Genomic DNA, 72089 nt, shown 5'->3' on the forward strand with positions numbered 1-72089 from the left:
GGGAAGCCCAAAGAATGCTCAAACTACCACACAATTGCACTCATCTCACACACTAGTAAAGTAATGCTTAAAATTCTCCAGGCCAGGCTTCAGCAATATGTGAACCGTGAACTTACAGATGTTCAAGCTGGTTTTAGAAAAGGCAGAGGAACCAGAGATCAAATTGCCAACATCTGCTGGATCATGGAAAAAGCAAGAGAGTTCCAGAAAAACATCTATTTCTGCTTTATTGACTATGCCAAAGCCTTTGACTGTGTGGATCACAATAAATTGTGGAAAATTCTGAAAGAGATGGGAATACCAGAGCATCTGACCTGCCTCTTGAGAAACCTATATGCAGGTCAGGAAGCAACAGTTAGAACTGGACATGGAACAACAGACTGGTTCCAAATAGGAAAAGAAGTACATCAAGGCTGTATATTGTCACCCTGCTTATTTAACTTATCTGCAGAGTACATCATGAGAAACGCTGGGCTGGAAGAAGCAAAAGCTGTAATCAAGATTGCCGGGAAATCTTAATATTAATATTAATATTAATAACCTTAGATATGTAGATGACACCACCGTTATGGCAGAAAGTGAAGAAGAACTAAAGAGCGTCTTGATGAAAGTGAAAGAGAAGAGTGAAAAGGTTGGCTTAAAGCTCAACATTCAGAAAACTAAGATCATGGCATCCAGTCCCATCACTTTATGGCAAATAGATGGGAAACAGTGGAAACAGTGTCAGACTTTATTTTTCTGGGCTCCAAAATCACTGCAGATGGTGATTGCAGCCATGAAATTAAAAGACGCTTACTCCTTGGAAAGAAAGTTATGACGAACCTAGACAGCATATTCAAAAGCAGAGACATTACTTTGCCAACAAAGGTCGGTCTAGTCAAGGCTATGGTTTTTCCAGTGGTCATGGTTGTGAGAGTTGGACTATAAAGAAAGCTGAGCACCAAAGAATTGATGCATTTGAACTGTGGTGTTGGAGAAGACTCTTGAGAGTCCCTTGAACTGCAGGGAGATCCAATCAGGCCATCCTAAAGGAGATCAGTCCTGGGTGTTCATTGGAAGGACTGATGTTGAAGCTGAAACGCCAATACTTTGGCCACCTGATGCAAAGAGCTGACTCACTGGAAAAGACCCGTAGGCTGGGAAAGATTGAGGGCCGGAAGGGAAGGGGACAACAGAGGATGAGATGGTTGGATGGCATCACCAACTCGATGGACACGGGTTTGGGTGGACTCTGGGAGTTTGTGACGGACAGGGAAGCCTGGCGTGCTGCAGTTCATGGGGTCGCAAAGAGTCGGACACAAGTGAGCAACTGAACTGAACTGAAGGTTAAATGAGGTCATGACGGTGGATCCTAATCCAATAAGACTGGTGTCTTTGTAAGAAAAGGAAGATACCAAATATGCCCACCTACAAAGGAAAGGCCATGGGAGGACACAGAGGGAAGGTGGAATCTCTAAGCCACGGAGATAGGTCTTGAAAGAAATCAACACTACCTGGATCTTAGCACCTTGATCTTGCACTTGATCTTGGGCTTCCAGATTGTGAGAAATAAATTTCTGTTGTTTAAGCCATCCAATGTGGGTATTTTGATATACCAGCCCTTGCTGACTAATACACTTGGCATGACTTTTTTTTTTTAATTTTATTTTATTTTTAAACTTTACATAATTGTATTAGTTTTGCCAAATATCAAAATGAATCTGCCACAGGTATACATGTGTTCCCCACCCTGAACCCTCCTCCCTCCTCCCTCCCCATACCATCCCTCTGGGTCATCCCAGTGCACTAGCCCCAAGCATCCAGTATCGTGCTTCGAACCTGGACTGGCAACTCGTTTCATACATGATATTTTACATGTTTCAATGCCATTCTCCCAAATCTTCCCACCCTCTCCCTCTCCCACAGAGTCCATAAGACTGTTCTATACATTAGTGTCTCTTTTGCTGTCTCGTACACAGGGTTATTGTTACCATCTTTCTAAATTCCATATATATGCGTTAGTATACTGTATTGGTGTTTTTCTTTCTGGCCTACTTCACAACCATAAAGCACAAACTGTTCTTTTTACCACAAAAGCCCAGCCTTTCAACTTACCACTTTTCACCCCCAAATACTCTTCTCTCTAAGCTCATTGAGAACTCCGGTCCCCAAATGCTGGCTTTCATCTCACATTTATCTCTAAAGAGCTGTTCGTAAGATAGGTCCAATCAGTAGGTAGAGCATCTGCCAGATGACAGTTCACAACACATGTTGGCATGTGAACTCCTGTACTAAACCTATTCTTTCCAAGGTTACTAATGATCTCCATGCTATACTCAAACCAATGGGAATTTATATGATTCTTACCTCGCTTGACTTCTCTCCAGAATTATTCTCTTGATCACTCCTTCTTCTGGAAGCTCTTTTCTTCCCCATTATTGTGAAACAGTGTTTTTCTCTATGTTTTATTTTTCTTCTGTCTGAACATTTTCTTTCTTTGTTTTCCTTTCTGGACCCCCTTACTCCAGCTGCCCCTTTGGATGTGATGCCCCAGGCTCACAGTCAGCTCTCTTCTCTTCACATCATTATATGCACTTTCTCATTGGATGATCTCATCCACATCCATGGCTTTGAAAATGATGCATATAACCACATCTCCCGAGTGTGCAGCCCCATCTTTGATCCTGATTTCTCATCTGACCTCTGAATGGAGATATAATTGTCTTTTCTGTCTAGACATTCCAGGAGCCTCCAAATGTAACTTTTGCTAGACTGAACATAGCATATATCCGTGAAATCTTTTTTATCAATGAAAAAACAATTCATCCATTTGTCAGGAATAGAAAGCACAAATTGTCCTACCTAGAGGTTTCCATTTCCCTTTGCTCTCTCTCTCGCTCTCTCTCTCTCACACACACACACACAAACACACCACTAGCCAATACCATTGAGTCTATCTCCTTAAAATTTCTCATATCTATTTACTTTTCCAAAGCCCCACTACCTGACTTCAGGTCTTGCTTGTTTCTGTCCTTGATGACAATGCTAGGCAACCATGCTGGATATTTTTATTTCCCATCATACTCCCACCTCAAGACACTTTTTCTCTAGATAAACTTATTTGCAAAGCAGAAATAGAGACAGAGACATAGAGAACAAATGTATGGATACTAAGGGGGAGTGGGGATGGGGTGGATTGGCAGATTGGGATTGGTATTAATACATGACTATTTATAAAATAGACAATTAATGAGATCCTACTGTATAGAACAGGGAGTTCTACTCAGTGCTCTGCAGTGCCCTAAATGGGAAAGAAATCCAAGGAAGAAGGGAAATATGTAAATGTGTGGCTGATTCACATTGCTGTGCAGCAGAAACTAACACAACATTGTAAAGCATCTATACTCCAATTTTTTTATAAAAGGATACTTTCTCTTCACTTCTGTATAAAACTGTCTTCTATACTTCAAGAGGTCATCTCTACTTACTGCAGTGTCTAACTTTTCTTCTCTGCAGCCTCCCATTGGTTTCAGCTTCTGGTGATAGACATAAAGCACAAAAAGCTTCCTACCATTATGGTTCCCTGGGTGCTTCACCATCCTTTGCTAATTCCCTTAACCTTGCTCACACCCGTATAAATAGTCCCTCAGTAATTCATCTACAGTTAGCCCCTGGAAAGTGCCATCTCTTTCCTGCCAAGACTGCAACTGAGCCTCAGGCTAACTTGTATCCCCAGTTCCAGTCCATTCCCATCCTCCTTATGCTACCACTAGACTAATAGAGCTCAGTCAAAATCTGATGATTGTTCTTGGGCGACCTACAGTGGTATTCAAAAAGTCCATATCCCATGGCTTAGACCACAAACCTCCATGATTTGATCATATCTATCATCTAGTCTCCTCTTCCACACTGCTCTTTCCTTCTGTAAATGGAAAACTATATGCTGTTCCTCAAACAAACCATGCCAGTCATTCCTCCTTTCCTTTCCATTCTGTTTTCTTCAACAGAATTCTTTACTCTCCCTTCAGTTAGCTAACTTCTATTTCATAAAAATTCATTTCAAATATACCCTATTTTGGGATCTTGCAATCTCACTGAGATGCCCACCATTGTATATATACCCGTCGTACGTCTATCAGATTTCAATAGTAATTGTGAATTAATGTCAACTCCGCCTTCCCTCATATAAAAAACCTTGAGGGCAGGGAAAGTGATTTCTTTTACCTTGTAGATCCTAGAAAGATTTGATCTAGAAACCTACCTATATCTCAGGCATGCATTTGGTGACCACACACTCGGTGTTGAAACTCTTGACCAGTAGGTATGTCCCTCCACTTAGCAGAGACAAAATAAGAAAGGGTTCTCTCTCCTTTCTGATCACTGTTTAAAAAATATTCTTAAATCTCTCAAAACTCTTATCTAGGGCCTTGAATCCTCATTATCAGTCTTTATAATGGGAAAACAATCACTAGCTATTCTTTCCAGACCAGATTCTAGGAAATAATAATTAAGGGATCTCTCTAGAGATCACATTCTCAGTAGCCACTCCTTCTCTTGCCATAGATTAGTCGAGCCCCTTCCAAGGCACGTGGATGAGAACGGGAGTCTGGGAGGTCTCCTAGTTGAGCAGGTTTGCACTAGACATGGCTTTCCCAGTTTCTCCTTGTGAGAATGTATAGAGAATGTGTGTGTGTGTGTGTGTGTGTGTGTGTGTGTGTGTGTGTGTGTTTACTTGTCTTTAAGGGACCAGAGAGTCAAGTTCTTAGGAGAGTGGGCATGAGACTCTAAAAGAGACACTGATTCAGTCACACCTGTCATCTCCTGGTCCTTGTCCGTAGTCCTAAATTTTAAGAGAAGGGGATAGAGACAGACAAACTGACAGAGACAAAGAAATGCAGACAGACAAACAGGTTGACACTCATTAGTAATGCGGTATTATTGTCATCTCCTGAATGAGCTCTAATCATGAAAATGTTTCTCTTTTTATGAAAACATCACCTTCCCCTACATCAAAATCTTCTGCCTCAGGTGGTAGAAATGGATGCAGAGGGGGTGCAGGAACCCTAACCATCACTTTCACTCAGTCACTGAAAGCTCCTCATCACCCTCAAATCACACACATGGTTTTGGTTTATAAATCACCATGGTAATAAGCACGACACAAATAACTCATAGAGTTCAATCAGAAAAAAAGCTAATGACGAAAATGAATGAGGAAGTAGGGGCTTGGTGCACTAGTTCCAACTACACTGCTCAAAATAAATAAAGCACTTGTGCTTTCTTAAATCTGTGGGTGCTGGCCCTTTTTGCCTACAGAGAACAAAAACAGAAGTAATAGAGAGAAAAATAGATTTACTGAGTCAAACGTAGTTTAAAAATGAGAAAAATAGCCTGAAGAGTAACATGAGAAATACGAGCAGCTTCAATAAAAATAAGCTTTAAAAAAATTTTTTTTAATGTTTAAAAGAAAAAACTCTCCCAACAGGTTAGAGTTAAATATAAAATTGGTGACTATAGTGGAGCCAAATAAGACTAGGAAATGGTTAATAATGTTTTGTAAGTTCAGTCATGATAGCATGAACTAGAAAAAGTCTGTCTTTCAATATTTTGGCAAAAGTCTGATAAAGAACCAACAGGGGTTTTCACTCAGCACCTTAAAAGCCTGTCTTATCCTTGGGGTTTCTGCAGCCAATGAAAGTTTGTCATGATGATGTAATGCTCCTGAGTTGTGTTTCAGCACCGGGTGTGTGGTCACCGGATACCATGCCTGAGATATAGGTAAGTTTCTGGATCAAATCTTTCTTTCCAGCCTGTTCCCCTGCTTAAACTAATTTCAGCAGAGATCATTTGTTTCTGGTCTATTTTACTATCTCTGAACAATTTTTTTTTTTTTTTTGTAATGTGGCTAGGGTGATTATAGGATTGTAAAGACAGCTGGTAAACAAAATGATGGGATCTTAGAGTCAATTTTCCTCTGTTATTAGTATGAAGGCTTTTATTCCTCAGCAATTTATCATCACCTCAGAGGGAAAGAGCAGCAAACAGGGTTATGTTTTATTTGTTAAAGGATTCCTAGTCATTTAACAAACACATTTTACTAGAAAGATGTTTTCAGGGAGATGCGAAAGATTCTTTTTAAGGATTCACACTGAATTTGACTTATTAAGTGAACCCCATTGAACTGTAAGCAAGGAAAAAAGTTTCATGTTTATTATAAGGAGAGAATATATAGGTCCTGCCCTCACAAAGTTAAAATCCTAGAGAGACAGAAAGAGAAAGGAAAAGACAGCACGCTGTTTTTTCTGATTTTAAGGTAAAAACAATTGAGAAAGAAAAAAAAAGCTGAAGATTTAGTAATATTTAATAGCCTTAATAGTTATACAAAGTTAAATGAAGAAAAGTTAAATGTAAATAACTAAGTCAATTCTAATACATGACTGTGCAAATACTTTTATCTATGAGCACCATTTTAAAAGTTGGAGTATTTCAAAAATTTGAACTAGGTAACCAGCATAGCCAATGAAAATGTAGCTCTTTATTTCCTCTCTATGATACCCCCTGCAGATGTGGAGATTTTAAAAGAATTCTTACTAATAACAGTCAAGCTACATATATTCAAGTAATGTGAATTGTAGAAAACATTTATCCAGATAACTCAAGGTTTCTAAAAAATTCAAGAGTGCTACTGGGGAAAATAAGAATGAGACATGGGGAAAGGGCCACAGGGAGGGGAAGAATTTAATAGTGTGTTCCCAGAGACACTGATTAAATTACCCAGATTATTAGTTATGTTTCCCCTTAATTCTGACCATATAGACATAGACTCTGAGAAAAGCAACTAAAATAAAACTGTGGATATTGCTTTAATTAGTTCTCTTATAATTACATGGAGATTAATTTTCACTCTGAGTATCAAATCACAGAAATCAAATAAAAATTTATTGAATGTTTAAAAAATAAAATAAAAGTATAAAAAAGATTTACCATCAGTCAAGAGGAATGGCAGAAAATGTGAAATGTTGTGGAATTTCTAACAGGAAAAATACTTTTTCTTATTTTGTAAAACATCATGTTTGATGGGAACTGCTGCATGTCTTCTTTTATTAAAAACTTCTCAGCTCTCTACTCTGAGAGCTACTTCTCTCTACCTTCAGCCTGATTTTATCAATTACACATCATTTTCCACTGCATTTTCATTCACCTTACTTCCAAAGAACTTGGTCATCTTTCTACCATTCTTCCTCAATGGTTATGAGATATTCACCCCTTACATGAAATTAGCCTCTTCTCTTCTGCTCCATAGTTAATTGATTTTTTCCTGAACTTAATAGCTGAAATCCCAAATACTTGGTATCATAAAGTAAGCCTTATATAAATTTTAAACTGTATTAGTCAGCATAATGTTAAATGACTCATTTTAATTGTATTTTTTACAAATATATTATTGCTCTGGTGCAGTAATTGGTACTGACACTTGGGACTTAACAGATGAAATTCCATATGTTAGTAGCATCTTATGCTTTGTCTTCTGCACCATCCACTCTAAACAGAGAGCCAATATGGCAACAAGAAAGGGTATAGTGTCCTACTCTAGAATTGGAAGAATAAGAATGACTGATAGAAGGAGAAAACATTTCCAAGAGAGGGAAACAGAATGGATAAGGTGGAGAATAATGAGAACAAGAGGAAATGCCCTGGCTTCTGATAAGGAATTTGTTTGGTTTGGGGCTTTGGTCTATGCTGAAAGCTGAGGTCTTCATCACAGAGCTGTGGTGGAATAGGATTTGCTCATTTGACTTGGGTTCCCAATCCCTCCAGCACCCAACTGGAAAGCTGGCTCATTAGTTGTCCACTGGGCCTTCAAAGAGACCCAGAAGGAATCTGCTTGATGTTCTGCTTGACGTAGTGAAGCTCTTTGATCCTCATTCCGAGATGCAAAGATGCAGGAAAAAAATCAAGACTTTTTAAATCTCTGTCTCATCAGAAAGATATTGTTTCAAGAAAGTCTTTAGGATGTAATCTGAATAAGAACCAGGGACCAGGAACATGCCCTTGTGATTCATTTTGAGGGTAGAGTGGACCTCGGAAAAGACAATCCAGAGTAGATCTGGTGCTCATAAGATCAGAAGAGTTCAGTCTGATTTCAGCATTCCCCTGATCAGAGAGTCATTTCTATTCAAAAGACAACCTAGAGGATTTTTAAGTAAGTCCAGTAACTCTGAAAGGAAGTTTGGTTGGGAAAAACTATGATAGCGTTCCACTGTATGTAATAAAGTAGGTGCCATCTGATTTTAAGAATTAACTTTTAAAATACCTTGCCTTCCATGTCATCCCCAAAGCATTTTTTCATTAAGTAATTAGCATCTTCCATAAGTGGAAATGGTCTAGGCTCCTTTGGTTTTTACCTACACTCTTTAGTGGGCAGGAAGCCACATTAGTGCCACTGTCAGAAGAAAAGAGTGATGATAAGCAAGGGGAAAAGGAGTTAGCCATACCTCCCAATGTGGATATTGGGAGCTAGTGCACTCTCTAAATGCATGGGAAATTTAAACATGGGATTATGTGTGAGGAGGAAGGATAAAGACTTCATGGTGCTGCTACTGCTGCTAAGTCACTTCAGTCGTGTCCAACTCTGTGTGACCCCATAGACTGCAGCACACCAGGCTCCCCCATCCCTGAGATTCTCCAGGCAAGAACACTGGAATGGATTGCCATTTCCTTCTCCAATGGATGAAAGTGAAAGTGAAGTTGCTCAGTCATATCTGACTCTTTGCAACCCCATGGACTGCAGCCTACCAGGCTCCTCCGTCCATGGGATTTTCCAGGCAAGAGTACTGAAGTGGGGTGCCATTGCCTTCTCCAAAAGACTTCATGCTGCTGCTGCTGCTAAGTCACTTCAGTCATGTCCAACTCTGCGATCCCATAGATGGCAGCCCACCAGGCTCAATTATAATTCCACAGTGAAGGTCCATGGGGCACCTACCATGTGCCAAGCATGAAATGAGATGCTGGGTACACAAAGGAGAAGCAACCTCTTCTATCTCACAAGAGCTTTCAGTTTCTCTTGAATTGCTATGTATGGAGTAGGTTTTCATCAAGCACAGAAAAGTAGAAGCGTGTGATAACATGAGGATGGCTCTACATCCCAGTTTGCCAAAGACAGTCCAAGCGTATGCCTCCTGCCCTGGGGTAATTATCAATTGCACTTCTGTGCATTCTGCAATGTTGCCTTAGCTTGTTACGGAGAAGGCAATGGCAACCCACTCCAGTACTCTTGCCTGGAAAATCCCATGGGTGGAGGAGCCTGGTGGGCTGCAGTCCATGGGGTAGCATAGAGTCGGACACGACTGAGTGACTTCACTTTCACTTTTCACTTCCATGCACTGGAGAGGGAAATGGCAACCCACTCCAGTGTTCTTGCCTGGAGAGTCCCAGGGACCGGGGAGCCTGGTGGGCTGCCGTCTATGGGGTAGCATAGAGTTGGACACGACTGAAGTGACTTAGCAGCAGCAACAAATGAGGAACCTTGCAGAGATTTAAAATATAAGTTAAAGGAGGGGGACCACTAACCTGGGCAAGATATTTAGAGACCTTGACCCAGGGCTGGGGTCATGATGATAGAGGGGAGCAAACAGCAGCCGTTTCTCCATCTTTTCGAAACAGCCTCCCCACCTCCTTTGGGAGAATGTCTCCTTCCTGGCCCTTTATGTAAATTAAGGGCACTCTGTTTTCTTGAAGCCAAGGGGTGGCATGAGATTAATCAGCCAATGGGACACTCTCTCCTGGAACTTAGCCCCTGGAGCAGAATGAGAAGATGAGCGAGGACAGGGCAGGGGTTGGGGGATGGGAAGCTTGGAGAAAGAAATCTCGCAGCAGTGTCCTGACTCCGTTTCACCATGTGGTTCCTGCTGCAGAGACCCCCAGAAGGGCCTGGGTCCTGTGGTCTGGGAGTCGGTTTCTTCAGCCTTTCTTTCATTCTGTGAGTTTCCTCACAGCCTTCCAATAAATATATTTTTGGTTGACAGTAGCCAGAGTTCGGTTTCCTCCACTCATAACAAATGAATCCACATTGATCCCGATGTTTTGTCAAGAGGCCATACTTACAGATGAAGGGGATAAAGGAAAGAGGAATGACACACTCACTAGCCAGCACTTTCCTTTTTCACTCTGTATCTTAACCATTATTTTTGTATGTGAACACCATGCCATAATCTCCTTCCATCACCGCATCACTGTAAAATGCTCTATCTGCTTCATTGCTTATTTTTCAACCATCATGTACATATACTCACAAAGGGAGGTGTGCTCTGTAAAAAGATAATTGTGAGTAGTGACTTTAAAGGTCTTGCCTCTGCCTCTGAGAGTCCCCTAGTCCTCCTGCGTTGGATCCAATGCTGCTGCAGGGGCTGCAAAAACAAAGAGCTAAGATTTGACACAAACAACACATACTTACTCAAAGAGACCTTTTCTTGGAGCTTATTTGTCAATGAAATGAATACGTGTGGGTGACCTGAAAGAAGTTTTTATTGGGGCACTGTTCTCCTTTAAACCATTCGAGGCACGGAGTGATGGCTCTGGCGTTCTAAGGGCTAGAGGGTGCTGAGCAGCGATCTAAGGCGGGCAGCACACGCTTGCTTCAGGTGGGCAGGCAAAGGAAAACTGGGGAGGGCAAGCCTGCACACCCCGCGATTGGCTGGATTTTGATGCAGCAAACACTCTAACGTCCTGAAATATGGGATGCAGGAAGTCTCCACAGATGCATTCTGCTGCAGTTCTTGAAAGGCAGGAACAAATTTAAACTGGGTTTTGTAAAAACAAATGACATCATTCCTGCACGCTCTTCTGAAAAGCTGCAGCCCCAACGGAACATTTTACCCCTTTGCTCTTTTCTGGGTCCCACTGCAGGGCTTCGGGTTTTTGATGAGCACGTTTCACTGGCTAAATCTTGCAGGGAATAACCTTTCATCACTTGCCTCTAAAAATAATAAAATCCGAGAAGAAAATATAGAGGCACACGTAAAAGTTCGTTTAAACTCACATTTCATCTCCCTGCACGGTTATCTAGAGACATGACAGCACATGGGAAGAATTCTAGGGATGTGAAGGGAACAATAACAAAATGCTGTTTGGGGGACTGTCATCATGGAAATTACAGCACTGATTTATTTTGGGTGGCCCTCACTGTACAGTGGGTGGTGTGGGTGACTGGGAGACTAGGATTTCCATGTAGGGATTTTTCAGAGTTTGCACTGTTAGCTGCAAAAGTAATCAGGGATCTGGAATAGTAACAGTAGTCAATTAAGAGTTATACTGAAATACTGTTCCCCATTGTAGAATTCTATATTAAAAAACGCAAGTTTAAAAGACTTTTGAAGACACAGCAGAGTTAGTTGACTTTAAAAATGTGGTTTTTTCATCTTCAGAAGCTAGATGCCTAGAAATGCAAACGTGAATCATTTTCTCACCAAAAAAATTTGTTTAAGCACTATCTTTAGGTAAAGGACATCCCAGGAAGTTCCCTATTTGTCAATGTCAGTCTCATAGGAGCAAGTCCATGAGCAAGAACGGTGAGAACCCACCCAGGTAGGAAGCCGACCTGGTTTTCTCAATCCCATCCCAAAACGCAGACCCAATTATTCACTTTCCTAAAACCAGCTCCCACAGCTAATTCTGGAAACAGCTTTTCTTTTTTGAGCAGACTATTAAAAATCTTTTTAGTTCAGTTTTATTCAATATTATGATGAGATGGCAAACAAGAAATGAATTTTATCTTAAAAATGACATTCAGTGACGCCTAAGCTGAGGTTTGACACCACTACTTCTCAAACTTATGGCAAATTTTTTTTTTTTTTAGGAAGGCAATATGATGATTTTCTCTCTGAAATGAAGCTAGCCTAGGGAGACTCTTAAGAAGAAATGGAAAAACAAGTTCACACATACACCCCTACCCTACCCCTTAATCTTAATTTTATCTCTCTGTTCTTGATTCTTGGTTCTCCATACACTCCCTTTGAGAACCACGCTCTTATTTATGCTGTCATGAATCAAATGATGGCTACTATGCTGACCCAGATAAAGTCACATGTGAGCAATCAGAACAATCTCTAACTAGAGCTCCATTTAGTAGTCAGGAAAAGCAACAGACTACTTTCTTATTGTTAAGGATACCATTTATTTATTTTCATTGTCCTCTTGGCTCAGACAGTAAAGAATACACCTGCAATATAGGAGACTTGGGTTTGATCCTCGAGTCAGGAAGATCCCCTGGAGAAGGGAAAGGCAACCCACTCGAGCGTTCTTGCCTGGAGAATTCCATGAACAGAGGAACCTGGCGGGCTACACTCCACAGGGTCAAAAAGTGTCAGACATGACTGAACGACTAACACTTTCATTGTCCTCTCGTTCAAAATTTCCCTCTCATTCTGAAAGAAATTTTTGAAAAATATTTTTCTGCATCATTTTCTCCATTCAACTGAAATGGTTTCCACTCAAAAAGGAAACCCAGCTAGGTTTTCACATGGAATTAAAGAATTTCTTCTTAGTGTAATCAGATACTATGATACTTTTTATACATAGATGAAATCTGCTTTATTCTATCCAGTCTAGGAAAAGAAGAAGAGAGAACTTTCTAGCATTTCTCTCTTTCTGACTTTCTAGTAGACTCTCTTCCTCTTTCTTATTTTGTCATCTTTTACCTCCCCTGGACTGCTGGAGCTGAAAACACAGCACTAGAAGCTTGAGGCCATTGTTGCTGTTCTTGCCCTGCTTTGGGCCAAAGTCACCTGAGATTTAAAAAACAACAACAACAACAAAAAAGTGGTTTTTTTTTAAAATATTTTTAAAGAAGAAGTAAAAACTAGGAAGGCCACTTGACAATTTCTAAGGTCTACTCTCTTTGCTTTGAAGTCCCTCCCTGGAATGCACATGCTGTTGGAATTTCCCTTCAAAATGTATCTTACTGGCACTTAAAACTGAGAGTTTATAAAAAAAAATGTTTTAGGAGTTATGAAGAAACTTTAATGTGCTTTTGCTGATAGTTGCTGCGTAACCTAAAACAAGTTAATGGCATTTAGAATCAAATAGACATTCTACCATTAATTAAATTTGCCCAAATTTTTATAGGAAAGAATTCCATGATACTGATGTAATCATGGATATGTTCTATTCCAACTTATAAGGAAAGCAAATAAAAAGGTATTTTGAGAGGGATATATGGGGTGCAAGAATAGAAAATCAACAGAAGAGGGTAAGTCAGATCCCATGGCTCTTTTGTTCAGAACTTTCCATGGCTTCCCATCTCTTGGCAAAAAAAAAGCCCAGTACCCTTGCAAAGGGCCTTGATTTCCATCTGCTCTCTGCCCCTCCTTCCTGTCTCACCTCAACTTCTTCCCTCTCCTTCTCATTCCATCAATTCCAGCCACACTAAACCTCTTGTTGTTTATTGGACAGCCCAAACATATGTCAGCCTCAGGACCTTTGCATAAACTGCTTCCTGTACTTGGAACAGTGTTCATCCACCTTCACAAAACTCCTGCATTTCGTTCAGATCTCTGCTCAAATGCTGTCCTTTCCATTAGATTTTCTCTGACCATGTTTTATAAACCAGCAGCCTCCACTATCAGTCAATGGTCCTTGCTACTTCCAGTATCATGATCCCCTGTAGGTTTTTTTTTTTTTTTTTCCCAGAGCACATATAAACATCTGACATTGAATGCATTTGTTGATTTGCTTATGGTCTGCCCTCCCCTATTGAAAGGCAAGCTCCATTAGAGCATGGACTTGGCTTTGCTCCCCAAGTGTTGACAACAACACCCTGCACAGAGAAGGGCCTCCACAAATATTTGTTGAATAAATGAATGAAGAATGACTGCACCTCCAGCTTTGAAATCCTGAGATAATTTCATATTTCTAAGTCCTCTTTATTTTTGTGTCTCTGCAGCAAAATCATACATACCTTTGTTCCTAAATCTTAAATCAGTGACGTTGGAATTAGACATGTTTAACATTAAAATAAAAACTCAGAGATTTTTTCATATTTAAAATTGTATATAGATGTTAGTGACATATTTCTTTCAAATACAGTCTTCTTTGGGGCTTGCGGTATTATACATATTGCCTTTTCTCTACTTTTCTTGCTTAAAAATTAAAATAGTAGCATTCCATGGTCTTTACAGTGAATTTTCACACAGTAATTTCCTTGATTGGTTTCAATCTGTGTTTCATTTGGCTCCAGCTCAGGAAGCTCTCCTCCCACTTCTCTTCATTCCTAATGTTCTCCCCATTCCTGTCCATGTCTCTGAAGCCTATTCCAAGTATCTACAAGCTGACCTTGCACATAACAAACACTCCATAAATGATGTTCATACTAGTTATTATTAAAGACAAATGGATTTAAAATATATGCACTGTTGTTGTTTACTCACTAAGTCATGTCTGACCTTTTGCTACCCCATGGACTGTAGCCCGCCAGGCTCTTTTGTCCATGGGATTTCCCAAGCAAGAATACTGAAGTGGGTTGCCAAGCTCTCCTCCAGGGGATCTTCCCAACTCAGGGATCAAACCAAGGTCTCCCACTTTGCTAGGTGGATTCTTTACCAGTTGAGCTACCAGGGAAGCCCCAACACAAAGTACTACTTACTGATAAAATCCTGCATTTTAGCCACTCTTCTTTTTCCCTACTCCTAACTCTCACATGGATCCGATTCTGTATATAAATATTGTTGTTCAATAGAACTTTCTGCAGTGATGGAAATGTTCTGTATCTGTACTGTTCAATACAGTAACCACTAGTCACATGAGTCTAGAGCATTTGAAACATGGCTGAATTCTTAATTTCCAGAGGCATCTTTAATGAAGATAAATTTCACTACCAAACAGGGAAATAGAGGTTGATGGTCAGTTTACAATCTGCTTCTATATCCTCCTGCAAACCCCATATCCTTATCTTCTCTCGGTCACACACTTTATTACTGCCAATGGTTTTCAGGCAAGTTTCTTAGAAAAAAAAAATAAAATTACTTTGAAAGTTATCCCTCAGGTATCTGTAATGAGAAAGTACATGTTTATCAATAATAAAATGATGTCAGGACTTCACAATAAGTTTAGGTTTAAAATCTTGTACATCGACTCTGCTACTGCAATTGTATAATAAACTTAATTTTATTCCTGTTGACCACATTGTACAGGCCACGATTTCCAGATGACAAAATTCAGAATAGAAAGAGAAAGTGACATCAAGATCTTGAAATCAGAATTTGTATAAAATTTAAATTCTCCCTTTTTTTTCAGTTACTATTATTACCTATGATAATTGAAAATTAGTTGAAAATCAACAATATTCTTAGCAATAATGTGGTTTTAAAACATAGAATTTCAGGCTTATCCAAATGAAGTCTTTCGAAATGTATTTATAAGACTATAGAAGATTCGGTTGATTCTTAAATTTTCGATCTTTATAATTACAGAATCCTTCTTTGTATTTTTACAGAGGATTTCTTTTTTATTACTCTGTAGACATCAAGTCTGCACTGAGTCGCTACAATGACGCCATACCAGTGAGTAGGACGCAAGCCCACAGCCAGACAAAATACTTTGAAAGTCTGAGGGGAAAACACACTTGTCCAGAGCATAATAGTGTCTACTCTGCACAGTAGTACTTTTGAAATATTCCCTGAACAAAACAAACTGAAGAGACAGCAACTATACTCTCCCTGGAGAGCAATAATACACATTGACATAGAGAGTCTGGAAACTTCAGTAGCAAAGAAACCTGTTGACTTTTTTCAAACTCCGTGTTTCTCTGTGATTATGACCTTAGAACACTTTACATTCTCACTTAACATCTCTCAATAGCCTAAGGAACTAATGTTCCAGGGAATACACTAGGCATTAAGTATTTTAAGTATCAATTTCCTGTTCCCAAATATTCTGGCTTATACTAGATGTATATAGATACATTGAACCAATTCTGAAAACCCTATCAATTCAATAGAATGTCAGCTATGCCTAGGTTAAGAGGTTTCCAAAAGATCAAAGAGACCCTTAGATAAATAAATAAACTAATAAATAACTTCCACTGTGTATTCCTAGAGTACCCACTGAGAACTTTTCTAACAGTTTTTCATTGCCAAGAGGCTTCAAACACATTTGGGGTCACCTTTGCTCTTCAAGCTACAAATTTGTCACTAACTGTAGATGTAATTAACTATATGATTATTGTCTATAAGTTGTTGGGCTTATAACCTATTGTCTATAGGTTCCTGGGCTTCCCAGGTGGCACTAGTGATAAAGAACCTGTCTGCCAAGGCAGGAGATCTAAGAGACGAGGGCAATCCACTCCGGTATTCTTGTTTGGAGTGTTCCATGGACAGAGAAGCCTGGCGGGCTACAGTCCTTGGGGTATCAAAGAGTCAGACACGACTTAAGTGACTTAGCACACAGCACAGGCTGTGTAGACAAGATTTCCTCTCCTGAAAATACCTAGAGTCTGTCACAAATAGCAGTTCCCAAGACCAGATAACATACAGTAGTTTTCATGACCAGCCTTATTTCAGCTTGTTTTCTTTGAGACTACAGGAAAGAACTCTCCTACATAATTTAGTTAAGAAAATTATCTGTGTAAGGACTGCCTATGAAACTAATGTGTGACAAAAATGAAAAGTATCTTTGAAAGTCAAAAAGGCATCATTAAAACGGTTTCCCCTCAGAAAGAAGACTGCTTAATGGCTTCTTCAAAACAAATAATAAGTGAAAAGAAAAGGATTTACAAGGTGTCCAGATTTTAGAATGTTCCAGTTCTGAGTTATGTTTTATCTACCTAATAATTACTCTCTCCAAACCATTTAAATATGTGACTGTCACAGAGAGTGGTTTTATCTGTGTCACAAATTCTTCTCTAGCAGAGATCTCTACCCATGATTTTAACCTATATTTAAGAGGAAGCTGAAACCACGTTATGACAGCAGATTGCACGAGATAATACTGGGTAGAAGACAAATTGATGTCAGAAAGACATAAGTTCGAATCCCTACTCTAACAATCTTAAACTGTGTGACTATAGAGGATATTTAATTTTTCTGAATGTCAGTTTCTGTAGCTGTGAATGGGGTAGTATATCACCTACAACAAAACAGTCAAATGAATCTGATGAAACAGTATGTGTAAATCATTTAAAATCAGACGTGAAAAACAATAAAATATGTTAAATACACTTGAAAGTGGGGATTGTTACTCTAAACAATTATTTTGGTCTAAAAGAAATTTCAGAATTATTTTTTCTATATAGTTTCTGGAATATAATACTCAAGCATCCATCTCTTTAAACTACATACCACACTGACTCCCTTCCTTTGCTAAACAAACACTCAAGTTACTAAGAATCAGGAAATAAGAGAAACTCCTGCCCACTAAGAGGTCACCATTGAGTTAAAAGACAGCTGAGGCCCAGATCGTGTTAGCACATTACTGCAAGTGCATTATGGGAGAGGTGTGGTCACAGTGCTGTGGGAAGACAGGAAGACAATGGTAAGTTCTACCCAAGTATGCAGGTTCTGTCTTCTCAGGAAAGAAAGAGGAGAAGCTGTGCCTTGAAAGATGAAGGGGATTTGCCAAGTGAAGGACTATGGGATGGGTCTTTTGGCAGATGTATCAGGAAAAGCGATGTTCAGTGAAGCTAAAGAGTACATGTATGTGGCCTGCAAGGAGTGGAGGGAGGACAAGAAGACAGAAGTTCAAAAGTGTTCACATCAGAGGTTTAAAGGCCAAAAGTGGTCAGACTGGAAAGAAACAGGGGGGAAAGGCAATTAAGTTCTGAACAGGGCCTCCCTGGTGGTTTAGCAGTAGAGAATCTGCCTGCAATGCAGGAGATGCAGGTTTGATCCCTGGGTTGAGAAGATCCCCTGGGGCAGGAAATGACAACCCACTCCAGTATTCTTGCCTGGAGAATCCCACGGACAGAGTAGCCTGGTGGGCTACAGTCCATGGGGTCACAAAGAGTCAGACATGACTTGTGACTAAACCGCCACCACCAAGTTACTGAACACCTACTGTGGCTGGCATCATACCAGGCACTCCACTACAATTTTGCATCTAAATCATAGGACAACACTCAGAGATAAGCAGTATCATCTGCATTGTGCAGATGAGGAAAGTGTGGTTTTCTGAAGTTAAGCAAATTGTTCAAAGTTACATAAAAAGAAATTAAAGAAATTTGGATTCCAGCCCAGGTTTGTTAAAAGAGTCTACACCAACCTCTATTTTAAGCAAGGGAACCAGCAGGGGGTCTTTAATCAAGGAAGTGACCTCATCAAAAAAAAAAAAAAAAAAAAACTGTGTTTTGGAAGGAAAGTATGTGACAGAATATAAAATGTTGGCTTGGAAGAGGAGATGGCTGAGGATTAGGAGATTAGGTAGAGGTTATAGCAGCTTTGCAGGGGAGAGATGAGGAAGGCTTCAGTGAGCAAGCTCCTGTGCATTTGGAGAGAAAAGAAACACTTCTTAGAGAGACTCCAAAAAATTGGATGTGAATATGCTTCAGAATGAAGTCTCTGAACACAGATATCTTAAAATGTATGTGAGGGAGAATAGTAAACTACTTTATTTTAAAATGTTACATTAACTGGGAAGGGCAGACTCAAACTGATGGCACTGTATCATCTAAACCTGTCTATCCAAAATATGGTCCACATGCCACCGTGTCATTTTCACCTAGAAGTTTGTTGGAAATGCCAAATTTCATGCTTGAGCATTTTAACAAGATCACCATGTAAAAGAAGCACTAATCTACAAGATCTAAAATTGAAGGTAATACAGGAGGTAGGTGTCAGAGAAGAGAGGAAATTTTCTTTAAAAATAGGCTCCAAAGCTTGAAATCTATAATCTTTCAAACACATTCTGCTTAGCAATGATCTTATTTCCTATTACTTTTATTATGCTAAGAAGTTTCTAGAAGAAGCAGCCACAGGTGCTGACATAGCCAAGTGTAGAAAGCAGATGCTCCTTCAATTCAGTATTTTATAAAGACTGCCAAATCCAAGCTGTAACCAAATGATTAGGTGGCATTTGATCTGCTCATTTGGAATGTCAGCAAGGATAATGCTTACATAAGCGCTATGCTGTCTTATATTGTCCTTCAGCGAGGTACCAGGAAAACAGAAATCCAGATGCAAGTCTATTTTATCATCATGACTGACTGAAAGGGGGACAGAACAGAAAGATCTTAAAATATTTTCTGAACTTTCAATCCATTCATTCAATCAATACATGTGTATATTAATGTGTGTGTCTGTGTGTGTGTGTGTGTGTAATGTTGAGAAAGTCTTAAACCCTGTCCTGAACTTACTTTTCTCTCCAGTTGTTATAGATGCAAAGTCTCTAGATTGTACATAATTAATTAGAACCAGAACCAAGACAGATAGGTTCAGTAGAGCCTGGAAGGGGAAAGAAATGAAAGAAAGGTACACGAGCTAAAATTCTTCACCCAGTTTTTCACCCTGGAATCTCTTCTAAACCAGTGGCCCAGTGATTTGTACCAGCTTTCTCCCATTCCATCTACCCTGATGACCACTGGTACCTTTTGTAAAGAATATTAGAACCATATATTTCCCTTGTCTTATAATTTGATCCTTTAGATGTGTTGGGCAAATTTAAATATTTCATCTTGGCTCAATAAGAAAAGTTTGTATACATTTTTAACATTGGCAAGAGGCCACTGTGATGTTTCCTCCTTGGCCATGCATTCATATCCCTGTAATGGCAATATCCAGGAGAGTGTAGGGTTTCACTGCTGTCTTCCTCATCATGTTGTTTGTTATCAAGCTTTTTTGAGAACTTGCTATGATCAGGCAATTGTCTAGGCTCTGGGGCACAGAGGTGACCAAAACCACTGCTCACACAGACTTGACATCCAGGTGAGTAAAACTGATGTTGAACAAATGGAAAATAAACCATAAAATAATGTGTCTACGAGTGATAAGTGATCATAAAAAAGCATAAATGTGGCGCTATGAGAAAGAGCAATAAGGATGCTGTTTTAGACAGGGTGTTAAGTCAGATTTCTCCAAGGAATAGATATTTAAGCTGAGGCCGGAATAAAATAAAGAGGTTAGACTTCTGAGGAGAGGCATTCCAGGCAAAAGAAGCTGCAAAGTTCTTTGGGCAGAAGTGCATTAGGCATGTTTGGGAAATTCCTAGGTCAACATCCTGGAGCAAAGGGAGAGGGAAGAGGAGAGGAAATGATCAACCAGGTGCCATCATGTGGGCCCTTGACAAACCCTAAAGGTCATAATAGAGTTAAAAACAAAGAAATCTTTCATACACTGAGACAATGCTTGAATCTTTCATTCACTACACATACTACACTGAAAAAACTTAGCTACATTGCTCAGGCTAATCCTCACAGTAATCCTATATATGGGCATCTCATTATCCTTCAAGGAAAATCACACTTAGATTAATGAACATGACCAAGGTCAGATAGCTACTAAGTGTTGGAGCTGGAATTTGAACTCAGGTCTGTCTGAGACCAGAGGCCATGATACTTTCCACAATGCAGTTATGACAGCTGGAATCAAAATTTATATACAGTTAATTACTAGAAATACTGTGATATTTAAGTGAAACAGACATGACTGTGGTCCCTTCCACATTTAATGACATGGTAGAACTATATTCTCTAGTCTTTACCACAATTAAATTATATTTTTGGTCACATTTTCATGCACTCAACACAGGATTCCCACTCAATGATCAAAGTCCACAATGATTTTGTACAAGCATTTACTTAAATTATTAGATAATCAAATCTTTATAACATCTAGTTAACCTCTCATCAAAATCAGCAGACAACAAGCCATCATACACAGCTGTAAAGACAATCTTATTTCAGAAATATTTGATAATGGGTACTGAATTTAAGCGATGGATGTTCAAAATGTTTGGTAATTCCTACTTCCTAATTTACAGCATCATTGTTAATTGGTGCACCTGTTTTTCTAAATTTAATCTCACAATAGGTTTTCAAACCTATTTGCAGGGGTTTCCTCAGAAAAGCCCTAGAATATGAGTGACCTGGACACATATTTTAATGACACAAAAACCTACCTGATTTTAAAAAATAAAATCGACTTTAACACAAAAATAAACCAGGTAGGTCTCCCTTCCTCCAGTACCTTCTCTCCTACAAACTGCCAAGTTTTAGAGCTAGTTGGGGCTTTCCTTGTGGCTCAGATGATGAAGAATCTGCCTGCAATGCAGGAGACCCGCGTTTGATCCCTAGGTTGGGAATATCCCTTGCAGAAAGGAATGGCTACCTACTCCAGTATTCTTGCCTGGAAAATTCTATGAACAGAGGAGCCCGGCAGGCTACAGTTTATGGGCTGCAAAGACTCAGACATGACTGAGAAACTATCACTTCTTTTTAGGAAGCTCTGTTCCATGAACCAATAAGTTTTTGTAAGACAAATGGAAAAATTTGTTTTCCATTAGGTCAATGCCGATAATATTAAGCTTAGCAAGACCTTTCTATGAACACTTCAATGAAAGCTCTGTTCACGTAGTTGTTTTTTCTTTTAAGCAAAAGGTAGACTTTTCTTATTCTGCTGTTATACTGCAAATGGACATGACATCAGAGGCCATGTAAATCAGGCATAAATTATAAAAGGTTTTTATTTATTTTCAGGACGATAGTGTTAAAGTACTCTATAGTCTCCAACAATTTGTTGAAGTGCAGAAACTGAAAAAATTCTGGGCTTGTAAAGAAACTGCAGTGTCTAAAACTCTCCAGAAGCACTCAGAATGACAGGGCTCTTAACCAATAAAATGTGAGATACAAGGAACACATTGTCACAACTCAGCAAATAATAAGGAGCAGGTATAAGTATGACATCACTGCAAAACCCTCTCATTGGTGGTTCCTCTGTGTGCTGGTTACTGTTCTATTTGTGGAAGCAGCAGCCTTATTCAAATTAACCTTTTCACGCAGAGGGGAGGAGGGAGGTGGTGAGTAATATGCTGCAGTCTTTTCCCTGAAGGTGATGTGCTCTCAAATTCACTTTACATTGCCTGTGAGCAGGCAAAATAAAAATAAATTCAGCTGTGGCAGTGTTTCACAGGGATAATAGCTGCTGGAATTAGATCAGGTCAGTGCAAAGGAATGGAATAGAAGCTGTTGTCAAGTTCAAACAAATTTCTGAATTTTCCCTTCATTTTTATTCCTCCCCACCCCCCACCTTATTATTTCTCCGTGTCTCCTCCTGGACTCAACTGCTGCACAGGCTAAACTTGGTATCTCTCCAATCAGCCATTTGGGGGAGGGATTTCTTTGAATACTAATACCTCCAGCCAGTGCCGTCTAGCCAACAGGTCAGGTTAATGAATGGTTCTGTGCCATGGTAGAAATACTCTGGAGTATGAAGCTGATGAGATAATTTAATCACATTTACTGTAGTCTGTGAGGAACTGTCATTTTCCATCCTGTTACTGTTATATAACATAGGGCCTCCAGCTACATCCATGACACACAGGAGGGTCCATGCTGTTTTTAACTCTTAGTTCTTTGCTTTAACTTGGGAAGCTCCGATGTAGGGAACAGTCCCTATGCCTGGTCCCCATCTAGACCAGCTTGTAGTGGTCTGCACAGGTTTGCTCAAATAAAATGCTTTGGATCTTTGGCTTTATTTCCTTTACATCCTCAAACTTCTCTCTTGTCATCTGTGAAGACCACCTACAATACAAACCATGTAAAATTTTGAATCCTGCTTTAGAGTAAATTGGCTTTGGCAAATTTTTTTTTCTGAATTTTATATTTTCTTTCCTTCTATTGTCACCTCTTCCTTCCTACCTCAAAATGCATCTACTTGTCAAAGACAAATTTTAAAACTGCAAGTGAGAAAGGTCTTCAGAATGTTGACAAACTTATATGGGCCACAATCTGGAGTGTCTTAGTCCATTTGGGCTCCTAAGGCTTCCCAGGTGGTGCTGCTGCTGCTGCTGCTAAGTCGATTCAGTCGTGTCCGACTCTGTGTGACCCCATAGACAGCAGCACACCAGGCTCCCCCATCCCTGGGATTCTCCAGGCAAAAACACTGGAGTGGGTTGCCATTTCCTTCTCCAATGCATGAAAGTGAAAAGTGAAAGCGAAGTCGCTCAGTCGTGTCCGACTCCTAGCGACCCCATGGACTGCAGCCTACCAGGCTCCTCCATCCATGGGATTCTCCAGGCAAAAGTACTGGAGTGGGGTGTCATTGCCTTCTCCACAGGTGGTGTTAGTGGTAAAGAACTTGCCTGCCAATGCAGGAGACATAAGAGATGTGGGTTGAATCCCTGGGTCGGGATGATCCCCTGGAGTAGGAAATGGCAACCCACTCCAATATTCCTGCCTGGAGAATCCCATGGACAGAGGAGCCTGGCAGGCTATAGTCCATAGAATCACAAAGAGTTGGACATGACTGAAACGACTTAGCACGCAAACAAATTGCCTCTGACTGAGTGGCTTATAAACAGCAGAGACGTATTTCTCACAGTTTTGGAGGCTGGAAGCCTGAGATCAAGGTGAGGTGAGGGACCTCTCCAGGTGCAGATTTCTCCTTGTCTCCTCCTTGGGTCCTCACATGGTGGAAGGCGACAGGGACCTCTGTGGGTCTCTTTTACAAGAGCACTAATCCCATTCAGGGCCCCACCCTCATGACTTAAACCCACCTGAGAATACCATCATCTCTGGGGGTTAGAATTTTATTATATGAATTTGGGGGTGGGGGAGACACAAATGTTCAGACTAAAACTTAGACCAAAATGGCTGTATTTCAGGTCAGAAACAAGTTGTTATATAAACTGGCTCTTTTTACTTCAAACATGCTCCATGTCCTTAAAGAGGTGTTGACTCTGAGATCCTAGTGAAAGTGTGAAAGTGTTAGTCACTTAGTTGTGTCTGACTCTTTTCGATCCCATGGACTATAGCCCACCAGGCTCCTCTGTCCATGGAGTTCTCCAGGCAAGAATACTGGAGTGGGTTGCCATGCCCTTAATATCAATAATCTTGTCATCAAACATTAAGGACAATGGCACCAGCATGACCCTACATGTTACCAAGCCATTTAGACTCTGCATTTGTTTTGCCTCTGTAACTTACAATTCCTTTAAATTATCTGGGTCTTGTAGCTGTTACCAGGTTCTGGACAAACCTATACAGAAAATAGTAGCTTGTCTGTGGACGGCTAAAGCACTAGAATTTCATCACCGCGGAATAAATAATGCAAGAGAAGGTGAACCAGAGCAACGCTGAGAAGCTGGTTGGCCGGTGGGGAGCAGGTGTGCGCTGGGGATGGGCGGAACGGAGACAGGAAGGATGGGGCATAGACTGTCGAACTCACTGCCACCCTCCTGAACTGGCCCTGCCCAAGCCCCAGCAGCTTTTTTCCAGGGACCACCAAAAACTGTGGGCTATTTCACGAGGAGTTGCTGAGACCCCAGGAACCAGGTGTCTGGAGCAGTTTTCAGCACAGCTGTCTGTCTGTCGCTGAAATCCAGCAATCCTGTGAGCCCAGCTTTCCCTTTTTTGACTTTTTACACCTTTCCCTGGCTAATCCCAGCCCTTCCTTTGAAAGGAGACTGTTCTGAGGCCAACCTTGGCAAGCCACTCGGGGAGAGAAGAGCTCAGGGGTCACCGGCTTGACCTGGCGCACCACGCGTCCTTCGCTCATGCTGCTTGAATGCGGCATTGTTCCCGTGCTGAATGAAGTTTTAGAAAATGACTTTCAGATGTTACATTCCCATTCTGGGGCTGTTTTACCCCCTTGCTGTTTATAATCTAATACAACCCATTATCTTTGTTTGGCTCTGGACAAAAATGAAAAGACTCATAAAACTGCATCCTGGATGAGATGCACTGATATCTGCTGGCAATGCTTCCGCCTAAGACCACTTCCAAATACCTGGACGATTGTCCTTCCACTGGACTTACCTTTTGGATTTGTCTATTTGCTTCTTTTCTGTCACTGTCAAATCCGCGGGGTTATTTTAGGCGGCGCCCGCAAATGACTGTGACCCTCTTTATCTGAACTCTGATCAGAAAGCTGCCTAGTTCTCCTCGGTTTTTTTCCCTCACCCCCGCCCCCCCACCTTCAAACCAGAAAAGTAGCTGCTGAAAGCAGAACAGTTGCCATGGCAACCTCTTGGCAGCTTCCTCAGTGAGTAACAGTGTTGATTTCCCGAGGAGGCCTGGTGGGAGGGGGTGGAGCTCTGAGCAGGGAAAGGAAGGTTACTGTGCACTTAGTTAATATGCAAAACCACTTACGCAGTGCTGGTTGCGCTGTGAATAAGCGCAAACAAAGCCACGCTTGATCAGCTAACACCGACTTTGCACACTAGTTGATCTGTCCAAGGAGGCAGATGTTGGCTCTGCAAGAAATTTTGCAATTGGACAGTAAAGGACACCAGAGGTAGTCCGACAAGAGGTTAAACACTATTTTTGTAATGGCTGGTGAATCCAGAAGAAAGGAACAGACTTAAGGTGTAATTGCCTGGCTCCTCTTTGCTTTGTTCAGAGAAAAACACAGCAATCTAAATCCACAGGCATGGTGTTTTCTCAGAAAATCTAACATACTGAAGTTCAAGTTTGCATCAATTAAACTCTATGTAAGATAAACCAATATGTTCAGATATAAGCAAGTATAGCATAATTGGGTTTGTGCTGGAACAAAACATACGGCTCAAGTAGCATCTTTCACCTCGGAGTTTTCAGACAAAGAAGCAACCGTATAGTAACTTGGGGCTGGAAGTGGGGGCGGATACTGTCTGCTCCTCTCTCGGCTCCTTCTCTCTCTCTAACTTTGATGAATCCCAGCTTTTTCCTGGGGGCGGGACAGGTTGAAAACCAAGCCCCTGAGAAAGTACTGGGAAGACTCCAGGGCAGTACAGTCCTGGCAAAGGTCACTTACAGGAGAAATGAGCAGACTGGCTGTGAGCTGAGGAGGCTGCCTGCCAGCCCCTTACCTCTCGGCCTGCAGCTTTGCATGTTAAAGAAGAGGAAGGCGGATGGAGCCTGCAGCAGTGAGATGAGGTCTGCCCAGCAGGTGTCACTAGGGATTTAAAGCTTACCAGACCTTTGGGACAAGGCCTAGGAGACAGCCTAATAATGATTAATGAAGCTTACTTTAAAATATTTTTGAGAGGTTAGATGGGAAGTAATTTCAAGGTGTTCTCCTTCCAAGGGGCGTTAAAACAATAGCTGCAACTTGGTTTAAATGATTCCTGGACAATGGTCTCCAAGGCTCTCTCTCCATTTCTGAGCCCCCATTCCAAAAACCGCCATGGCCTTGAATACACTGAATCCAACGCAGTGGGGAAGTTACACATACAAAGCCAAAGCAAGTGCAGAAAACGATGACTGTGGTAGAGTGTCCCATTTACAAAGTCAGCTTCCTGGTCCTAACACCACAGATGTTGATTTTGTCAGTCATCTCAGGGCTAAGATCAGAGTTCACTGTAAAAATGCAAATGCCCCCAGGAGTCACTGTGGATGTGAGGTCAGCTTGTGTTTTATCAATGTGAATATTTGTTAACAAAGTCTGAAGAAGACTTTCTCTACTTTTATGAAGACTATCTCTACTTTTAAAAAATTGCATATAAGATGTTATCTCCTGAATACTTTTTTTTTTTTTTACTGTTTCCCTTTTTGTCTTTGTCTGCCTGGAAGCTCAGTGTTACATTTCATCGGGAATTTCAGTAGCTTTCCAGACTTAGAGTTTCTTTTTTTTTTTTTTTTAGAGTTTTTTGCATAATTTTTCCTCCATTCATTTCACATTAAAGTAATGGCTTCCTACCTTGTTTTAATCAGTTTATAGCTTTAATATATTTGTACTTTTCAACTGTGCATATCCCCTCACATCCATTTTGGCATGATATACCCATTTAGAAGGGAGAGAAGGAGGAAAGAGGATAGAGAAGAGAGAGGAAAAGGAAGAAATAATACAACTCTGTTGTTAACACTCAACATCTTATGATAATCTCATTAATTGCGTTTATCCTGTTACCCTTTGCAAGGCAGAGAAGGGGAGCTAGAGTAGTGATCTTGGGGGAACTCGGCTTTAATGTGCACAAGAGGCTTTCTTGTGCCTGAGAAAATGACTTACGGCACTCTGGGCATCTGAACTGGGAGCAGAGGTGTGAACGGACAAAAGAAGTACACCTGTTTCTGGGGTTGGCTAAGAATTATTGGAGAGTGTTTATCATTCTTTTAAATTCCTTTACAAAGCATCATTCTGTGCAGTTTTTAAAAGAAGCTCATCAAACTTTATTAAACATTTGAATACAGATTTAATGTATCCGATTCTCTCAAACACTTCAAATTCTCAACATCAGATCTACATTAGTCAGTGTTCATTGCAGGAAACAGAAACAGTCTAGGTGTTTTAAAATTCTCCAGGCAAGAATACTGGAGTGGGTTGCCATTTCCTTCTCTAGGGGATCTTCCCGACCCAAGAATCGAACCTGCATCTTCTGCATTGGCAGGTGGATTCTTTACCACTGAGCCAAATGGGAAGTCCATACAGGAGATTAGGTACTGACAAAATTGCTGGAAGAAATGGAAGCGTGGGCTCAAGGTGCACCTGTAGGTATAACTCATGTGTAATTTTACTTGCAGACCAAAGGGAATTTCTGCCAAATAGACATAATTCCTCCCATCTCACAGATGAGAGAAATTGAGGTTCAGGGGATGATGTCCTATAACAGAGTCAGGAAGAGGAACTAGCCCTTTGCTCACATTTCTGCTACTAATGCTAACTCCAGCCTGGAGAGAATGAAAGAAAGCCACAGGACGCACAGGGACATCATGGAGAAAAATGCTTTGTGTTCTCTTCTTCCTCCTGGGGATGCCCCATCACACAATACCACCAAGGAAACTCTCCCACAGATAAAAAATGCCAGTTTGCAGTGATGCCATTGTGGCGGAATTTCATTACCATCTTAGTCGGTCATTGTATTTATTTCTGTTTCATGAGGGAAGGAATAAATGACTTCAGCAGTATTGATGTCTACAGGCCCATTTTCTAACCACAACTCTAACCATTCTCTAATCACTTAACTGAAGCTTTAATGAGAGCTATTGTTATTATACATTATTAATAAAGGACCACCATTGCTATTAATATCACTTAGGGAAGATTCTATAAAGAGCTTTGAGACTGCAGATGCAATTAACAAGAGGCCAAATTCTCCATGGTGTGAAAAATATCAGATAGGGCTGGTGACACATTTGATCTTATAAAAGTGTTAAGGGGGTTATAAGTGGATTTCACATGCCCATAAGAAAACCATGAACTCCACGAAGATTGACGTATGTGATAACTTCTCCTCCATTGAGGAGAAAGTTGATGAGTTGAAAGGGACTTTCATAAACCTCTGATCTCATGACCATGACGATGGAATGAATAAATATAGTACATCATATTTCAGGGAGTTTGTGCTTACCTGAAAGGTCAAACTCATGATTGGTAAAAACAAATATTTATACTTTAAAATAGGGATGTTGGATAATTCTATGACATAGTCTAAATAAACTATGAAGCCCATCATTCTCATAGGCTTCATAGTATATCCAAGAGCTGAGAATCCTGGTGTGGGGCAAAGACCCCTTACCCATGTCTTCCTTTCAATCATATTTCCTCTGAAAGCCCTCCCCAGACCCCCAAAGTTTCCATTGCTTACCAGGCTCAGAGATGTAGGATCACTCTGTCTCTCTGTTGGGAAGGGCTGAATTAGAAGCAACTTGAGCACAGAAGGAACAGAGCCTCAGCCTCTGAGTCTCCTATCCCATAAATGGAAAAGGAAGACTGGGCTGTGGTCTCATCACTGTCAAGGTAAGCACGGAGTTCCACATGCTAACCGAGATCACCTTAGCAGAGTAGGCCAGTTGACTCATCATCCAGGGAGCACCGTGTTTCACTAAAAGAATGTGTTCTCTGAGTTGCTGTCATTGTTCAGTCATGTCCAACTCTTTGTGACTTTATGGTCAGCTGGGTGACCTGAGGGCAAAAAGGGTGAGTCCATTCACAGCTAGATCATAGGCAGACCTGGACATTTTTAAGGGCTCTGAGAAGCTAATGAGACTTTCAGGCATATTCAAAGATTATATTTTTTATTATTATATTATATTTAAAAACCTCAGTCTTACTGAAATAGCAAGAATCATTGTATTGTTAACTAGGAATGCATAGTCTTTAGCACATTTAATTATAGATTTTCAAATTCTATAATTTAATCTCACATTGATCAGGTGAATATCATTATCCCCATTTTAACAGATACGGAAAGAGAGGCACAAGGTTTAAGAGTGGAGAAAGTCATAGAGTAAAAAATGAAAGAATTTAAAATAAAATCTAAATTCCCCTGACTTCTAGCCTAATGCCTGGCCTACTTATTAACATATGCTCTCTTATTAATTAATGAAAACTCAGAACACCTGTGAAGGAGTGTCTACATGGAAATGTGTGAATCTTGAGTTTATGCCTTGTCTGGAAGAATTGATTTTTCTGATTTATTCTTGCAAGGCTCTTGGGTTATTCCATTGGACTTATTTGCATTTTTATTTGTTTTGTTCTTTTTCGAATTATGGCTCAGCAGGTAATAGCTACGAAGCTTTCACAAAAGCTTTGGATTATGCCAATAATATCTTCTTAGTGGTTTTATTAATCAAGAGAAAACATCTTGTTAATGTTAGAATACCCATGAAGTAACCATTGGAAAGGCTTCCCAGGTGGCTCAGTTGTAAAGAATCCACCTGCCAACATAGGAGACATAGGAACTGTGGGTTCCATCCCCAGTTTTGGAAGATCCCCTGGAGGAGGAAATGGCAACCCACTCCAGTGTTCCTGCCTGGAGAATTCCATAACAGAGGAGGCTGGAAGGCTACACACAGTACATGGGGTCTCCAAGAGTTGGACATGACTGAGTGACTAAACAACAACAATAATTGAAACAATATTGTCTTGAGTTTTTGGAAGATACTTTCTAGCTGGCTTATTTGATTTACACAGGTAGAATTTTTCTGTGCAGTTTTGTAGTATATTTCCTCTGGAATCTCCAGTAGGTTCAGTTCAGTTCAATTCAGTCGCTCAGTCATGTCCAACTCTTTGTGACCCCATGGACTGCTGCAGGCCAGGCCTCCCTGTCCATCACCAACTCCCAGAGTCTACTCAAACTCATATTCATTGGGTCGGTGATGCCATCCAACCATCTCATCTTCTGTCATCCCCTTCTCCTTCCACCTTCAATCAGGTTGGGAACTAATGTGCATATCATTATTTTTTAAGGTTGAAGTGTTTTTTTAATTTTAAATCTTCTTTTGGCTACTTTTAAACTAATATTCTTGCTAAATCATTGTAATATGTCATCAACAATCAATACACTTGTGCTTTGCTATAATAAGCTGTACGAACATATTGAAAGTCAAAATATAAGCGTAAAGATAATAGAATACTTAGGATGTTAGAATTATAAAATACCACAAGAGTCATATGGTCAAAACATACCCAAGAGAGAAACTATGACCCAGAGAAATTAAGCACCTCACGCTCGGTCACACAGCACTCAAGAACAGAACTCAAACCGTCATGAAGGTCCTCAACCTCTGGACTCATCTTTGTGGCATTACCCTTCCTAGTCATTTTTGGGTTTTTAGTTCATTTTTGTTCCTTGGTTCACGTTTTCTCCTCCCCCATGACGTTATTACTCTCATATTTCTTTTTCCACACACACTGTTGTGCAGTTACTCAGGTTTAGCATCACACGGCCTCTCAGCAGAGGCACCTCCTTCTCACTGAGGTGCAAAATCTTCAAATCATCACCCCCTAGCCCTGGGGATACTCAGACCATCAGCATTCTTCGTGCCTGAAGGACGACTCCACAGGAAACAATGACAATAATGTGTACTGTTCACACGGAGGGAATACAGAGTTCTGATTGCCCAGATTCATAAGCCACCCAAGTGGCCCTAGTGGTAGAGAACTCCCCTGCCAATGCAGGAGACCTAAGAGACTCAGGTTTTATCCCTGGGTTGGGAAGATTCCTTGGAGAAGGAAATGGCAAGCCACTCTAGTATGCTTGCCTGGAGAATCCCATGGACAGAGGAGACTGGTGGGCTACAGCCCATGGGATCCCAAAGAATCGGACATGACTGAAGCAATTTAGCATATAAACCACATATGCGGTAAACAAAGGCACTGAGTTTCAAAGTCTTGCCACCAAAGCAGCATCTTAATCACATACTACCTGCTTAAGTGTGCTGAATCTTAAGGCTGACTTTTTTACTAAGCTGGGAGCTCTGAGCTGAATATTAAACTAGGATTTGGAAAGGAGAGTGTGCTCCTTCACAGAAAAGCATTTCGATTTTAACGTTTAATTATGAAGCTGCCCCACAGAGAAGCTTTGAGCTTGTTGCCATTAGAAACTGAGTCATACTTGCCAGGGCTGCGGTGGGATTGCAAGTCCCTCCCCCACCTTCCGCCAGCGGTCTCCAATAATTGCTGCCCTTCCTAAGGTTGATAGGGCTGAACTTTGAGACCATCCCAGGTGTTCAGTGACTGCACTGTGCTTCTTAAGGTACATGGAAATGACGCTGTGATGGCAGAAGAAAGCCCTTGCTGACAAGAATTTCCAAGGAAAGCTTTCAGTTGCGGAAGCTAGCAGTGTTTAGCAGAAACAATTTTACATCTTCCTGAAGAAAATATCAACAAAGTTTTCTCTTATTTCAGACTTTAGTGAGAGATATTGAATTATTTGTGCAGGAAAAAAAATATTTTCTATACCTACCAAGAAGATTGCAACAATCTTCCAAAATGGAGAATGTCTTGTAACCAAGCACATACATCAAAAAGTGATTTATGTGAACCATGGCGTTTGTACATATTTTGATACAATTCATTTTTATAGCCTTATTCTGTTACCTTGACAGAAAATTCTCTACTGCTTCTAAACTTAGATTCTAGCTTATTTTGTAGGTGCATTTATAGTTTTTAGATAGTTAACAGCAGTTTATTGTATTTTGCAACAAAATATATAACCTAGGACTTATTTTATTCATAGTTATCTAGCACAAGAACTGATTTTTGACAAATACCTGCATTCATATACAATTTTTAAATGTCTTTCATCCTTCGCATTCCATATTCCTTCATTCTTATTGTCTTAAGGTTCTGAGGAAAAAAGGGACTACAATAACTTTTTCACCTTTTCCTCTGATGATAGTCATTGAAAAACTACTCCAGCATCTCAGTGTGGAGAGCAAAGACCCTCTCCATCAAGTGCTGTTTCTACCTGAACAACTCATGTAGTGTCGTGAGAAATTGTGTGTGGGTTTCTCCCGATGAGACTTGGTTTAAAAATAATAATAATAAAGAAGAAAGTTGTAAACATCATCCTTTAAAAAATTGGCAGAAAAATAAAATACAGTAAAGTATGGACAGATAAGAACATGGGAGGTAGAAGTCTAGGAGAAATATGATGACCAATTAGTAATAGATTGCAGATAGATTTTACTCACAGCTAATTAGTCAGGGAGAGAATACCGGACAGATGAAAAGCAGTGAGTATCTTCAGAGAAAGTGTGTCCTTGAATTTATTTTCTTCCTTTTTATGGGACAGTCTTTTATTAGAAAGTGAGTGTGATTTCTGTATCCTGCTAGACATTTTTTCAAAAGTAAGGTAGGGAAAAGAGTAGATAGAAGTGTTCACAAGACAGCATTTCCTGTGATTCTCTGTTACATCAGACTGTTAGGTCTGATCCCACCCACTAGGCCACTGTCTACCATCGATGTGGAGAAACCGAGGGAATGTGGCCAGAGATGTGTTTTGACCTGAGATCCATTTTCTCACCGTGTCTCCTTTATTAGTCTCTCCCACCACACTCACAACCATGCAGTCTTCACTACTATGGGATACAATCTCTACAGCTTGTAAATTTACAGTGTGCATTTTTATCTTATTAGAGAGTAGAAACAGGCTTAACTTGACTTCGTTCCTTAGAATGCTAACAAAGGTGAGGTTGGGGAAGTGGGCTTGCACCATTACCTGATTACCCTCTGTTGTTGTTCAGTCACCCAGTGAGTTACGACTGGGCAACTGAACAACAACACCAGAGAGTAATCAGGTAATCGTGCAAGCCCACTTCCCCAACCTCACCTTTGTTAGCATTCTAAGGAACGAAGTCAAGTTAAGCTGTTTCTGATTGTTTCAGTGACTTTAAAATTGAGGGGAACAGGGAGGAAGCTATTCATCAGACTCTCCACCCATGAAGAACATTAGATCATACCAGGTTGCAGTCATGGTTCTGGAAACTTGGGCTACTTGCTTAGCTGCTCTGAGTACCTGTATCCTCATCTAGAAAGGAAACATGAGAATGACGTGCAGTTCTGTGAGGACTGATACTTGTTTTTATGACCCAGGGTAGGAATTTAATAAATGATTTCCCTGGTAGTTCAGTGGTAAAGAATCCACCTGCCAATGCAGGAGACGCAGGTTTGATCCGTGGGTAGGAAAGATCCCCTGGATAAAGAAATAGCAACCCAGTCCAATAATATTCCCTGGGAAATTCCATGGACAGACCAGACTGTCAGACATGACTTAGCAACTAAACAACAACAAAACAATTACTAATCTGCTCACCACCATGCAGGATGAATTTCAAAAAGATTTGCCTGCCTATTTTCAACCCTAGGGGTATCCTGCAGTGGATGGTAGCAAGAAACATTACTTCTTAGACCCATTACTTGTTCCATGGTCTGCACTGATGGCATTCAACCCTGCCAGTGCTCTGCAATTAAGATAACATCCTTGTACACATCATTCCTTTCAGAGATTTTCATTTGTTTCCATATATTTGCCCAAGTCTTAGATTCTCTTTACGCATGAGAATTAGTTCAAGCTTCTTAATGTGGAATTTAAGGGTCCTTAAAATCCCAGCCCAAACAAGCTTAACAACACTTGACAATGCCCATTATGTACTCTGCGCTCTTTCTCTATTGAGCCCACTATGAAACAGCCTCCTGATGTATTTCCCTGTGCGACGTGTTTTTGTTCCAGCTACACTCTCAGACAGTAATGTCACCCACCCTTTTGTTCACTGGTTACGGACCTGATGTTCCCCACTCTGTGCTTGTTCAGCACTTTGATTCTACTCCTCAAAGGGCATTATGACTAAAGAAAATGTCAATAGAATTTCTAATTATTTCAAACTGTTGTGAGGGATACTGAATTATTGTGCAGAAAAAAGACGTTTCTCGTACCCACCAAAAGTGATGCCACAGTCTACTAATGTGAAGAGTTTACTTAGGGATGTTAGTTAACACTCCTTCCATCCTAGAGTCCTAGCCAAGAACCTAAGTGCAAATGCATTCCCTTTAGATAAAGCTATCTCAGTAGCAGCTAAATTAAAGAGTACAGTCCATCCATCCTAACTCACTGCAGTCCTGTCCAACTCTCTGCCACCCCATGGACTTTATGCAGCATGCCAGGCCCCTCTGTCCATGGGACTCTCCAGGCTAGAATTCTGGAGGGGGTTGCCATTTCCTTCTCCAGGGAATCTTTCCAACCCAGAGATCAAAGCCACATCTCTTACATCTCCTGCACTGGCAGGTGGGTTTTTTTTACCACTAATGCCACCTGGGAAGCCCTAAAAAAGCACAGTAGGCTTCCTCTCTCAGGACTTCCTATCTCCTCTTATATTTTAATAACCCAACATGGTAATGGAAGAAACTCTCCCCGGGATTTTAAGGACATATATGTCCAAGAGGCAAAGAGTTAAGTCTAAGAATTGTTTAGGCAGAGAACCGTGACCCATTAATACCTGGGAAGTGGTACAAAGGATATGAGCTACCTTCAGTTTCACTAGTGTTGATACCACCATAGCTCCTTGGGTAGTAGTGAAAAAAGATGCTCTGCCCCTTTCTGCAGAAAGCAGCTAAAGTCATTTCCCTGCTTTGGAAGTAAAATGATCCATAAAATAAGCATTCCTACTTAACCATTATTATAATACAGAGATGTAACTGGATATTAAAATGAAATTCTCTATTTCTATTTTGGCTGAAGCATGAATATAACAGATGTTACAAAGTGAGATTTGAAAAATCTAAAATCCATAGATTAATTTGGTAGCACCTGAGATAGCAGCATGCCTTTATAAAGTTAGGAAGAGTTGAGAAAAGTGAGGAGAATTTTTGGAGAGAAAAGGTGTGATACTTACCCTCTGCTCCAAGCTAGAGTTTTAAATGGACGACTGGAAGGATTCAATATATGTTCTTATCTAGTTGGGAGATACAAAGGACTGATGCCTGATTCTTGCTTGGAAATCTAAAGCATAAGAGGTGGGCTGACAGGTTCCTCTGTGGGAGGGTGAAATAGTTGCTGCTGAACTAAGATCAGTGTGTAGACCCAGAATTTATTGCAGCAGAGTATCAGAGATGAGAGGGAGCAGGAGGCAATGAGAGCGTGCAAGTTTCTATTGGACCAGATGCAGTCAGGTAAGTAAAAGAGCAATCATCTGAGATGTTGACCTAGAAAGCCACCCAAAGTTGGAACAGACTCACCAGAGAAACTGGTTGTATCACCAGAGTCCTCAGGCTAAGGGAGCTGGAAATAGGCAGCCCAAAGGAAAATAGAAATCCTCAGCTACTGGTGGAGGCAAGGGAAAGGATGCTGGGAGAGTAAGGAAGCTGGAGGAGGGAGAGGGTCCAAAGAACCCATGAGTTAGAGTTAGGGTTAGGGTTAGGGTTAGGGCTAACTGTAGTGGAAAGCACCAGCATTCAGTATCCACCAAGACCAGAGCACAGCACTACATGACCCTTGAAAGTAACATAACAGACACTAAAGATTATTTTGCCCCAACCTCTCTCTTCTTTCTCCCCCACCAGCTCGGATTCTGAAGGGAGAAAAAGAAAAATCTAATATTAATAATAGGAGGAGGCAGAGAAGTTGATGTACAGGCAGGAAGGGAGAAACCATCTGTTCTCTCTCCCTCGGTTTCAGATGGTCAGAGATGCCTCTACTTGACCACAAGACTGAGGTTGTGTGTGACATTCTGTAGGACATGTCATTCTAACTATCAAACTGAGAAGGGGTTTTGTGCCCTAAGAGGAGACTTTAAAGTCCTAGCTCCTGCCTGATTTTCATCCAGGAGACAGGTAGGGACACCCTACAAAGCTCACTTTAAGGGGCTTCAGGAAAGAAAACACAGTGGTTCTATGATTCCATCCCCCCTGATCCATGTTTGTTTTAATATATTATTTTCATATGCTTCTCTGCCCACTTTGGGATCTCTAATGGCAGCTACTCTGTCTTGTACTCGTCATTTTTGTACTCTCAGTATCTAGTCTAGTAACTGGCACCGTTACATAGCACAGAGTATTTGCAGAGTCATACAGGGAAGAGGTAAAGAGAATTATTGGGTTGCTCAAAAAGTTTGTTTGGGTTTTTCATAACATCTAACAAAATAACCCAAATGAAATTTTTGGCCAACACAGTGCATGGGTGTGAATGAGAGAGGAACCACATTCCTAGTTGGATAGCTATTTAGAAGACATCATGGACATGGCCATATATGACATGTAAGATTAATATTCCACCAGGTGTTCATTTAGAGTGACAGAAATTCAAGAAAAAAAAATGTAGCAGCAGGAGAAAAAGAATAGAGGTGAAGAGATACAGCTAGCCTCTAGAAATTAAAGTGGCCCTGTTATAGATGGCGATGTGAAGGTATGGATAATCACTTTCTAGTAAATGAGAACAGAGAGTAAGAGGTGAACCACAATGAGATTGGAGAGGCTGAGGCCATCAGGCTGCTGGCAGATCCCCAAACAGAATCAGGTAAAGCTTATTCTAGGAGAGTAGACTGGGAAATTCATCAGAGGTCCATCAAGGGCACTGCTATGTCCATCATTCAGAAGATGCTGCCAAATGAAGGGTCAAGTTCAATGAGGAGGGCAGTGTCGACCTAAAGTTTATTAAGCAGATTCGTTTTCCAGACATAAAGGGACTTGGCTTCTCCAGTCATCAGCTTTACAAACAAAGAAGTATTAGCTCACTCTAACTGCAGGTAAAACCACAAGAACAAAAGATTCAGCACAAGTATAGGGAAGATCTTCACGACCCAGATAACCACAGTGGTGTGATCACTCACCTAGAGCCAAACATCCTGGAATGTGAAGTCAAGTGGGCCTTAGGAAGCATCACTACGAACAAAGCTAGTGGAGGTGATGGAATTTCAGTTGAGCTATTTCAAATCCTGAAAGGTGATGCTGTGGAAGTGCTGCACTCAATATGCCAGGAAATTTGGAAAACTCAGCAGTGGCCACAGGACTGGAAAAGGTCAGTTTTCATTCCAATCCCAAAGAAAGGCCATGCCAAAGAATGCTCAAACTACCGCACAATTGCACTCATCTCACACGCTAACAAAGTAATGCTCAAAATTCTCCAAGCCAGGCTTCAACAATACATGAACTGTGAACTTCCTGATGTTCAAGCTGGTTTTAGAAAAGGCAGAGGAACCAGAGATCAAATTGCCAACATCTGCTGGATCATTGAAAAAGCAAGAGAGTTCCAGAAAAATGTCTATTTCTGCTTTATTGACTATGCCAAAGCCTTTGACTGTGTGGATCACAACAAAACTCTGGAAAATTCTTCAAGAGTTGGGAATACCAGACCGCCTGACCTGTCTCTTGAGAAATCTATATGCAGGTCAGGAAGCAACAGTTAGAACTGGACATGGAACAACAGACTGGTTCCAAATAGGAAAAGGAGTACATCAAGGCTGTATATTGTCACCCTGCTATTTAACTTCTATGCAGAGTACATCATGAGAAACTCTGGGCTGGAAAAAGAACAAGCTGGAATCAAGATTGCTGGGAGAAATATCAATAACGTCAGATATGCAGATGACACCATCCTTATTGCAGAAAGTGAAGAACTAAAGAGCCTCTTGATGAAAGTGAAAGAGAAGAGTGAAAAAGTTGGTTTAAAGCTCAACATTCAGAAAACGAAGATCATGGCATCCAGTCCCATCACTTCATGACAGACAGATGGGGAAACAGTGGAAACGGTGACAGACTTTATTTCTGGGGGCTCCAAAATCACTGCAGATGGTGACTGCAGCCATGAAATTAAAAGACACGTACTCCTTGGAAGAAAAGCTATGACCCAACCCAGACAGAATATTAAAAAGCAGAGACATTACTTTGCCAACAAAGGTCCATCTAATCAAAGCTATGGTTTTTCCAGTAGTCATTGTATACATGTGAGAGTTGGACTGTGAAGAAAGCTGAGCACCGAAGAATTGATGCTTTTGAACTGTTGTGTTGGAGAGGACTCTTGAGAGTCCCTTGGACTGCAAAGAGATCCAACCAGTCCATCCTAAAGGAGATCAGTCCTGGTGTTCTTTGGAAGGACTGATATTGAAGCTGAAACTCTAATACTTTGGCTATCTGATGCAAAAAGCTGACTCATTGGAATAAACCCTGATGCTGGGAAAGATTGAAGGTGGGAGGAAAAGGCAAAGACAGAGGATGAGATGGTTGGATGGCATCACTGATTCAATGGAGATGAGTTTGAGTAAACTCCAGGAGTTGGTGATAGACAGGGAGGCCTGGAGTACTGCGGTCCATGGGGTTGTAAAGAGTCGGACACGACTTAGCAACTGAACTGAACTGATAGGGAAGAAGCCAATGGTAAGAGAATGAAATGAAAAGGTGGGTTTGGCTGTGTCAAACTAGCTGGTTTAAATAAGATGGCTGTTTATCTCTTCTGTATATAGTTTTTGTTATTACCCCCGAATTCCCTACCTCTGTCATAAACTTTTTGTTTCTGTTCATTCAGATGACTCATGTCTTACTGATACCGATAGTGCTTCAGATAAATCTAGAAGGGCAAGGCCATTTTTCACAGTGGTGAAATATTTTGAGGTGGAATCAATTTTCCCAGTTCATGGAAAGAGAAAGTTATTTCAATGAAATGGCATGATAAAGGTCATTGGAATGCCTTTTTTAGAAGCTATCTCTGTCACAGAAGATAATTTCTCAGGATATTATTTATTAACATTTTAGAATGATTTAAAGAGAACTAGTTTGACTGAGAAAATGGAGGAAAAATATAAAGTGTGAAGGCTTTGGGGTACCAAAAGGCCTTAGATATTAGGAAGAAGCATCATCTACTTTTTGTCTTAAATCTTCCCTGGGAAGATGAAACATAGACTGCAAAGCAAGGAAGAAAATATAAATCACTAGAAAAGTCAAGAAATAAAAATGTACTGAGTGACTATTTTGTGCTTTCTTCTACATGACTTACCTTGTTTAATCTCCATAAAAGCCCTCTAAGGGGTGATTATTATCATCACACCATTGAGGAAACCAAGACTCAAACAAGTTAAGTAAATTTTAAGGCAATATAAATGGCAGAACCGAGATTCAAATCAAGAATCACTAAAAATCAAGACCTTTCTTTTTCTGAAATACCAAAATGTCTTACAGTACAAAGTGTAAGCAGCAAAGAAATTAGAACACTGGCCCTCCACACAATGATTAATTAGGGAAAAAATATTTTTTATAATACTGAAATCAAGTTAAGACAATTATCAAGGTATCTTAAGACTAAAATCAACTTAAGAGAACTATGTAAGAACTAGATGTGGCAAATGGAAAGTTTTACTAGAGGACTTAAATGAGGCTTAAATTACTGAAAGACAGTATTGTACTGATTTAAATTCTTGCTTAAAATAATCTGGGTGTGTAATTCAAATATCCAAAGCCAATGGAATTTTTTAACTTGATCACAACCTTAAAGTTTATATAGAGAAAAAATACCTGAAAAGAAGCAAGAACAATTTGAGAAAAGATTAATAAACAGGAATCTTCCCAAGATTTCAAATCTATTTTAAGGCACAAAATTACAGCAGTAATACATTCATGCAAGAAAAAGTCAGGAGACTAAGGCAAACAAAATGGAAGTTCCAAGTATATATTAACTCTAAGTATACATAAGAATTTAATAATTTATACAAGTTACATAAAAAAATACCCCACAAGCTTCTATCTCTAGAGAAAAGTTATTCAGTAAACAGTTTGAAGTCAACTGATTAAACTACAGTATAATAAAGAATAATTCCAATAAAATGAAAGGTAAGTCACATGACTTCTGTGCTTAAATTCCCCTAATTGTTTTCCATTGCTCCCAGAGTAAAAGATTCAGAGTGACCTTGACAGCCCAATGCCACATGGCGCATAATTTCTCCCTGACTTTTTTGTTATTTTTCTCCTCCTTTATTCATTCTGCCTCAGACATACTGTTTTTTTTGTTGTGTTTTTTTTTTTTTTTGCTGCTCCTCCAACAACACAGAAAGGTTCCAGTTACAAGGTTTTTGCATTTGTGGTTCTCTTTGCCTGGAATGCTTCTCCCCAAAATATGCATATGGCCTCTTCTTCATCTGCTTCAGTGTGTTTGTGCTCAGTAACTCAGTTGTGTCTGACTCTTTGTGACCCCATGGACTGTAGCCCACCAGGCTCCTTTGTCCATGGAATTTTTTAAGCAGGAATACTGGAATGGGTTGCCAGTTCCTACTCCAAGGGATCTTCTGGACCCCAGGATCAAACCCAAGTGTCTTGCATCTCCTGTGCCGGCAGGCTACACACTTGCCCACTGCACCACCTGGAAGGAAGCTCCTTCATCTGCTTTAGATCTTTGCTCAAATGTCACCTTCTCCATGATATCTTCCCTGTTTCTCTGAAATTAGACAAATTCTAAGAAAGAAAATATATATGAATATTTACATAATCTGAAGTTGTTACTAGGCCCCTTATCAATTCACACATTACTGATAATTCTACTATATAATAAATAAATTTTACTATATAAAAATTTATATATATATAAAAATTTTAAACTTCTGCCTGTTCCAAATATGACAAAATAAAATATCAAGCAACAAGTTGAAGAAATATACTGGTAAGATGTGCCAAGTAAAGGTTAATTTCTTTCCTCTGAAAAAAACCCATCACATGCAAGAGAAATACCAACCAAAAATGGTCAAAGGAATGAAAAAGAAAATTCCTACACACATGTGGTAGTAAATTACCAGCATACATAAAAACTATTCCTCATCATTGATGAGAAAATAAGTGAAAATTAAAATAAAGCAACACCAAAATATCAAAGATGAAAGAAGGGTAATTGACAAGATGACACTTTTGCTTCTATGCAGCCAATAGATGTATAAACAAACAGTCTATCTCAAGAGCAAGTTGGCAATATGAATTTGAAAAAAATAGTTTAAATGTGCTTACCTTTTTTTAATTTTTTTTTTATTGAAGGATAATTGCTTTACAGAATTTTGTTTTTTTTCTGTCAAAGCTCAACATGAATCAGCCATACATATATCCCCTCCTTTTTGAACTTCCCTCCCATTTCCCTCCCCATCCCACCCCTCTAGGTTGATGCAGAGGGTTGATACTCAAACCCTGTTTGAATTTCCTGAGCCAACAGCAAATTCCTGTCGGCTATCTATTTTACATATGGTAATATAAGTTTTCATGTTACTCTTTCCATACATCTCACCACTGACCCAGGACTTTCACTTGTGGAAACTGGTTATACGGAAATGATTAGGGACAGGTGGAAAGATTTAACTACAAAGATGAAATAAAACAGTAATGGTACAACCTTAGAAGGAGTGAGGAAACTAAGAGGAGACAATGCAGTTTTGTTGTTGTTGATGAGGACCTAGAAAGGGGATCTCTGAGATGATTATATGTAAATAAGCTTCAGGTCTTTTTTTTTTTTTTTTTTATCTTTAAGGACCATCTGGAAGTGGCAGCTGTATTGTATCTTAAAGCTAGAAGAGGAAGTAGTGGGCTTAAGCTTCCACACAGGGATTTAGGTTAAATATAAGAAAGTATTTCCTTACCAGATGATTTGTAAACATTGATATTGGGTAAAGTAGGATGTATAACCACATTCCCTGGAGGACTTTATACCACAGAAGAGATTTTTGTCAAATTAAGATGATTTTGGTGCACACCTACAAGAAGCAGGTTTGATGCTTAAATTCACATTCAGTCTATTTTTAATTATGCTTCAAGTTTGATCAGTCTATTGTTCATTGTGTAGTATGGGTTCATGTTAGAGTGACTGTCACCTCATCTCATTAAAATAATACTTAAAATTACTCTTTATTATCCAAATAGGTTTCTCAGTAAGAATTAATGTGGGGCCCTCTGGCTTCAAACTACCAGCTGCCATGCATTATATAATCTCAGTAATATCTGAAATCCTTTGGCTGATCTTGGCTTTTCTCAGAAAACTGTAAGTCTGAAATCAATTTATCAACTGTCTGAAAGGCCAAAGATATTCCAAGTCCAGTTTTCAGTGATAGTGGGAGTAAGTTTTCTGGTTCACCTAACATTTAAATTTATTATTAGTGTTCTTATAGTGTTTCTACTGAGTGCTCATCACTAAGATGATAACAAATATTAAACACAATTCTATTAAAATATAACATATTAAAAAGCAGAGACATTACTTTGCCAGCAAAGATCTGTATAGTCAAAGCTATGGATTTTCTAGTAGTCATGTATGGATGTGAGAGTTGGACCATAAGGAAGGCTGAGTGCCGAAGAATTGATGCTTTTGAATTATGGTGTTGGAGAAGACTCTTGAGAGTCCCTTGGACTACAATTCTAATGGAATTCTAAAGGAACAATACTAGTCAATTCTAAAGGAAATCAATCCTGTCATTGGAAGGACTGATGCTGAAGCTGAAACTCCAATACTTTGGACACCTGATGAGAAGAGCTGACTCATTGAAAAAAACCCTGATGCTGGGAAAGATTGAAGGCAGGAGGAGAAGGGGGCAGCAGAGGATGAGATGATTAAATGGCATCACCAACTTGATGGACATGAGTTTGAGCAAGCTCTGGGAGATGGTGAAGGACAGGGAAGCCTGGTGTGGTGCAGTCCATGGGGTCGCAAGGAGTCGGACACGACTGAGTGATTGAACAACAACAACAATTGGGAAGATCTGATATAAAGCGAAAATGTCACAAATATGAGAAAAAGATTTGTACATACTCAACAGAAAAGCTGCATATCAAAACTGTTACAGGAGTAGATTGACATTAAGTCAAATCAAATCATGTTTTAAGCAGTACAGATACATTCACCAAGAGGGAAAAAATGAGCCTAGGAAGAAAGGAATATAAATTGCTTATATGGAAAATAGAGGGGATATCACTGTATTATTTATAACTTAAAGAATCATGTGTTCATATTTAATAAACTCCAAATAGACTCATTTTTCAAACAAACAAATCCTGACATCATTTCACCAGTTGTATCATAGCTATGTGCCACAAAATCAGGAATTCTGTAATGACCACCTAGTGATTATTTCTATCTTTAGATTTTTCTAGGAAGGAAAGAAAAAGCTAAAATGAGCACTATTTGAAATTATACTAGTAGAACACACCTCTTCCAAAAGGAAAAAGAATACTGAATTTGTGGCTTCTCAAGCTCATTTAACCCACATTGCTTCATTTATTTTAAAGCAATATATCTTCATTCCCTACATCCTAACCTTTACAGAAAGGAGTGGCTGCCCACTCCAGTATTCTTGCCTGTAGAATTCCATGGACAGAGGAGCCTAGTGGGCTGCAGTCAGTGGGATCGCAAAGGGTCTGACACGATTGAGCAACTAACACTTCACACACTATCCTTTTTAAAACTCACTTTTACCTTTATTCCTTGGCCACACCTGGCTTATCGTGCCCAGAAATCCAGGTACCTGACATATCATATTTTTTCTGTCAACAAATCAGACCCCTCTCTTGCCATCAGAAAAATTTTGCTCCTCAGATTGCTTGAATTCAACCTGACAAGGTTCCCAAATCATTCACTCTCCTTTCTGGATACACACCTTCATTCTAAGTATTTATTGCTGAATTTTTCAAAATATCCTTTATTCTACTTCCCAATTGGACAAAATTTCATTGATATTTCTTCCAACTCTCTATTCCAACATTCTCTAAATGTTCTATGTTCCTTCCTAGGTCAATGTTAACCCCTGAACCTGATCTTCCTTTCCAGAGCTTCATACCTAAACTTCTGCAATCTTACCTTCAGGCCATCCTGTGAAGAGATATTTCCTTCTCAAATACTTTAATATGACAACTACCTTACTTGCAACTTATAATACTTCAGTTTGACAGACTAGCACTACAAGTTCTCAATCCATACAATCATTTTTAAGATTTCCTACACTGCCCTCCGAATTTGCTCTTCAGTGGCAATTCTAAGTGTGACTAATGGTTAGTTCCATCAAAGGAATATAGAGGAAGTCTTAATATTATCCAACATGAAGATTAGCCATTAAACAAATTCTGAATTGAGTATCCATCTATTAACCAGCTATTAAGTTGGTGGATATATAAAATAAATCCCAGGTTAGATAGGAATTTATTAGATGCAAATAATTATCAACAGCCCATAGAAGGTAAAGAAAAGAATACTTCAATTTTTTTTATGACCCTGATTTTTATTTGTGATGACAATATATGCGGCAGAAAAATAAACCACAATCCCAGACTCCCTTTCAGCTAGGCTTGTCAAGGGACACAGTTCTGGCCTATAAGAAGTAAATGGAACTCATCAGAGGGCATTCCAGAAAAGCTTTTTTAAAGGAGCTGCCTACACTGGCATGAGTTCTTTGCCCCTTGCCTTTTACCATTCTTCCTGTCCGAAAGGCTGGTTGCCATGCCCATGGGGGCAAGAGTTATCTTATAATAATGAGAAAAAGAGCATATATTCTGGGGGAAGTTAGGAGACTAGATCTTTGAATGACATTGTGTATACCATGCTTAGCTTGCCAACTACAAGACTTCTTTCACATAAGAGAAAAATTAACCTCTCTGTTTTATGCCACTGTCTTTTAGTTTCCTATAGCCAACAATCTAACACATCCTTAACTGATATAGTTGGTTAAAAGTTTGATATAAAATTTTAAACTAACAAAGAGAGATATTTCATGAAACAATGTTCATCGTTGAGAAATTGACTCTTCCTTGGAGCAAAAATCAAATAATTATTATAAATGTGTTGCAGGAAGGGGGACCCCTTCCAGGGCCCAAAACTGGGCTCTTGTCTAACACTTGGAAATGAATTGTCCGAGGAGACACATGTGCTGACAAAGCAAGAGATTTTATCGGGAAAGGGCACCCGGGTGGACAGCAGTAGGGTATAGGAACCCAGGAGAATTGCTCTGCCATGTGGCTCTCAGTCTCGGGTTTTATGGTGATGGGATTTGTTTCCGGGTTGTCTTTGGCCAATCATTCTAATTCAGAGTCTTTCCTGGTGGTGCATGCATCACTCAGCCAAGATGGATGCTGGCGAGAGGGATTCTGGGAAGTGGACGGACACGTGGTGTCTCCTTTTGACTTTTCCCGAACTCTTCCGGTTGGTGGTGGCTTATTGGTTCCCTATTCCTTACCAGGATCTCCTGTCATAAAACAACTCATGAATGGGCCTGACCTAAAGGGCCTGACCAGGGTGGGTGGTTTCAGTCAGTGTGTGTCCCCTAACAAATGCAGTTCATTATTTTTTCTTAAGAGGTGTTTCTGCTTCACAGTGTCTATTTTCTGTGATGTGAAAATACAAAATGTGCCTACTATTTTTGGCTTTTTTACTGTCTATTGTTTATAAGTTTGCTCAAAGAAAAGAAAATGGACTGCTTAGAGTCTTCAGATCAAGGTCTAAAGCATACCCTCAGTTCCTATGAAAGCCTTAGTAGTTTTCCTCTATTACTACTTCAACCTTTCAAGGTACTTGATTGCAAACAATGTAAAGGTGCTCTAACTTATGTAAGAAAAATAGGAATTTATTGGAATTATGATATGTGTGCAATAGTGTGATTTATATGAAATACATATTTAGTCATCAGATGACCAATATATATTATCCATATATATTTGGTCTTCATTCAAGGTTCCTGGCTCACAGCTCCCAAAACCTTTGGAATTTCCGAAGTGATGAGAGTCATAAAGATGTCTTACGTCGTGCTAATGAGGTGATTTTTGGACCGTACCTAAGGATGGGTGCTGTTTGCCATGAGGATTAAAGGATTCAAACTCTCATCCCCACCCCCCAGCCTCTGGAGAATGAGTCAATCCCTAATGTCAGAGGATTCAAACACTCATGCCTGTGTAATGTGTGTGTGTTAGCGGTAGTTGCTCATTTGTGTCCTACTCTTTATGACCCGGTGGACCATAGTCCACCAGGTTCCTTTGTCCATGGAGTTCTCTGGGAAAGAATTCTGGAGTGGGTAGCCATTCCCTTCTCCAGGGGATCTTCCCAACCCAGGGATTGAAATCCAGATCTCCTGCATTGCAGGAAAATTCTTTACCATGTAAGTCACCAGGCAAGCCCCACCTACGTAATGAAAATTCCATAAAAAGCAAAAAGTACTAGGGTTGGGGGTTGGAGAGAGTGGTACACCCAGAGATTATGGAAGTTCCCAGCCCTTTCCTCATGCCTTGCCCTGTGCTTCTTGATCATTTCACTCTTCCTAAGTTAAATCCTTTCAGAATAAACCAGTAAGACAGTAAGTCTCTGAGTTCTATGACAGGCTATATGATTATCAACCAGGGAAGTTTACTAGAATTTGAGTGCCCAGGGCTTTTATTGAGGCTTCCTTCCATCAATGTGATTAGTTGAATCATTGCTCATGTGATTGAACTAAATCTCTAGCTCCCCAGCTTCTGTGAAAGTCAGGTGGATACCACATAGCTCAAAGCACTAAACCGCTAATCTCATGGTTGGTCTTTGTCGTCTGAAAGCCTGGTCTATCTCATTAGTGAAACTATCCAAGAGTCTGCCATCACTTTCCTTGTTAGTATAAACTACTAGATGTGATCTGAAAGACCAACCATGAATAACAAAGACACTCCATCACTCAGGTAGTCCAAGGATTTAGAAGTTCCCTCCTAGTAGCCGGGACAAAGCCCAGCCAAATTCTGTGTTATACAACATTGAAGAAAATCAGGAAATTTTCTTCAGTAAATCAGCAGGAACCAGGATCACAGTCAAGACCTTTCCACAGGAATGATTGTCTTAGAGCACAACTGCCAACTCCACAGACTTGCCTGGAATTCACCAACATTGCCACAAACAGCGTCATTCACACTGGATCCCATAGCACCAATGACATTCTCAAAATGAATGGATATTGTAGCTCCTTTGCATCACTTCTAGTTTCAAAGCTCCTCGACATGAGTCTTTCACTATCCAAGTTTAGGTTGTGTGCACACACCCTAGCTTGCAGAGAAAAGGAATATTTATCCCATGTGAGCTTCTAACGTGGACGTATATAAACCTTATTTTGAATCTTCAAATAGTGGAGAATTTCCCCAACTGAGGAGCTTGGGACCTTGGGCAGCAAAAATATGAAAGTTACCCCTATATTTCACCTTTTCCACTACTTAGCATCCATATACATCCTTCTTCTCCCCAAAATCTACTTCTGTAAAATACTATCTCTTGTATAATTGAAACACACTCTTCTACTCTTAAAACATGGAGAACATTCAAAGTCCTATTATATATAAACCCAACAACATGTCTCAGATCTTTGGGTAGTATCCCTTCATTCTCTAGTTTTGCCTCCATCCCACAGAAATATCCCATATAAATATTGTTCAGCTTCTGGTTTAGGTATGCCTTATATATAATAGTGAGCACAAATGAGCAGGAAATGAGATACATTAATTATATACATATGTAATACACATATAATGTATATAAAATATATAGTCATCAGTTCAGTTCAATTCAGTTCAGTCACTCAGTCGTGTCCGACTCTTTGCGACCCCATGAATCGCAGCACGCCAGGCCTCCCTGTCTATCACCAACTCCCGGAGTTCACCCAGACTCACGCCCATCGAGTCAGTGATGCCATCCAGCCATCTCATCCTCTGTCGTCCCCTTCTCCTCCTGCCCCCAATCCCTCCCAGCATCAGAGTCTTTTCCAATGAGTCAACTCTTAGCATGAGGTGGCCAAAGTACTGGAGTTTCAGCTTTAGCATCATTCCTTCCAAAGAAATCCCAAGGCTGATCTTCTTCAAAGAGAGCAAGTAAGAGCATATACAAGGGATTGCAGTCCCTGTTTATTCAAAATCATGAAGACAAATAGATGGCATGTTCTCTTTGCCATCAGCCAGTGCAAAAGCTGGTTGAGTAACTTTGCCCCAGGATACTTCAAACCTTTATTTCTAAGAGCCCTGGGTCTTGGATGGTCCTACTATATAAGATTGAACTTGCCTTTTTTTTTTTTTACTTCTAGAAATGACTATACAGAGATCTCCAGCCCTGCTCTCAGCTTGGCTGGCTCTGTCCACATTGTTTTCTGCCTCCATTGTGAAGTAATAACCCCATTTTTCCTTCGGTGTCAGGATTAATCACCCAGACAGCCCCATAATCCCTCTTTTCCATACATTCAACTCACAGTGAAGACCAGTGATAGTCTCCGGTTCCAACTCAAGAGAACCCTTATTATGATGCCTTGTAAGTACATTCATCCCTTGTTTACCAAATCCTTGAAGCCAGAAGCCTTGGAAGTTAGCACAGTTTTCTGGAGTACATTATAAGGTGAAATCTTAAGTAACACCAAACACCATCCACTCTTACCTAGACTCATCTATTCCATCTATGCGTTAAAAGGGTCCCCACAGTTCTTTTCAGGTCCGCAAGGTTCTCCTGAAAAGGCACCCCAGTCTCACACACAAGATCACTCACTCATCTGGGACTCAAAGGGAGTCTTCCACAGGCCATGCAAGCATTCTACAAGTGAGCTGCTTTCGGATGACGGCTATACAATAAAACCAGTAATCCCATGAGCAGCAGCACAGTGCCTGATTCTACTCACTGAAACCAATTGTGTGGCCAGAGAGATGTTGAACATAATCTTCTGATGAGGTAAAAAGATTATATGTTAAGTCCATAATCAATGGTGCTTTCAGGAGTATAACAGGCAGGAAAAGCAAATCCATATACTGAATGTTTGTTGGAAATTGTCCAAAGTAGCAACCTGCCAGGACTTTCACCCAGGTCCTCAGCCCTTTGTTCAGGGTGAACATATTCTACTGGAAAATTGAGCCCTCAGCAATGATGACAATCAAACAAGCGTTATATAGAGAAGTCCCAATTTTGGGTACATTCATTTCTGTAAATGCCGTACTAAATTACCACAAACTTGGTGGTTCATCTCTCATGGTTCAGAGGCCAGAAGTTAGAAAGCAGGGTATCAGTTGGTCCTATTCCTTCCCTCACCTCTTGTAACTTCAGGTGTTCCCTGGTTTATGACTACATAACCCCCATCTCTGCTCTATATTCACCTGGCCTTCTCTCTGTCTGTGTTCTCTCCTCTCCTTCATAAGGACACTTGTCATTGGATTTAGGATCCACTCAGATAATTCGGGGTGATCTCATCTCAAGATCCTTAACTTAATAGCATCTGCTAAGACCCTTTCTCAAAACAATCACATTCACAGGTTCTGGAGTTAGGACAAAGATATATTTGAGGAAGGCAACGTTGAACCCACTATAATAAATTCCATCACTATCACCATTGCTACATCACTCGTGAGACCACTAAGTCAGCACTAATCAGAAGGAGAGGAGCTGACTGACATTTAGAGAGTAGACCATCTTATCTATTCTGACCTTTTAGAGACTCTTGATAACCATTTAAATGGCATGCTAATATTTTCCCACCTGGAGCCATCCCAAAAGGTTTATCTACATACCTCTACCAAAACAGTCTTATTACTCTCAAACTCCTAACTGCCTGCTCATACTACTAACCACTATTAGTTTGTGTTATTACTTAACTCAATCCATGACTACTTCTAGGCAAGTTAGAGGATGTCATGTCTGACTCTTTGCAATCCCACGGATTACAGCATGCCAGGCTTCCCTGTCCTTCACTATCTCCTGGAGTTTGCTCAAACTCATATCCATTGAGTTGGTAATGCCATCCAATCATCTCATCATCTGTCGCCCCTTTCTCCTTCTGCCCTCAATCTTTTCCAACATCGGTGTCCTCTCCAATGAGTCAGCTCTTCACATCAGGTGGCCAAAGTATTGGAGCTTCAGCATCAGTCCTTCCAATGAATATTCAGGGTTGATTTCCTTTAGGATTGACTGGTTAGATTTCCTTGCTGTCCAGGGGACTCTCAAGAGTCTTCCCCAGCACCACAGTTCAAAAGCATGTATCCCTCCTCTTTAGAAAAACAACTGTAATAAGTGACGCAGTATGGTAGAATTAGATCCACCTAATATTGGTTCCAGAACACCAGGAAGAAATGTGTATATGGCTTCTCAAGCTACTAATTAGTCATGGGAACACCTCCATGAGGTCATTCCCATGTTATAGAGAGAGAGAAGCAGTAGAACAGGAAGATGTCTATGGGGAGGAGAAACACCCTCCTTGTACAATTTAGCTTATCCATTCAACATTGAGGTGAGTCCATTCCTTATATAGATGTGAGCCTGAATGTATATTCCATTTGATGGACTACTGCTGGGTATGTCTCACTTCATGATTTGGTGGATAAGCTAATGACCAGTTCATAATGGGAAGCTCAGTTCACAGAAATGGGCTTTGAGGTTCTACTGAGGTCCAGTAGCAATTCAAGAGGTATTTCTCAAAATAGGAACAGTTACTTGCTGAAGAGGCCATAGCTTATATTTCAAGAATGATATTATGAGTCTTACCCCTAAGTTGACTATTGGGGCTCCATAAAGCACCCCAATCTGCCACAGACAGCTCAGGCTTCATGGATCTGCTAGATCCCATGGGCTGCCTGATAGAGCTGGTTGCACTTCAGCCTGGAATGATTGCCAGGGGCAGGACTGATCTGAGTTAGTAAGGAAAAAACATCTGGAACAGCAGCTGCACTTGGAAGCTTCCCCTAATTAAGTTTATGATAATCCCCTCTCATTCTCCAAGACCCGTCTGTCTTCCCCATCAGCCTAATTGGAGTGTTAAATGGGGCTGTGATAGAAATGACCACTCCCTATGTTTCTGGTCATGGGTGGTAGCACTAATCTCTGGGTTTCCACAGGGATGTGCCTTTTGCTCTTGGTTTACTCTTTTAGTGAGGAAGGTGAGATCTAGGACTTCCCTCATCGTTGGTCCTTCCTCTCATAACAACCCATTTTGAGTCAGGATGCCAATGTCAATATCAGGCCATTGCCTGGTATTTTTCCCCAGCATACACTCAGGAAATGGAGGGAAAATAAGAGGATGTGTCTTCGGGTCCCACTGTGCCCACTGTGTGGTGTACTTGGCTCAAGACTCTCTTCATCACCTGACCACCAAAAGCTTCCACTCTGATCATTGAACCACAGTGCCAATTTTCCTTGCCAGGAATGTGCTATTTTGGATCCATTATCCAAAAACAGGGTGAAAGGTCTACTTATATCCTTTCCTCAGAGTGTACTTACACTATAAAATGACCACAGGTCTCGAAATAGAGATAATGACTGTCTCCCTTTTGGTGAGCTCTACGAAGAGACATGGATTTTTTAAATGCAAATTTTTTAGGAAATTTTTGAGTCGCCTATACATTTCCATAGACTCAATGATCAATAAACCAATGTCAAATCCCTTGTGTCTCTATTAGAAAAAGCACAACCATCTAGTCTCTGGAGGTTAAGTGCCTGACTTGGCTTCTGCACCTGCCCACCTCCACGATAGGATCTTCCCATCTCCATTGTAATTGGGCAGATCAGTTCAATATTAGTGTCCCCCTATAATATCCTTTATCTACATGAAAAACCACAATCACATTTTTTTAATTTAATTTTTATTTTATACTGGCATAGAGTTCATTTCTTTTTTCCATTTTTTAATTTAAATATTTTTAAAAATCTTGGGCTTCCCTGGTGGCTCAGAGGGTAAAGTGTCTGCCTACAATGTGGGAGACCTGGATTCGATCCCTGGGTCAGGAAGATCCCTTGGAGAAGGAAATAGCAACCCACTCCAGTACTCTTGCCTGGAAAATCCCATGGATTGCGAAGCCTGGTAGGCTACAGTCCATGAGGTCGCAGAGTTGGACACAACTGACCGACTTCACTTTTAAAATCTTTACCATGTTGAGTTTCTGCCCTAAAACAGTGCAAATCAGCCATAATTATACATACATCCTCTCCCTCCATAACCTCCCTCCCTTCCCTGCATCCCATTCCTCCAGATCATAAGGGAACATCAAGCTGGGCTCCCTGTGCTACACAGCAACTTCTCATCAGCTATCTATCTTATACCTGATAGTATATATACACAGTTGCACTTTTAAATGATGCCAGTGGTTCCCTCTTCAAAGCATTTCTCAAGGCTTTTTCTGTGCCCATTTAGGAAGCACAGAAAGTACATAAGATTCATATCATAAATCTAGTTTGTTGATTCCTATCTATATATTATGGCAATACATGTATGGCATCTTAATCTTCTTTAGCGTAATCATCATTCAGTACAACTTTCTTTCAGTCAAACTACCTAGGAATTAAAATTAATTTGCCTTCACAATGAATTCAGATAATTGCACGTATGTTTTTATAAAAATCAGGTTAACATAAAACTATAGTTTTTCACTCTTTAGCATCTTGAGCATGTTTGTGATTTAGTCCCATGTATCTCTCCTTTGTATGTTATAATATAAATTGCTAACTATACTTATTTTATTGTATAAATATATGACTATGGTAAACAACATAATTGAGTATTCAGATAACAACTCTAGTTATCAATTTGAGATAAACATTATGGAAAAGAGGCTGAGGACCTGAAGAGAACAAACTCAATCAAGAAAGGGAGGACTAGCTCATTAAGACTAAGAAAAGAATCTCCATGAACTACTTGGGTTGACTCCACTAGCAGGAGAAGCTGAAAATATTGGGGGTTTGTGGATAATCCAAGTCCTTCAAACCCTCCCATAATTCTTATTTCAATGTTCTGGGGCTTACTCTGTTTGGTTAAATACTTTAACCTTTCCCAAAAGACACCTGGAGAGAGGGCATAGTAAATAATGTGTTAACTTGACAATCCATGGCCAGCCTATTCCTTTGTTTGTTGGGTACCTTAGCTTTGCAGCTGTAAGAGTCAAAAGATTCTGCCAGCATCATCAGGTAAAGTCTCCTGGGTTTAAGTTGGTGATTTGAGTTTCATATTTAACCTTGTAATTCTCTTTTTTATAAAAAAGAGAAAGCAGTCATTCCCACTCCCACTTGAATTCCTTCACGCTGTTATGTAATAGCAACAGGTTGACACCCAAAGCTGTACTTTCAATGTGCACGTGATTCCAAGTGATTGCAGGAAAAGAAGCAGTTTCACCACTGTTCACCACGATCTGCCACCTTTCCATCACTGACAAAGACTGCGCTTTCACTAATTTTAGCCTGATTCTGACAGGTAAAAGTCCCAGATTTCCTTTTTTTCAGAGGCCTAATGCAGTAATCTACTCTTGGAAACAGATTCCATATCAGTCAAGGCTTTTGATTGCCCAAAAATACAAATATATGTATTTGTTAATATATAATATTTACATGTTATTTAAAGATGGAGACTTATATACAGCCTCCTACATGATATTTTGCCCATTTATAACTTCCTTTGTTATCTTTTTTTTATTCAGATAATATTCCAAAAAAGCTAGCAGGTTTCTACCCAATCTAGTAGGGGCAAATGAACTCTTCTATCATACTGTATTGAATGCTTAAGCCAAAGTACTTTTTTTTTTTTTTAATTTATGTCTGCTGAGTAAATATCTACATATATATTTATTAAAGAAATTGAGTCTATAAGCATATAAAATAATATAGATATAAAGATAATGTTCTTCTGTTCTATTCTCTAATTGTATGATCTTACCAGGAAAACATAATACATTTAAGAGTAATTTTCTTTGATAGTGATTACTGAGATTATTCTGTTAAACACTAGATCTTTTCAAAAGTGTCTCTGTTATTTTAATGTATATTGATTTAAACTGATCAACATGTTTTGCATTTTCAAAATTTTAGTTTGCTTTGCTCCCATCCTCTATTTTTTTTCCCAAAATTATTAACTGCAAATCTTGTGCTTGCTTGTGCCCCTTAGACTAATTTATTTTTCTTAGTGTGTCTTGTTAAGACCAATTGGCACACATATCCCAATATTTTTTGTCTTCCCAAGCATTCCCTGCACATTCAGAATCAGTGTCTATTTTCAGTAACTTCATTATCCTTCCTAATCACAGGATATATTTCTTCACTGTTTTTCTATTTGAAACCCAATTTTATTACTCAGACTCTCTCCTGCAATTAATTTACTCTAGTTGAATTGTTGCTGTACTTCACCTGGGGAGAGCAGCATGCCTTTGGTGGGCCAAGTTAGCTCTTACCGAAGCATGCAGTGTGGGGCCTTGGAGTCATCAAGTTAATTTATTTACAAACACATTAAGCTCCTACTGTATGAAGTGCATTGCATAGAGCACTCCAGAGGGAATACAAGAGAAATAATCTCCACTTTAGACTTATAACAGATTTATGCATTCATGAGGAAAACACCCAGAAGAAGTCAAATCAATTCTTCTTTAACATGTGAATCAGCCCCAAGTGGCATAGTTTCTTCATACAGTGATTTAGCAAATTTTAATCCATGCCTACTATGTGCCAGTCACTAGGTCTGATTCTAGGAATGCAGTAAAACCGTGGTACCTGGTCTCATGGCCTTTGAAGCAAACCCTGGAAGGTCGATGGTGAACAGAAATAATCGATTACAAAGAACAAGCATGGAATGATCTGGGAGCAGGCAATATGAAAATCTAATCTAATCACGGGGCACCAGAAAGGCTTCCTTGAATTAATGATGGGCTTCCCTGGTGGCTCAGTCAGTAAAGAATTTAAATTTTTAAATTGCAATGCAGGAGACCTGGGTTCGATTCCTGGGTTGGGAAGATCCCCTGGAGAAGGAAATGGCAACCCATTCCAGTATTCTTGCCAGGAGAATCCCATGAACAGAGGAGCCTGGCAGGCTACAGTCCATGGGGTCTCAAGAGCTAGACGTAACTTAGCGACTAAACCATCACCACCACACTAAAAAGATGCATAATGTTAGCTAGGTAAAGGGGAAGGAGTAGAATACAAGGGCTGAGAGGGTATTGATTAAAGGATTTATTGCAGAGGCCTTTGGAAAGAGAGAACCCCTGAGATGGTATGTAAATCAATCTGAAAATAATTATAAAGCATTAGCTACGTTCTTTATAAAAAACTTTCTGTGTACTGGAAAGGACACAGATTCATGTGAACCACTGATGAACACATTCCAAGTGGAAAGAACAGCTTAACAAAGAATGAAAGGCAAAATCACATGTGTGGACTGGCTTGATCACAGAAGGAAAGCTGAGGAGTAACGTGACATGAGGTTGCATAGAGATGAGGAAAGTCAGCAGCACATTCAATATCTAAGGAGCTGTTCTAGACTATACGTATAAACTAAATGAGAGTAAGAAGAATTAGAGGCTAGAAGGGGAATCTTTGGAGCAAGAGGAGTCTTCTTGTCTGGATGAGGGGAGCACAGCAGATGCCGTTGGTGCCCTGCCCAAATCACGTTGGCATCACCAGGCCTGTCTCCACACTCACCACCTGCTACCTACACGAGCATCTGTGACTCTCCACCCTCAGGCTTTCTCTGGCCAAGGGAGACGCCCTGGCCTATCCAGGGAGCAGGCAGGACTTCTGGAGGAGTTCTGGCTTGTAAGCAGGACAGGATAGAAATATAGTACATCAATACCCTGGTTCTCTCATCCCAGCAGAGAGGGAAACTCTGATGCAGGTTCTCCATCTTCCAAACGTCCCAGCAGGACTGCACATCGAATGTCTTTCTTCTCTTCTCCATGTTACTCCTCTACTCTCCTATCAATCTTCCTGGGATCACCTCCAAGTAAACTGCTTCCATGAAATCCTCATCTCATGGCCCACTTATGGGGGAACTCAAAGTGAGCAATTAGTTCCTGGGGAAGGTGAGGAAGAAGGATTGTTTGGACATGGTGATAAAGAGATGATCCCTTATTAGGTATCTAACCCATGAATTGGGCTTCCCTGGTGGCTCAGTGGTAAGGAATTCACCTTTGATGCAGGAGACGTGGGCTCAATCTCTGGGTCAGGAAGATCCCTTGGAGAAGGATTTGGCAACCCACTCCAGTATTCTTGCCTGGAGAATCTCCATGGACAGAGGAGCCTGGTGGGCTACAGTCTATGGGGTCACAGTGGAGTTGAACGGGACTTAGGGATTGAATAACCACCACTTATGAATTACTTGCCCATCCCTATAACCTGTAGCCAACTCTATATTCTCCTAGTAACAAAGTTAGATCATCTAAATTTCACTGTTTATCCAGATCCAGAGTTATAGATCACCAATGCTAACAGGGATTTACCAAAGTATTGTAATATAATGCAATATAATATTTAATGCTTTACCTAATTGTGTCCCAGCTACTGATCTCAGTTTGTTTTGGTTACCATCCCACAGAGAACAAGTACCCATGGAACCAGGACATCTCTCTATTAATAAGGAACTAAAAGACACCTAGCTGGAGTCCTCCTTCTACAGGTAAGGCAGATGATGTGCAAAGAAGAGAAATGACTTTGACAAAGTCAAATGGTCGGTGAGTGGAGGCCTGCAAAAAAGATCTAGTTTCTCCGTCTTTCAGTTGAGTGCATGCAACCCCACAGTGTCTGCCAGTTGGGGGAGTGAAGGGGAAACCCTCAAAAATAAGAGGAAACTGTTGTTTTAGCATATATACGGTAACACACTAGACAAACAGAAGGCAGTTGCTCTTATTGCTCATAAAAGAGCAGACTTTAGACAGAAAAATGATAACTCATAAAATTCTAAAACTTCTCCTTTTGCCACATATGTTTTTATTTCCCCTTGAACTGAAAGATAATACAAGTTAATGTGTAAAAACAGCAGTTCAGTACCCTCAGGTAATGATAAGATATGTATCTAAGTGACCTTGGTTATTTAATACAAACCAGACTATTCAACTGAAACAGAGAGTAGCTGTTAGTTACTTATCAGAACACCACCCACCAGGGCTCAGAAATGAAAATCCAAAAGGGAAAAATGGGATCGAGCTGAACACATCTAGAAAAAGGCAACCAAGGAACCCAGTGCTGCTCTGGAGTTTCAGTGGCTGTCAATACAGACACTTTGTGGAAGCTAACTTGGGTCCACAAAACAAGACTTCTAAGTGCATCATCTTTATTAATCTGTAACCAGAGTTGATTTCCATAACAAACTCACAGTCTCCCAGGTGACAATACTTAACTTCCATCCAATTATGACCTTCTGCCAGGGTTACATCTAAGTTTCTAGAGGCCATTGTGGGGGTGGGGGCGGGGGGATCTGACTAAGTACCAGAGCATCACTGGAAGTGGGGGCGCTGGTAAGATTTGCTTTTACTGCTTAGTCACTCAGTCTTGTCTGACTCTTTGTGACCCATGGGCTGCAGCACACCAGGTTCCCTGTCCATCACCAACTCCTGGAGCTTGCTCAAACTCTTGAGTCAGTGATGCCATCCAACCATCTCATCTTCTGCCATCCCCTTCTCCTCCTGCCTCCAACCTTTCCCAGCATCAGGATCTTTTCCATTGAGTCAGTTCTTTGCATTGGGTGGCCAAAGTATTGGCGCTTCAACTTCAGTCAGTCCTCAATGAATATTCAGGGTTGATTTCCTTTAGGATGGATTTGATCTCCTTGCAGTCCAAGGAACTCTGATTTGGATCTGTGTTATTGGCCCACACATTTTCCTACATCTGCCTCATACTCACATGAGACCTGCCAGCATCCTGTGCACATTTGCATCACTCTGGGCAGCAAGGGAAAGTGGTCTGCCTTCCTCACACCACGATTTATTTAAGTCATATGTTTGGAATTGTTTTGCTTTATTTTGTTTATTTTTCTTGTTTTTAGCCACTGGGCCATATTGATTTCAGTGTTAGTCATTATCAGAGACTTGAGCCAAGTGTATCTTAAACTTCAAGCTCTTCATTCTTGATTTCTTGACATGAACTGGGTAACTTCTCAGTTGATAATGACATTAGATTGGAACCTAAGAAAACTTTATTTGAAATGTATGGAAAGACATGGAGAGTGTGGGACCCTGGGGAGCTGACACAGGTCCACCCCTCCTGAACACTGCTTGTGAGGTTTCTTGGGCTCCAGAGCCACGCTGCTTTCCCCAGCCCTCCTCAGGGAAGGTGGCACAGGCTCTGCTCTGTCTCAGGTTTCCAGCCTTTTCCAGGTCCCGGGCCTCTGGCCAAGGAGGACAGAAGCAGGAGGATTTCCAGGGAACAAGCCAAGCTCTATGCTTTTACCTCCCCTGGGCCACACGCCTTCCCCTGTCTAGACTTTCTAATTGGGAAACTAACCATGACTGATTAAAACTTCTTTCAAATTTTGCCTTATATCTTGACCTTACCTTTTGAAGATCCCAAAATCCAAACTTTTCACTCTTTTTTTTTTTCTCTATTGTTCGGTGCCTCATGGACTAGTGGCTTGAATAGAGAAAGGATCAAGAAATAACAAATGCGATGCCCCAAAAAGTGAAGATTGATCACCAATTATTATATATAAAAATATGTGTCCAGTGACACCAATAGCAGTTTTAATCCTCATTCTTCTTTTTCACAAGTAATATAAAATTTAAAGGGCTTCCCCAGTGGCTCAGCTGTAAAGAATCCACCTGCATGCAGGAGATGCTGGTTTGATACCTGGGTGGGGACCATCTCCTGGAGGAGGGCGAGGCAACCCACTCCAATATTCTTGCCTGAAGAATCCCATGGACAGGGGAGCCTGGAGGGCTATGGTCCATTTGGTCACAAAGAATCGGACACGACTGTAGCAACTGAACATGCACACATAAAATTTAAAATGTGATGAAAATTGAGACTGCTGAATGACAGTGAGTCTCTTTGTAATTCCCAGACCATTTCCAAAACAGTATGGCAACAGTTAGGAATATCTTAGACAAAAGCACTACTCAGAATTTTCCACTGATGAAAGAGAAGCTTCAGGCTGATAAACCTACCTCCCCGTCCCCCACCCCACCTCCACCAATGAGCAGACACACAGGCTCTCCTCCATTTCAACCAGCAGCTAAAGGCCTTCTGATCCCACCCACTGTGATTTACCCATAGGGTTGAGTGGTCCTTGTTGGTTATTTCAGTAAGATTGGTTTACTGCAGTGATCTTTAATATAGTCTCACCCAAATCCACATTGGTCTTCATCTCTTCATCATCACAAAAAGATGAGAAGGGCAAGTTTCAGCCTCTTCCTTTGTGATGTACAGGACCCAAAACCATGAAGCAAGGCATTGACAAATCTTGGACTAGAGTCCAGACATCTTTATTTAAGTCATATGTTCAGAGGGGTTATTTTTGCTTTGTTTTGTTTATTTTTCTTGTTTTTAGCCACTGGGTCATGCTGATACCAGTGTTAGTCATTATCAGAAACTTGAGCCAAGTGTACCTTAAATTGAAACTGTATTTCTTGGCATGAACATGGTAATTTCTCAGTTCAGTTCAGTTCAGTTCAGTCACTCAGTCATGTTTGACTCTGCAACCCCATGGACTGCAGCATGCCAGGCTTCCTTGTCCATCACCAACTCCCGGAGCTTACTCAAACTCATGTCCATCCCATCAGTGAGGCCATCCAACCATCTCATCCTCTGTCTTTCCTTTCTCCTCCCATCTTGAATCTTTCCCAGCATCAGGGCCTTTTCTAGTGAGTCAGTTCTTCACATCTGGTGGCCAAAGTATTGGAGATTCAGTTTCAGCGTCAGTCCTTCTAATGAATATTCAGGACTGATTTCCTTTATGATGGACTGATTGGATCTCCTTGCAGTCTAAGGGACTCTCAAGAGTCTTCTCCAATACCTCAGTTCAAAAGCATCAATTCTTTGGTGTTCAGCTTTCTTACAGTCCAACTCTCACATTCATACAAGACTACTGGAAAAACCATAGCCATGACTAGACAGATGTAGTCAAAGCTAGATGGTCTCTGCTTTTTAATATGCTGTCTAGGTTGGTCATAGCTTTTCTTCCAAGGAGCAAGCATCTTTTAATTTCATGACTGCAGTCACCATCTGCAGTGATTTTGGAGTCCAAAAAAATAAAGTCTGTCACTGTTTCCATTGTTTCCCCATCTATTTGCCAGGAAGTGATTGGACCGGATGCCATGATCTTAGTTTTCCGAATGTTAAGTTTTAAGCCAGCTTTTTCACGCTCCTCTTTTACTCTCATCAAGAGGCTCTTTAGTTCTTTGCTTTCTGCCATAACTTCTCAGTAGATGGTGACATTAGATTGGAACCTAAGAAAACTTTATTTGAAATTTATGGAAATACATGTTTCTCCTCAATATGCAGCAGCAGTCACTGGATAGAGTTACTTTTCCTGTATATACATATATATATAATAGTCTTTCTTAGCAAAAAAAGCATTTCTTTTTCTTTAGTTTTTTTGCATTATACTTTTGTGTTTTTTTAACTTTATGGAAGTATAATTAATTTACAATGTTGCATTTATTTCTGCTGACCAAAGTGATTCGATTATACATATACATGTATATATGTACTCTTTTCTGTATATATACATGTATACATGTATATATGTACTCATGTTCTTTTCTGTTATGATTTATCACAGGGATTGAATGTAGTTCCCTGTGCTATATACACTAGGACCTTGTTGCTTTTTGGTTCTATATATACTAGTTTCCATCTGCTAACCCCAAGTTCCCAATCCTTCCTTCCCCTACCATGCCTCCCCCTTGGCAACCATAAGTCTATTCTCTTTGTGAGTCTGTTTCTGTTTCATAGATAGGTTCATTTGTGGCATATTTTAGATTCTACATATAAGTTATATCATATGGTATTTGTCTTTCTCTTTCTGATTTACTTCCCTTAGTGTGATAATCCCTGTCCATCCATGTTGCTACAAATGGAATTAATGAAAGAGTTTCTTAGAAAATACTTTCTAGACCAGGGACACAATTTTAATTAAACAGAAGCCATTAGATAAAATAGAAGCTACAGACAACTGCTCTGTGGATGTTCTTCTGAGGTCAGAAATAATTTGATCAAACACCTTCCTAAAATTATATCTGTTTGGAATCTCACTATATCATGCAACTGAAAGTCAAAGGAAACTCTGATGAGTAGCCTGCTGCTAAATGATACAATGTAAAATTTAGATGCCAAAAAAATTGATAAGCAATTAAAAACTCAGCTAGTCTTCATACCTTAAGAAAATGAATATATTTCAAAAACTATGATAATTCTCATTATTAATCTCAAACTTATACTTTAGAACACTCAATGTACCAAGTAAAAAAATTTTTTTTCCTTTGTGCCCAAACACCATTCCATTTAACTCGGAAAAAGTTCATTCTCTCTTATTAACCTGTATTTATGGAGCACCTACTTGGAACAAGTTACCATAAGCATTATGGATACTTTAAAGGGATAATAAAAAGTGTCCCTTCCTTAAAGTAGTTTACTAGATATTTGTTACAGAAGATGTGCTTTTAAAAAATACTGTATTTCTAAAAATAAGTTCTAGATATTAACGAAATCATCTTGATAGATGCAAAAGCAGCCAGCTCTTGCAGATACTAATCTCTCCTGGTGTTCCTCTCCTCTGGCAAACAATCCAGTTCTTGCATTTTGAATGGGGAAACTGTTCTCCATTTAGCTTGATGGCCTAGTCTTGGCCATCTTACCTTTTGTTTGATTACTCATAGAATACCTGAAGTAAAGCCTGTATATTGATTTATTTTTTAAATATATATTTATTTATTTGCCTGCTCCAGGTCTTAGTGGGGGCAGGCAGGCTCTTCGATCTTCGTGGCCGCTCTCAGGGTCTTCTTTGGCATGTGGGATGTAGTTCCCTGACCAGGGAGCAAACCTGAGCCCCCTGCATTGGGAGCTCAGAGTTTTAGCCAGTGGACCACCAGGAAAGTCCCAAGCCTATATATTTAAATGTGGTTAATTAGCAGTTAAAGGAAAACAAAAGACAAAATAAACGGACACACCATGGCATGAGATCAGGGGCCCTAGGATGTGTACGTATTTATCTTCAGCTCGGGGGTCTCCTCTTGGCTGCTCTCACTCTCATTTCCTCTGGAAGAGGCTGCCTTCAAACTTCACCACCTTGGGATCACCCTCAAGGACTTCTAGATTTAGCAGACTATGAGCAGAATGATCATGATCATGGGCTTTGAAGTCTCACAGATATAAGTTCAAATCTCGATTTGGCTACACACCTGCATAGATTTAAACCAGTAGCTATGTACTATCTTTTGGATGATAGCATTAATAACACCTTCTTCGTCAGATTGTTTTTGGAATCAGAAGAAATAGCAAGTACTTAGCACACTGCCCACCTTAAGTGCACAACACTGCTGCTGCTGCTAAGTCACCTCAGTCGTGTCCGACTCTGCAACCCCATAGAGGGCAGCCCACTAGGCTCCTCCATCCCTGGGATTCTCCAGGCAAGAATACTGGAGTGGGTTGCCATTTCCTTCTCCAATGCAAGAAAGTGAAAAGTGAAAGAGAAGTCGCTCAGTCGTGTCCGACCCTCAGTGACCCCATGGACTGCAGCCTCCAGGCTCCTCCATCCATGGGATTTTCCAGGCGAGAGTATTGGAGTGGGTTGCCATTGCCTTCTCCAAGTGCACAATACATGGCAAGTATTATCATGATCAAAATAGTAATGATCATTTAAAACCCATAAAAGATAGCAAGACCCAGAGTGAATGGAGTTCCCTCTCTATTTCACTAAAGCCTGCATCTCAGTTTCATTTTCTGTCTCAGAACCTTCCTCATCCTATCTAACAGCACCAGCAAAGTCCACTCCCATGAAGAAAAGCTTTGCTTGCTGTACCAATACACGTAAACAGGACAATTCACTCAATAAAATACACCAAACACACAATCATGCATGACACATACATACACTGATCAGAGATACTTTAGTTACAAATGCATAAAAGGATGAACAATAATTATAAGAGATAGTTCAAGGCTCCAAATGATTAATTTGCAAACATAAAGCATATAAATGACAAAGACAAAAATGTAGATAAATGTTATGCTTTTGAAAAAGACTCTTTGTTCAAGTAAGTTTCAGAAACCCTGATTTTTAAAAAGTTAAGTTTATTAATGCAAGGCTAAGCATAATCTATAACAAGTCATGGAGCTTAAATAGTGAATATATAATTGGTACTATTTCCCTAATTTATGAATCTGAATTTTCAGAAACATGTCAATCTTTTTCTACAGTGGTGGAGATAGTTTAAGAACCAGTTTTCTATGGAACATTGGGAATTACTGGTAAATTCGAAAAAGCTTTGTTATTCTAGAAGACAGATAGCTCTATGGGCTCCAAGAGGCTGGCAAGTTTTAATAGGAAAGAGATTTAATCTCTTTGAAGAATGGATAGGATAAAGCATTCAATTCCTATTAAGAGGAAAAATAAACTGATGAGTAGCTACTTAAAGATATTTTTACATGTTCACTTATTTACATCTTTCCATTTTTGCTCATTCATAACTTTAATATCCACAAAGGATTTGAGGTGGCTCCCAGACACATGTTTACACCTCCCATCCACTAATCCCACTTCAAAATAGTCCTTTCTCTGGTGCAATGCTCTGTGGTTTATGAATTCTTCATCTGCAGAGTTCAGGAAATATAATGTGCCTAAGAATGATGGGGTTGGGGTAGCAGTCTTGTCAGTAATACGGATTCTCAGCCCAAACACAGATTCCTGCACTTTATCAAGTATCTCAGGTGACTCCGGGAAGGTAGTGTAAGACTATAGTTTTTGAATGTGGTTTTAGATTAATGTTATTTAGAAAAAATGTCTAATCACAAAGGTTGATCTCTAATCACAAAGGTTGATCTCTAATCACACTCTAAAAACACAGATATTTCTCTGGATAGATGATGATGATACACAGATGATAGATGGATCCCAAGAGTCTTTTAAATTGAAATATGGTTGATGTAACTATTATATGTTATAGGTATACAATATAGTGATACATAATTTATAGGTTACACTCCATTTATAGTTATTGAGTCATGTTGAGGTTTGACAGAAAACAACAAAATTCTGTAAAGCAATTATCCTTCAATTAAAAAATAAAAGTATAAAAAGTATTAGCTATATTCCCTGTGTTGTATATCTTTGTAGCTTATTTTGTAATTAATAATTTGTGTCTCTTAATCAACCAACTCTAAATTGTCCTTCCCCTTTTCCCTCTCCCACTGTAACTACTGGTTTGTTCTCTATATTTGTGAATCTGCTTCTTTTTTTATCTTTGTTAGTTTTTTGCATTTTTTAGATTTGACATATAAATGACATAATAAAGGCTATGGATGCAAAGAGTGTTAAAAAATGAAAATTATGAATAGGAATAATTGAGATTAGAGATTTCTAATTCTATGCTGGAATAAATCTATTCCAGCAGGAATATGACTCATACTTTTAACTTATTTAGAACTCTGGGCCAGGAAAAATAATTCTACCCAGCCCTTGAGTTCAAGTTTGCAGTGTGTGGTTTTTCTTGAGAGTATCTTCCTCGAGGTGGGAAATCAGGAACCTGATTCTGAACACCAGCCAGAAAGTCAGGAGCTGGACCTTTCTCACCTGGCAGGGGAGAGTAGGAAAATGAGAGCGGATAGAAGAATTTTAATCTCCAAGGAGTAGGAGGCAGGACGTGGGGAGCAATGCACTGGGAACTGAGCCAAGCAGACTGTGGTTTCAGGCAGGGACGCAGTCACAATGAAGTTCCGGAAAGTAAAAACCCACACCACAAAAAGCAAATATTAGAATATCAAAGGTGAAGATTGCAAGGAAAGCCTCAGTTTAGTGAACCCTTGGATACTTAGGTAATTTATCTAGAGAGAGCAGATGCCAGGCTGAGGTCTATAGTGAAGAAGCATTCCTCAAACTTGTACCTAAGCCATTATCAGTGTAGAAAGCAGGTATGGCTGTATCCAGGAGACAGAGATTTCTGGGTACTGTTGAGAAGAACTGGGTAAGGCTGGGATCAGCTTTCACTGGTGGTATTAAAACAGCAACACTTTTCATTAATTATTCTTTGAATGTTGACATGTTTTCTCTATCACTTTTGGCACATCTTCTCACTGCTCTTTCAGTGTAGTGACTAATGCACATAATGGTGAGAAGAAAAACATAAAACCCAGCAAAGCTGGGCTCACTTTTATTGCAGTCTTGATATTTCTGAAGTTTGATGTAATCAGATCATCAGTCCCTGGTGTGTTAGGCATAATGAGAGCCTGACAGACGTAGCACAGTAATTGAGTCACCAGAGTTCCTGCTTTCAGAAAAGGGCTTAAGCTTCTTCTCTGGGAAGCCAGCTCTGGCCTACTTTGCCCTCATCTCTTCTTCTCTAAGGCATTCTTCAGCACTTCTTTTAGTGGTCTCTGATGGTTCTAACCTTTCTCTTTTTCCATACTCCCACCCCCAGCTTCCCATCCCTCCTAAGTCCTGCCCAGTTCCCTTCTGGTACCTCCTGCTTCTCACTTGATGGTTCTTTTTTATTTTTTTTTCATCTGCTGGTTCTTGTCTGCATCCCATCTACTCATGACCTTGCAGACATCCCTGTGCATGATTTTCAGATCTCTCTGGAATAGTTTGACATTTCTGTCATCGAAATTTCTTACTATCTAAAGCATGAAGAAAACAGATCTCCTCCTTTCTCCAGGCACAGAGCTCTGTGTTTTTAAAACTCCTTGTCTTCATCAGACTCATTTTTTGACAGGCTAATCCTGCCCTGAGTTAGTCAACATTCTCTCTCAAAGCATGGTTTCCTCCATGAATGCATTCGCTTATTTAACTATTTTCTTGAGAGATGACTGATCTATAACAATGTATTAGTTTCAGGTATATAACATAATGGGCTTCCCAGGTGGTTCAGTGGGTAAGCAATGTGGGAGATGCATGCAGACGTGAGTTCTATCCCTGGGTCAGGAAAATCCCCTGGAGGAGGGCATGGCAACACACTCAGTATTCTTGCCTAGAGAATCCCATGGACAGAGGAGCCTGGCGGGCTACAGTTCGTAGGGTCACCAAAGAGCTGACACACCTGAAGTGACCAAGCACGCATGCAACATGATTCATACTTCTATATGTTGCAAAATGATCACCACAACAACATCCATCATCACACACACTTACAATTTTTTTCTCTTCTTGTGATGAGGACTTTAAAATTCTACTCTCTTAGCAATTTTCAAGTATACAATACAGTATTCTTCATTAGTACCATCATGCTGCACATTATGTTTCCAAGACTTATTTATTTTATAACTGGAAGTTTGGGGTATCTATTTGCCTTTTTGGTTTTATATTCACTTGGATCTCACTATCTTTTGCATTACCTCTCACTCTTTTTCTCCAAACTTACCTCAGTAGCTCAGACCTATGTCATTAATATCTCTCATTACTGAGCCCCAGATAAAGTAGTTTCAGCAAAGCTATTATGGTTACGAAGTTGGAGACCATTAACTGACATGATTACCAAAGAGAGAGCTTGACCTCACTGGGTGGAATAACCACCCTGCCCCTTCTCCAGCCTCAGAGAGCCTCTCCCAGTGATGCTTCAAGAATGACGAACTTCCAGAAAGTATCTACGGACTCCACCAAAACAATCAGGGAATAATTGCAGAATCTCCTCTTTATGATATTCATATCCAAAAAAATTCTCCAAGGAATCCATACAGCATTTTCCAATCAAGTACTCCTCAAAAGGATAGCAACAAATAAATCTAAGTATTTTTCTGTGTAATATTAAAGTAAAAAAATTTATCAGAACTTTCAGGTTCCATATGTTTCCCAAATATAATTATGGTTGATGAAAACCAAATCTTAAAAGTAAGAAAGCTTGTTGTTTTTTCCAGCTCTCACCTACTGTTTTCAAACTCCTCCTTCTCTATCCCAACCCCCACCTAAACCCACCCCAGGCCCTAAGTTATGGGGAGAAATCCCTGAGAAACTTCATGGTCCAGACTCATTTGCTAACAATGCATCAGGGCTCAGCTCTGTGATCCCTTTTCAGCAAACATTTTTTGTATTAGGATGTGTGTGTGTGTGTGTCTGTGTGTGTAAGAGAGACACACACACATAGAGAGAGATGCCCAGCCTTTTAAAGCACTTACTATATAGTAGAAATGCAAGAGTTGACATTTCTGAAGTATCAAATATTTGCTATTCATGGTGCAAAGTTATTTATATCCATTACATCATAATCTTTGTAGCTTTTTCATATTATTATTCCGACTTAAGAATTTAAAAATATAAAAGCCTAAGACTGAGAAAAACTAAATAACTTGCACCATCACAGCAAATTTCAGGGAGTAGTTTTGTTTCAGGCCCTAGTTTGCCTAGATTTTCTCAAAGAGCACACTTGTCCACCACCCTTTCCTATCTTTTGAATTCATCCTCTGGGATGACTATTTCATAATCTCCAGCCTCCCTGAAACTGACAGCCTACTGATCCTACTATTTTTTTTTCACACACCCCCCCAACACCTCTTCCTTCCCTCTTTACCCAGCTTAAAATCCATGGTCCATCATGAACACTCCTTAGCACACACCTTCAATGCCAGTGTGGCTTGTCCACTTTGCAGCTCACTTTGCAAAACCCCAACCCTAGTTAAACCCAACCCTCCATCACCTCTGTGTCTGCTGCCCTCCAGCTGCTCATGGCAAAGAGAAAAAAAAGAGCCAGGAGGACCAGTCTCTTATGAGACAAAAGCTATGTCAGCCCTTATGGCAGGCACTTTTACAGTTGCTGCAACATAGGTCTAAATGACTGGCCAGAACATCAAACTGAAGAAGTCCCACAACTTCTAAGTGCTTTCCAAGACAAAGCTTGGCTTAGACATAGATTACTAATCATTGGCTGAAATTGTATTCATTGGTGGGGGCTATTTCTCCTACTTTCCTTAAGCTCTCTTTTTCTTCCTAGTAACATATAAAGCCTACTTTAGAACCAATGTTGCCACCTTCATAAATTAATTTTTAAAAAAAGATACTCAGATAGCTACTAAAGGAGCATGAATAGTTTTTTCTGATCAACAGTGTTGCACACAAATGTCATCAGAAGAAAATGGCTGGTTGCCTCCAAGTGGACTCACAGCAACAGCATGCTTACCCTCAGTCTCTCAGGCTCAAAAGCCGAATGCATTCAGGTCACCAAGAGCAAATACAAGTGCTCAGTGTGAACTCACAGTAACCAAACTGTTGACAGATGTATAAAACCAGGCTCCAACTACAGATAGGCCTATTGCAATGTCTGTAACACCGAAATTAGCATCACCACTGTTCCTCTGCTATATAGGAAGCCAAATCAAAATGAGAAGTTTATCTGATGAGCTTATAACCAAAGAAGACAATCTGACCTAATTAAGTACATGTTGTCATTAGTTTAAGGTAACCCAGGGCATCCAGTGCCACAGTACTGACACCTTGCCAATGGAACTGGAAGTTGATCATCAGTTGGCTTCATTTCCCCTCCTTGACATAGCTGTTTGGATGAACGCTTGTTGACAGTGGCCTCTGTCATCCTCCTTTGGTAATAGAGAAAATATCTTTCTATAATAATTGCAATTCGTTCAATCTGGTTACTGTTCAGTAACAGACCTATAAACCAATCTGTCTACGATAACTTGACATAATTCTGATTTTTCATTCCTTGTTTTCATAGGTAAATTCTCAGAGTTCAGTTGTATACCACAGACTTACAAATTCTTGGAGAATCCCTTTCTGCAGCCTCTTCATGACATCAATGGGGATTCCAGAATAAGTAGGGGGGAAGTACAACTTGGGGATTCCCAAGCAGTGCTAGTGGTAAGGAACCCACCTGCCAATGCAAGAGACATAAGAGGCACAGGTTCGATCCCTGAGTCAGGAAGATCATGTGGAAGAAGGCATGGTAATCCACTCCAGTATTCTTGCCTAGAGGATCCCATGGACAGAGGAGCCCGGTAGGCTGCAGTCCATGGGGTCACAAAGAGTCAGACACTACTGAAGTGACTTAGTCCCTTAGCCCCTCACAACTTGAGGTCAATTTGGGCGGATAAGAAAAAATCAGGTAGGATGCTTATGGCATTTCATGGCCTTTTTCACCTACATGTACGGCTGGTACATCTTGATATGTGCCAGAAAATGGATCACAGAGAAAAATTCAATTAATGATTTCAAAGATTCCTCCACATTGTGTCTCCAATATTTTTTTCAAAGTGTTATCATCACAGTCAAATGCTCCTATTTAATCTGTGTCATCGTTGTATACCAGAAAATCTGTAGCAACAAGAAAACTCTTTTCTATTATATGGTCTTTTCAAGGCAGAGCAATCTAAGCCATCCTTATCACCAAGCGCATTTGTGATATCCATTCTACTGCACTGTAATAAGCAAGATATCAAAGATATTGTTTTCTCCGCTTTGTCTTTTCTGCACTCTCAATTTATTTTCTTTGAAATCCGGTCAAAAGAACATAGCTTCCTGTCGCCAAACTCATTATCAGTACAATATGATAATTTTCACAGAAAGCAATAACCACGGATGGCATTCACACTACTGATGTCTATATTAAGATCATATTTTTCAACCAAAAGAGTCTTTTCTTAAATTAATTACGGAATACCAGTTAACTCCTCTGAGCATTTAGTTTTTTTTTTACCTTAAGTAATTAGCTCCTCTGACCCTCCCTCATCCTTTGAACGCTGCGAATGGCTGTTGTTAGCAGCCTGTCAGATGTGCCTCTCAGACTCGCCGCACACAGATGCAGATCTCAGCCGCATCACCCTGACTCCTGACTGGAGACTGCACACCTCAGCCTGAGACCCCCTTTCGTTGGAGGCTTCCTGCACACAGACTCCGATTTCTGCAGAAAATGCCACCAAGGTGATCTTCACCATCTGCCCGGCGTTGCTGGGGAGCCATCATGGGCACGTGCTGGAAGAAGAGTCTCTGTTTCCCTCACGTTGGTCTGTGCTATTTTTTCCACCCACCAAGCCAGGAAGCTGCAGAAATCTCTGGCAAGCGGCCACTTTCAGTTTTCTCAGAAGCCAAGAGAGTGGTTCCCCTGTATTTTAGAAAAGGCAAATGCTGCCTTGTTCAACCTAATCATTACTTGGAGAACAATCGCAAAGAATCAAGCCCACTGCTTTTTATGCCTAGAGAATCAGCCTGGGCAGCATTTTGAATGCTTCCACTTCTCTTCGCCCAAGGACAGAAAAGCCCTATAGAAAATGGGCTCTGTTCCAGGGGAGCCACCCACCTGCTGACACTCTGAGTGTAGGAACATGCTATTTCCATTCCATCCTGGAACTCCCAACCAGAACGGGACCAAACCCTGGTACCGAGTGACCCTCCTAGGAAAGTACACAGTCGTCATCCACATCTAGCAGGATGTAGCCACGTAGACCAGAAGCCGACCTGAGATCGCTGGCTGACTCTTTCCTCTGCCATCTGTGACTGGGGTTTCGGGCTCATGTAGAAGTGTGGGCACTTGGGGAAAGCAGGGCTGGGTGTGGTGTCGAAGCAGGAGGATTAGGGCACTGACGTGGAAGAGGATTTGAGAAAGAGAACTCTGAAACCAAAGAAAGAAGTTCTCAGGGAAGCTGAACAAGGGCCAAAAATAACCCTTCTGCAGAGAAGTGTCTGGGGAAAAGTTATGAAAATTCCCTTTGCAGTGGGTCTTAGGTGGTTATTTTTCCACTGCTACTTTAAGATACAGGGCTGTGATTTTTTTATATATTCCACTACTAGGCTTACATTTTGATTTGATCTGCCCCAAATAAAGTTATTATTTACTCTTATTCCCACAAGGTATTTTTTAATTAATTAATTTGTTTTAAAAAACTGTATTGAGTAACTGCTCTTTGTGAAACACTTAGCTATTTGCCATGGTGGATGGGAAACTCATAAAGCACTATAAATTTTATTGATAAATTGAGATCAATTAAAATATGGTAAGAACATGCAACCAGGAATTGAAAATAAAAATGTTCTTAGGGTAATCCTTCATTATTTGTAAACCTTGACTTAATTTATAAAATAAAACTTTATGTTAGACGGTCTCTAAATGTGTTTATAGTGTTACCATTCCCTCATAGACCTTTCTTTCTTCTCCCTTATTAGCTTTATTTTCTTTAGGGCCCTCTTTTTTTTTTTCCCTTCTGTGAAACACTTTCTCTTTCTGAACCTACATTAATTTGGGGGCAATTTCATCAATTCTCATGGCTTTGGTTTCCACTTAAAGACAATTCCCAACTATAAATAGATAAATAATAGATAAAGGGCAGTTTGGTAGGTAAATGGGCTTTCTTGATAGCTTGGATGGTAAAGAATCTGCCTGCAATGCAGTAGACCTGGGTATGATCCCTGGGTTGGGAAGATCCCTTGGAGGAGGGCATGGTAACTCACTCCAGTATTCTTGCGGGGAGAATCCCGTGGACAGAGGAACCTTGCGGGCTATGATCCGTGGGGTCGCAGAGTCAGACACGACTGAAGCGACTGAGCACACAGGTAGGTAGGTGGATAGATAGATAGATATGTAATTGATTAGATACATAGGTAAATGAATGATTGATTAGAGAGATAGATGTAAATGAGCAACTTATCTCCTGATTTCCAAATCTGATATTTATTATTCTACCAAATGTCTCTATCTGTACATTCCAAAATCATCTCAACTTTCATGTGCAAAGTTGAAAATCTTCTATTTTTGTATTTATTGTGATAAATAATTATACTATCTATTCAAATACCAAAACCAAGAGCTGAGAATTTTCTTCAGGCATTTGTATTGCCATCCAGTTGGTACCTATAACAATCAATCGATCATTCCTCTTACATCCCCATGTCTTCAATTCACCTTCTGAGCCACCATCAGAATGACCACATTTCAGTGACACTGATGCACTCCTTTTCTCTCAATTGAAAACTTTTAACC

This window comes from Bubalus bubalis, chromosome 13, assembly GCF_019923935.1.
Source record: "Bubalus bubalis isolate 160015118507 breed Murrah chromosome 13, NDDB_SH_1, whole genome shotgun sequence".
Classification (NCBI taxonomy): Eukaryota; Metazoa; Chordata; class Mammalia; order Artiodactyla; family Bovidae; genus Bubalus; species Bubalus bubalis.